The 72,089-nt window shown below is 37.8% G+C and overlaps 1 protein-coding gene across 1 annotated transcript; it reads left to right on the forward strand.

The window, feature by feature from the left end:
- The first annotated feature begins 20,490 nt into the window (after window positions 1-20,490).
- Window positions 20,491-41,715, forward strand: LOC115927895 (deoxynucleoside triphosphate triphosphohydrolase SAMHD1-like). The gene is made up of 9 exons (XM_030994205.1): window positions 20,491-20,537; window positions 21,370-21,559; window positions 22,199-22,342; window positions 23,437-23,649; window positions 24,229-24,320; window positions 26,134-26,326; window positions 32,783-32,887; window positions 38,580-38,823; window positions 41,570-41,715. The coding sequence occupies exons 1-9, from the start codon at window positions 20,491-20,493 to the stop codon at window positions 41,713-41,715; spliced, it is 1,374 nt and encodes a 457-aa protein (XP_030850065.1).
- Window positions 41,716-72,089: the final 30,374 nt, after the last annotated feature.

Raw genomic sequence — 72,089 nt, forward strand, 5'->3', positions numbered from 1 at the left:
GTGTTCGTGTGTGTGAATTTGATGTAGAGGTGTGTTGGTCTAGAAAGTCAAGGAAGAGTGTAAAAAATTACAGTTATGAACGTTATACAAGAACCCATTATTATAATTATTATTATTAATATTATCATCCTTATTTCATTATCATCATTATTGTCATGATTATCAAAACCATCAATAATAATAATAATAATAATAATAATACATTTATAGAGCGCAGAAACTTTTTAACATTAATTATATATTCTACTGCGCTACAGGAGCTCCTGATATGCTTAGATTTACGGTTAATTAAAAAGATGTGTTTTCAGTTTCGATTTAAAGATATTTACAGATAGTGATTTCCTGACTTTAAATGGCAAGTTGTTCCAGAGTTTTGGGGCTGCACAAGCAAATGCTCGATCACCTAGCGTTATTTTTGTTTTGATAGATGGGATCTGCATCATCAAAGTACCTCGGGAACTGCGCAAGTTGCGATTGTGTTGATTAGATTTGAAATTCAACAGTTCTTTGATATAAGTAGGAGCTTGACCAAGCAGTGCTTTATATACTATCAGCAAGATTTTGAATGTTATTTTCTGGCGTACTGGTAACCAATGTAGATTCCTTAAAATTGGGGTGATCCGTGTGAATTTGGAACAACCACAGATCAGCCTTGCACAGGTGTTTTGAACCCATTGTAACCTCGCTATTTGAGAGTCAGGGATCCCATACAGTAGGCCATTACAATAGTCCAACTTATTGGTGATTCATGCATGAACAATGTCTTTCGTAATGTCCTTATCTAAATATTTACGAATACGTCTGATATTATAGATCATGTAGTATCATTGTTATTGTAATAATTATTATTACTTTTGTCGTTATTATCAATATTACTATTGTAATTATTATTATTGTTATCATTTATATCCATTGTTACTATTTCATGTATTATCATAGAAAGATTCAATTTAAATAGTTATTTCAATGTTTTAATAAATGGTATATACAAATAACAAAGCAAACGTGATTATGTAGTGTTTATAGTTGGAAACCAATTCATGATCATATTTTTGTTTGATTTTTGTAATGAATAATACGTATAATATCTACATTATAGTAATTGAAATATATTTTATAATTCTTTTTGAGCTTTTAAAAATTAATTTAAGGAAAAAAAGAACAATAACCACATATTAAAGGTACTATGTCCCATTTGCAGGCCAAAAAAATGAAAAAGTTAAATTCCAACTGCATTTGAAAGATAATACTAATTTAGAACTTCCCTAAAAAAAGGTGGGGCTTGAAGATGTCTTCAAGTGGGAAAATAACGACTATTAGTTGTCAAATCGACTTTAGGGCTATAGAGCCCAAAAGTAATAGTCTTGATTTTCAGACAATTGTACCGAATGGTCATACGTTTTATGCTGCGCAAAGATCAATCAGTTTAATCTTGGCCATCACAAGAAGTGGGTTATTGATGTAGACAAATGCTCATCTACCCTTTACAACTCTTTTCATGTATGTTTTTACCAAAGAAGAAAAAAGTCAGTCAGTCACTCAAATGTGTCTGACAGTGAAGTTTAGCAAGTAAACGGGTTTCCTTGCATAATTTGAATATGAGGACACTGCTAACGTTTAAATTTCACATATAGGACAAGTCATATTCATAATTCCTGCAAAGTTCTACAGCATTTGAGGTTGGCTGCAAAAGGGACATAGTACCTTTAAGACCAATGTTATGTATGATATTCAACATGATGCATGAATTGTAAAATCATTTTGAGCCTTATTCTTTTCTTTTAAATTCTTGAGCATTATTCTTCATGTCAGAATGTAATGTAGGTTTGACAAACAGACGAAATAACGAAATTACAAGAAATCCTTTTATTACAGTCCCCGTTTTAGACCCAACTCGAACTTTCAGAGAGATATACAGGGAAAAGACATTTTAATATGGAGCGGTTTCACAAATGAGATACAACTGACATTTTCAGACGAGATACAATGATGAGAAGCTTCTGTTGTGAACTACCATTTTGAATGAAGTGAAGACATTTTTGGTTGAGTTCTGGTGATGGGATTGTATTGTGAACTAGAAACAATAGAAAAGGGTTGTAACGGAGCACATAAGACTTGGTGACTTGATGTTTGTTTCAGGTTTTGGAACCGTCAAATTGATAATATATAAACTAAATTGGTCTTGCTTTGCTCAAAATCATATGCAATCGCACACAAATCGGTGGCATGAAAGTTTGTTCCAGGCATTTCAGCTATTTCTTTTCACAGTTTACGCACAAGGGCACTTTAAGACGGTATCAGGACAATTAACCACCAGGACAATTTCCTCCAGAAAACTATCCCCCAAAGGACAATAACCCCTAGAAAAATTACCCCTAGGACAATTTCCCCCCTTCCCAAAATTATCCCTGTTCATTAAAGGCGAAGTCCAGCCTGAAAAGAAAATTGGTTTTAATAAAAGCAAATTTTGTTGTTTTGTTTGTTTTGGGAGGGAGAGGGGGGGGGGGGGGGGCTTATTGTCCCAAGGCAGTGGTTGTTATTGGGGTTGATTTTCCAGGGGGTAAGTCTTTCACTTTTTTTAGAAATTGGTTTAAACCCCTACATTGCATTACTACACAATTAATACATATATACATCAAGGATGATCTTCAACAGTTTCTCTTTACAGAGTCCATTTTACTGCTTCAGCACCATATTCAAATTGTGTATGATTGTCTGAAGATTTATTTGCGAGCGGTCGATGTGAGCAAGCAAAAATTGTAAGATTAAGATTGATCTTTGTTGGGAGGGGGGGGGGGTGGAGTTTGAAATGAAGTAATTTTCAGAATGGCAGACAAAGATGGTTTTATTTTTCTTCTTTTCGATTAAGATGATATTTATTTTAAAAATAAAATCATGATTTGAACATAAGGAATATAAGGTAAGTCAGAAGGTATAGCTTTTGCCGGAGAATCTCGATAGCACTTAGCTACTCTGCATCACTAATCATGTCAGTCGGTCCTGACATCTCTCTTCCCTTTCCATAAAAAATATCTCTTCCTATTCTATAAAGTTCTGTCCACAGCTGACAGTCCGTGATGAAAATTTAATTACTATTTGCTATCTAGTGATTTTAAATACTCTACCGTCTCCATCAACTCTAAAGTTAGATTTACTCGACATATGGACCAATGGGTTATTAACTAGGCCGTGTCGAGTAATTTTGAGGTAGGTGTAATTGTCGTCGGTGGTCGTTGTCCTTAATTTTCGGAAACCTACGCAAATCAAATTCTAGAGAACAGTTAAAATGTAAAACCAAACGATTTCGTCAGAGTCCAGTTCCCTACTTATAATTGACTTGCTAAATTCACAGTAGTGATCATGCACTTTATATACATTGGTATAACATGTAAACTTATCCCCATAGTGATGAGGTTGAGGAGCTGTAGAGTTAACATATTTTGTGTGAAATAATATACAACTTTTTGTTACCATGACAGTTGTACAACCATGATAATTGATCGTTTAAATTAAAATATAATAAACTAAATCAAGATTACCATGGTTAATTTTTTATTGATTGAAAACATACTTACCACATATTATTATTACCAGAAAAAAACCTCAAAATCGCCATAGTTAATGTCTTTCACTTTATTTTATACCTACCTATCAATTTACAAATATTCGTATCCATAACTCGCCAATGAAAATGGAAAATGTACTTATAATTTACGGATCTACAACCAGTATATATTTTCCCTCCCTACCTCTCTTCTAAATTTCCCTTCAGCCCTTTTTGCCTTCTTCTCTCTTATTTCGAACGATCTTTTCATATATGTCATGTATGATTGGGGAATAGATTTAAGCAACTGTTACCTGTTTAGCGAATGTTATTAATTTGTATATATAGGTGTACATATATTTATTTAGAAAATTCATTCACTGTGTGATACGTTGGTTAATACGTTGATTTGCTGGTTAATTTTACTGTAGTTCATTTATATTAATTATTATTTATGTTTTTATGTACAAAATCCTGCGATTCAGCCAACCGGCTGCAAATGAATTTTTAATAAAACCATTACCTTCTACCATTACCATTAGGGGCGTATGAGTCCTAGTGGTAATTTTAAAGGGGTAATTGTCCTCTAGTTGGGAGGGGGGAATGATCCTGATGCGGCCCCTTTTCACTTTTGATAATTGTCCCTAATAAAGTCTGGTATGTGTCCCGTTTCCTTTGACAAATGCCTCTTTTCCATTCTCAGTAGTGCCCTTTTTTATCTCTGGTGTGCGCGTTTCTTCTTGTGCAAGAAGTGCTCCGGTTTCACCTCTGATAATTGCCCGTTTTACTTCTCTTCTTCTTCTTCTAATAAGGGTCCTTTTTTCCTCTGATAAGTGCCCACTTCTCCTTCTTTTTAATAAGTGCCCCTAGTTAATAGCGACTAAAAGCAACCTTTTTTCCTCTCCAAAAATCGCCTGATTTATAATTGATATAACTATGTTACTGATTAAAAGTCTCTCATAATCAGATTCTACTTAAAGCTTTGGTTTTTCCTCTTAAAAAGATGTTATTTTTCGCACTGCAACCTCACAATCTTACGAAATTACGAATATTCAGATGATGCTCAAGCAGTTTCTTGGACCATGTAAAGAGAGAATCAAGTATTAAAATCACCCCTGGTAACGTATCACAATAAAGTGGTATACCAACGTATAGAAATTGTATAATTTGGGTTTTAGGTTTCCCTTTAGGGTGCCCCTTTTTCTGAGAAAGTGCCCCCTAGTTTGGAAGATGCTCCACTAGGGGGGGGGGGGGGGGGCATCACACAGAAAAAATGAATTCGGAATTAGATTTCTGTACCTGTAAACACTATAGTTGTATATCCTTTCAAAACTTAATTAACCCTTTCTCTTGAAATCAAATGGATGACAAAATATCAGAATCAGATTTTCTGTAACCGTTAAATTCATAATTTTGTAGAATTTCGTTATTCTAGATAATTTCGTTTTGAATTATACACTGACATTGAGCTCGTAGGTCACTCTGGCGGCCGCATTGGATTTGTATAAAATGATGGCCAAAAGAGGGACTCACGGCATCTTGACAAATAGATGGGATAACATTATAATGTGATACCTTTATACCTGTAAACCTCACAACTATAGAAATCTTATCATTTCATAATACAACAATGTCAAATTGCGGTCATTTTGAATTTACAGAAATGGCGACCTAGTGGGCGCCCTCCATGACATTGAATCGATGAAATAATATCAAAATCGGGTTCTTTATACCTTTAATAATTTCTTTAGTCTAGCTCCTTTCGTACAAGTTTTAATTTTATTTCAAGCTCATATGGAGGCCATTTTGGATGTGACCATAATGGCATAATGGCGGCCTCAAGAGCTGGCCGTCCTTCTTGGCGTCCGCAAAAATCATAATAGTGTACAATGGTCGACATTTGGGCAAAATTTGATTCTTTAAAAAGAATCTGAACCAAAATACCTCCACTACTACTACTAGAACTACAACAACGACTAGAACTACTACTATTACAACTGCTACTTATGATAATAACAATGGTAATAATGATGTTGGTAATAATACCCATGATGATAATATTGATACTACTACTACTACAACAACTACTACTACTACTACTACTTTTACTACTTCTACTACTAATAATAATATAAATAACAGTGAAAATGAAATTATGGATGAATTCTTTAACTGAATTGATGACATTCTTTTCGGCCAATGTTCGGCCAATAAACATTTTGCCCGTTATGCTACTGTTCAGATATCTGATAATATATTGTCTATATTCCACAGGAATTGCACAATGAAAGTCGGCATTATCACCTGCATGACCTGTATGTTCGCAGTTTCTTCGACGGTGGGAGGGCCAATCAAAAGCCTAGCCTTTCGGTCAGGTATATTGATTTTGTTATTTTGCAAAATATGTGTAGGATAGTAACGTCACCATTGCTGGTAGGAGCCTGAGTAAATATGTATGACTTCAAGCCAACTCTCGCTCTCTCTCTCTCTCTCTCGGTATATAATTATATGTACTTTTATCTTTCTCTCTATCGCTTTCCCTCTCTCTCTCTCTCTCTCTCTCTCTCACTCTGTCTCTCACTCTCGCATTCTCTGTCCCTTTACACAAAACCACACACGCACACACGCATACCGTCCACACATACAATAACACTTTAGCCTCAAGAATGTTTGGAACAAGGAAAGACAGTAACGTATCTAGATCCAAGAAGGGGGAAGGGGCACATCACTTGCTCCTGTTTCATCGGTATCATATTTGTCTTGAGCGCCCCCAACTCTGTTTGGGCCAACTCTCGTAAAATGCGTGTATACGTTAGAAGGGGTTGGTAGACAGTGCAGTAGGTCACAACTCGCTGGCAACAGAATTGGTGGAAATACCATTAAATGGGTGTACAAGTCTCGCACCCAGCAAACCCGTGGTACCGTCAAGATATTACCCTATAGTCTCTCTGAGAGTCTTTGGGTGAAGGAAATGAACGATAGTTCAGGGCGATTGGTAGCAACTGCAGAGCATTACATAAGGCCTACTGGTCATAAAACTGAAGGCTTATCCTTGTGATTGACAACACAACACCTGTTATTGGGTAAACACCCGAATTGTGTCGAATCACACTGGGAGCTCACTACTTAGCATCTTTAAAGGCACCTTCCATATATATATATATATATATATATATACAGAATTATGTCAAAATGTTACTGCCACTGGAGGTATTGCAATGAGAAAATACAAATAACATGATAGACTTTTAAAGATAAACTTACCATCATATGTGTTCTCTCTTGCCTTTGGGTGTAGTAACCTTTGGGTTTTCATTCATTATTCGAGATAAACATCTAATGCTCCTTACGCGTGTGAAATGGTACAGCGGACAAGCGAGCAGAAAGAACTTATCGATAAATATCATGAGAAAAGAAGTTAGTAGGCTGTTTAAAATAATTAAAGGTTATCATATGAATTGAAACGAGGTTCTGTGAAAGCCTAGATATATTGCATTACTTTAAACAATGAAGTGATCTTTATGTTATGGCAAACTGTATAGATGACTAGAGAGTAGGGTATTTTCTTCTTTTATTTTGTATTCTATAGAGCCTATCATGCATATTGCGAGGTATAAACGACCGAGTTGAATGGCACAAATCGGCGATTTGGAAAAAGTAGCTGTGGGCAGGAAAGATGCTACGCATACCAACTTGCAGCCTTTACAAAAATGTATGAAAACAAAAAACAGAAAAACATAGAAAATAAAAAACATGATAGACCACTGCAGTTTACTGCAGCAAATTTTGATCTAGCGTCGATGTATAAAATCGTATAATAGAAGTGACATTAGATCTATATGATATTTTTCTTCAATAGAGAAAGCTGTCCCCATTGGAGGAAATGTCACCATGCCATGTCCCATTATCCCAGACGACATATGGAAGTCGGTGTACTGGAAGAAGAACGAGCGCACTATCTACTCTCTCGAAGTCAAGAGTAATACCTCATGGACAAACGATACCAGATATGTGGGCAGCGACCATGCTACACGTTTAACGATCACGGACCTCAAGAAAACAGACAGTGGAATATACCATTGTGCAGTGGTGACTCTTATCTCCGTTATTGAACGTGGCCATGTACTGCTATCTGTTACAGGTATAATAAAATAGCATATCACTTCAAAAGCAACATCCAAAAATAACAACCACAAAATTAGCTTGACTACGTTTTACGTTACTCAATAGCTTGTACGTGCATTTAATTTTTCACAAGTCGTTAATGTATAACCTACCTGTACTATCATATTTATAATTATCTTGATCACCTGAAATTAGTATCTATTATAGATATATTGACTGCTATGAGAGGCCTAACATCACGGAAAATCTGTGACACTGTCAGTTAATCTTCGTTGCCTGAATGTTACGATCATTCGGGAATAGTACTCACTAATAAGCGACCAAATCGCACACACTGCATGGTATCCGCGCTCGCACAAAGAAACTTTTGCACGTAAACCAATGGGGATCTCAGCGAACAGGAGTCTTTCTCATGAACTATTGACCATAACTGGCATTGTTCGTTTCTTTACGGGCATGGCTAAAATCACGACTCCAATTTCGCCCACTCAGATGGCTAGATTTCTTAAGAGAGGTAAATAATCTAGTTATTTAATTTAGTTTAAATTTTACATTTTTTCACATAATTATTTTTTATTTCAAATATATAACAACAATCCTATACTAGTAAATAAAACGATACAAATAATTTGTCTAATGATATTGCGGTATAATCATGATAATAGTAAAGCATACAAGTAAATTACAACATATTACATCAGTTGAAACGTTTCATTATTCATAGTATGGCTATATTTTGTGGATGGGGTTAAAGTTAACCAAGGCTTGTCGCGGATAGGCGCGGTGAATAATTAATTTAAAGGCAGGTAGAAAAAAAAGAATAGTAGAAGGGAATTAAGAAAGAATTGAAGACAGAAAGGGGCTAAAGGAATATATGAGAAAGAAAGAACAGAAAGGAGAGAATATTAGAAGACAAAACCAACGACGCCACAGGAATGGGTATAATCAGTAACTAGACAAGACAAGACAAGAAAGGATGGACAAAATAGTTATAGTATTATTGTTGAAGTTTATGTTTTTAAAGATAAAGAGAAATGCTATGGTAAAAATAGAACGGCGATGCACCTCTGTATTTATCTTATCGCCCGCCACCATATATATTTTATACATGTTTTGTCAGACCCTGGTCTTTAAAAAATTACACCCTCATTCAAACCCAACAACAACAGCAATAATATCGAAGCTGACAAAGAAAAACTACAAAATCGACAATAACAACAAACAAATTAATAACCCACCTCGAGTAGGTGTTCATAAAGATATACCAAATCATATCGTCAAAAATTTGGAAATAGCTGAGCAGTATTGATAATCTCTTCAAATCAAATACACATGTATATTAGCCCCAGCTTCCCCCCCCCCCCAAAAAAAAATAGCGATAAATTCATGATTACTTTGTATGATTTATCCATAGACCAAAAGGTGGGACTTTCTACCACTTCTTCAAGTGTTCCCTTAAGAGCTTGTACAACGATACCACCTCAACATGCTGAACATAATACCACCTTATTAGTCTTCGTATCTATCCTCATCATCTTCATCCCCGTGTGTTATGTGGTCATGTACAGGAAACGTAAGCATATTTGTTCTATTACCTTCTCAAAAGCCATTTACATTGAATAGATATGACAAGATATTTATGCGTTTTGTAGGATTGCACCGTGATACAAAGTTGCCCTCAGGATATTTGAAATTAGAATCCAAAGTGAAATCAATGTTGTTTCTTAGAAAATAAATAGAAACTATAACATTAAAAACATAATGACTTGCCCAAATGTTACGTTCATATAGGATTGTTAACAATATTTCTATGGGGACATATTGAGCTGTATAACCAAGGTACACAATATTATTTCTTTCATTTTTTCGTATTCATTTCATACTTTTTTATTATTATTATTTAATTAATTAATGAATCTATTTATTTATCTATTTTAATACTATTAGGCCTACTTTTTTATTCGCAGGGACAGTCGGGCTTGGTTACAATATTGGCGGGGTTTTCAGGGAAATTATGTGTGCTATGGACTTAATGAAAATGTCTTTATTATATTATTATTATGGTTATAGGCCAGATTCTGTCCGTTTTTTAATTTTTATTCTTCTATCAAACGCATCAATCCCATGCACACACAGCGCGGTGTCTCCACTCATCGCGCGATTTCCCAAAGCAACCGTAACAAAAAAGAAAAGAAGAGAGGAATGGCAAGGTCTACTGTCAACGTTGAGAATGTGTTATTTTATCAGCTGATTGGACGCGCGACACGGAAACTGTACGGAGGCTATGGCGCGCCGTTGGACCAATAACTCAGATAAACACTTATCGAGTTTATCTCGATAAACATTGTTCATCGAAAAGCAGAATTATTCGTATTTCGCCGGGAGTGGGCGCTTTTCCAAGTTGCACTCAAAGAGATTCGATCATACACATTCGATAGGTTTTGCATGGGATGCATTATTATTTGTGCCATTTGAACGATATTGGAGGGTCAATGTCTATTCATGAGCAATGATTTACAAAATACACCAATTACTCTTTGTTGATTGGCCATCAACAGCATTTTTACAAGAATGATAACGATAACTATAATGATGGTAGCTGATAGCAACAATAATAATGATAATATTACTACTAACAACAATAATGTCATGTTAAAAATGACCCATGGGCCTATGAATAATAACCCCTTTTCTCAAGTTCTGAATAGCGACATTACCTTGTCATTTTGGCACCAACTAATTTTTCATTGAACCCCCCTCTCTATTGTACAACATTTTTGCATAAACTTTTGCCCTGCTTACTCTCTAAATATATTTCCTCCTTCTCCCTCATTAGGAAAGATGATCAAATCTATCTCGCTGCTGCCAGATCTAAAAAATTACAAGGTCGAGCACCAAGTATTCAATCCTACATAAGACTGCACCAGCACCATCACACTTCAGTCATACAGCATTGTGATTATTACAGAGTGCCATCATAATCACCACCATCATCACATATCTTTCACAAAATAAGAAAATGAAAAGAAACGAATTAAGCAGCAGTACTAAGTCTTTTTATCAACATTGATGAACTCATTTATCAACATATTTTGTTCTATAATGATCTTTTTAAATTATATTACATCGAGACAAGGAAAATAACACATGAAATGGGGGGGGGGGGGGGGTGGCTGCTTTTTTAAATAAATTAAGAATTTGAATATTTTAAAAATGAAATCCATGTGATTAATTCAATTATCAACATGCTATGGAAAGCACAGGAATTTACTGAGTTTAACGAGTAATTTTTAAATTTACATTATTGTTTTTATTACTACTATTACCTTATATCATTATTATTGTTGTTCATCAGCTATTATCATTATAATTATCCATGATGTATCGTTATTAGTACTGTAAAACATTTTGTTGATGGCGAATCAACAAACAGTAATTGGCGTCTTTAGTAAGGCATTGCTCATGAATAAACATTGACCCTCCAAAATCGTTAAAATAATAATGCATCCCATGCAAACCTATAGAATGTCAAAGGTCACAATTTAGCTGCCCCTCTAGTACTCCTTCGGAGGACATAGGCCTACTATATGTATGATCGAATCTCTTTGAGTGCAACTTGGAAAAGCGCCCACTCCCAACGAAATACAAATAACTCTGCTTTCCGATAAACAGCGTTGTCTTTAAACAGAGTTTATCGCCGCGCCGTTTAAATAAACAGTGTTTATCACTCGATAAACAGTGTTATCTGAACTATTGGTCAAACAGTGCGCCATAAGGGGCTGGACTATTATAAGGGACTTTTAGATTTACACGTCGATAAAGTGGACTGCTACATGTGACGTCCTTTTAATACTGTGACTTCCTTTTACGGCACTGATAGTGCCTTAAAAGGACGTCACACGTAGCAGTCTACTATGTCGACGTGTACATCTAAAAATCGCTATTGTTAAGGGACTACAGACTTTTTACATCCGCAGTATACATCAGATCTGAATCAAATTTGACAAACATTTTCACTTGCTTTTGATTTGATTTGATTATTATTTACCAACATTTATGTCACATAGATACAACAAAAAGATTAACACTATACACTTACACCAATAAGCATACTGCTAATGAAGGTAACTCCCATCAACATAAACATAACTACTTCATGTAATAAACACAGTCGTTTTGTATGTATGTTTTAATATAGATGGCAGAACCCCATCACATTTCGTACAAAAAGGGAATTTAAACTGATCCATACCGTGAAATGTTCGTTTTGCTTTAGAAATTATGGCTTCCAGAATCGTGGGAGCCTGCAGATCTAAAAGACAGGTAAGAAAGTTCCAGGTTCTATTGTTTTGTATATATATTTCCATGTAAATGATAAATTGAATGTGTTATTGTTAGGAAAATTACTCAAGGTTTAATATTGGATTTTTGTTTGGACCTGAAATGAGACGATCAAGAATTTTAATTGGATATAGCTCTCTACTTCAGCTTTTGTGCCGATGAATATAGGCCTCATTACATTACAACTGGGACATAATCCAGCTGTCCAAAACGCTGATAATGCGTCTTACTCTATTTATCAAAAATGTTGATTTAATATGTAAAATTATTTTATATGATATGTTTGCAACAATTACATCAGCTTTGGTACGATCTGGTTTCCGATCTTTGCTTTAGCTCTCTGTTGATGGTAACTTTCCATCAATATTAACTCCCATTGCAACATCACTCAACAGCCATTTAAATCAAGGTTTCCATGGAAGTTTTATGCAACGGGGCCCATCAGAATAGGCACTTCCCCCTAATATTTCGCACCTTTTTCACAGGAATATTCAAAGAAATCATTGATTCTCGTTTGCAGTAATAGAGCACCAGAGGGCAGCTTATAACAACTCTTCACCATGTTCGTGGTATAGGAGAACGAGGTTATATTCCATGTGAAACCCTTTACACTTGGTAAATGATACAATCCATTTTAAATGGTTATAATTGATTCTTAAGGAGGATCTACATAGATCTTTCTGACGATTCAGAATCTACTTGAATCGGTAAATTATTTTGCCGGCAGAGAATGCCCATAATCAAGCCTGCTCAAAATAAGAGAGTGCACTGCATGATTGTATGCGTTGTCTTAAAGTTCGCAGGTGGCAGTTTGCTATCTGGCACACTTTAAACAAACATGGTCTGACATTGACAGTGTCTGGTTAAAATGAACACATATATTTTAAACATTAGAAGTTACAACGAGAGTCGTGTTTCCAATCTGAAGGCCCGGATCTCCTACGGGACGAAGTCTATCATGATCTAAGACTTAACTTTATTTCATGTTTTCAATAGAAAGACATATATACTGGATTACCTAGCTCTGACACACGTGACAGGGATTGTGTGAATAGCAGGCCAGAAGGAGTAAGTACATTTATTCATATATTTATTTATTGTATTCAACTTTGCATGTAAAAGTACTGTATCCATAGCAGCCAACATCAAATTCTGTAGAACTTTGCATGAATTATGAATATATCACGTATGTCCTATCTGTAAAATGTAAACGATAAGCCTCGGTCACAAATATATGCCATTACGAACTGCTACGAACGTCGTATGAATGATTTTCAGACAATGGAAATTCGGGAAGACAATGGAAAAACAGGGAGATTCGTACGAAATTATCGTTCGTACGAACCTTTGTGACCGTAGCATTAGCAGTGTCCTAGTTTTCAAATTATGCAAGGAAACCCGTTTACTTTCTAAACATCACTGTCATACACTAATGGAGCATATTTTTTTTTGGCTCAACGGGAGGGTGATGTGAATGAGCCCCGGTGGGGTCACTCAATGTGACTTCCGGACCGCATGACCGTTACCACAAATGCATATAACCCCCTTTTGCGGTCAATTTCAAGGACATTTTGTGAAATTTAACCCCCTTTTTTACGTCAAAACGAGAGTGTGTGTTTACGCTACGATACGTCATTTAAAGAAACGTCGTACATGTATAACGAAACGCGGGTCTTGGCATTGTTTCGAACTAGAACTCGGTAAAGAATCACAGAATGTTTTGTGTGTGGACGTATGGTCGACCTAGAACGGTTTAACTGGGAGGGGCTTAACGTGACTCTGCGTGAAAGGAGACCTGACCTCTCATTTCCACTTCCGTTTCATGACCGCGGCGCGGCGCGGCGCAGCGCAGTAGCAAACTGCACACCCACGTGACGTTTCGCTGTAGAGTTTCGGGATTACTTGTTCTTGCGTGTGGACGCCCTGTTCGCTTTACGATGATTCTTTTATACGACGTTTCTTAATAGCGTTTCGGGATAATTTTGTCTGAGTGTGGACACGCTGTGAATATACAGAGCGCACTAACACTCATGTCGTGAAGAGCGCTGCCACATTAACTTCTACCAGATCGAGTCTTGTTTACAATTTGAATTGGTCTGTTTCTTATTTGGCTGACTTCTTCAACATTCCATACTTTTACTAAAAATTGTCTTGGCCTACATTTCTAAGGCAGAGGATCAGATAGGGAAAATACAATTTTTCGCCATTTTCGTGTTCTAACATGGCCATGAATAGTTTCTTGAAAATATGAGAGATATATATATAAGAAAATAGATAAAAGTCGCATTATTGAAAGCTTCGAAATGTGGCGCCACGATATGCCCCTGAGGTATGCCCAGGAAATAATACGATTGACGTAACACTAAACATCGTGATTTCCTTTATTATCGTGGTGGGACAATATTATTGGCCAAACCCTCCACAGGGATTTTCGGACGTAGGATGTAGTTGAATATATTTTACATCTAAGATGACAAATTCCTTGTGGATGAGGGCATTATTAATTGATAATAATAATAATACTAATAGATTATTGTCAAGCGTTTTTACAGAATACAGACAACAGCGCTGATACAGCAAAAACAAAAATATGTATTGGAACAATAACATTTATACTTAGCAGTAAACATAATATTTCTTATACAGTAGATTTGCGGGTGCACCCGCAAATCTACTGTATATAATATTTCTTATACAAAGATTGAGCAATTACAATGATCATAACAGTATAATAAAAGACAAGGACATTATAATAGCAATGGCATTTGAGATGTATATCACCTGTCCAGTTGAGAATCAGAGAGGTGTTAGTAATATTAACACATCTCTGACTCACAGCACCAACACGAACTTGATATAATGGCCATACGGGAAGAGTGGAATTTATTTAGTTTTTTTTTTAAAGTTTCTTCTGTGTTAAATAGGCAGAGATTGTGGTAGAGCATTCAATATAGCCGTTCATGCCTATGATAATGACAGTTCGACTGTCTTGGTGTTTGTGCGTGGGATTTTTAAAGTCATGTTTTATGTTCTGTGAATGGAGATGATATTTGGAAAAAGAAGGGGTGATCAGTAGATCAGAGAGGTGTTTTAGAGAAGTATTCATCAAGCATTTATAGACCAAAAGTGCCAGTTTATCTTCAATGCGTTCTTTGGTTGGAAGCCAGTGTAATTGTTTTAACAACGGATATCTGGGTTCTCTCTTCTTAGCACCAACCACCTAACGAGCCCCTCTACTTGGGATTTTCTGGAGCTTTTTCACATCTCTAAAATTCATATCAAGCCTGCTCAAAATAAGAGAGTGCACTGCATGATTGCATGCGTTGCCTGAAAGTTCTCAGGCGGCAGTTTGCTATCTGGCACACTTTAAACAAACATGGTCTGACATTGACAGTGTCTGGTTAAAATGAACACATATATTTTAAACATTAGAAGTTACAACGAGAGTCGTGTTTCCAATCTGAAGGCCCGGATCTCCTACGGGACGAAGTCTATCATGATCTAAGACTTAACTTTATTTCATGTTTTCAATAGGAAGACATATATACTGGATTACCTAGCTCTGACACACGTGACAGGGATTGTGTGAATAGCAGGCCAGAAGGAGTAAGTACATTTATTCATATATTTATTTATTGTATTCAACTTTGCATGTAAAAGTACTGTATCCATAGCAGCCAACATCAAATTCTGTAGAACTATGCACGAATTATGAATATGTCACGTATGTCCTATCTGTAAAATGTAAACGATAAGCCTCGGTCACAAATATATGCCATTACGAACTGCTACGAACGCCGTATGAATGATTTTCAGACAATGGAAATTCAGGAAGACAATGGGAGAAAAACAGGGAGATTCGTACGAAATTATCGTTCGTACGAACCTTTGTGACCGTAGCATTAGCAGTGTCCTAGTTTTCAAATTATGCAAGGAAACCCGTTTACTTTCTAAACGTCACTGTCAGACACTATTGGAGCATATTTTGTTTTGGCTCAAAAGGAGGGGGGTATGAGTGAGCAGTACTCATTCGATGAGAGTGTGTGTTTACGCTACGATACGTCATTAAAAAAAACGTCGTACATGTATAACGAAACGCGGGTCTTGGCATTGTTTCGAACTAGAACTCGGTAAAGAATCACAGAATGTTTTGTGTGTGGACGTATGGTCGGACTAGAACGGTTTAACTGGGCGGGGCTTTACACGACCCTGCGTGAAAGGAGACCTGACCTCTCATTTTCACTTCCGTTTCATGACCGCGGCGCGGCGTAGCGCAGTAGCAAACTGCACACCTACGTGACGTTTCGCTGTAGAGTTTCGGGATTACTTGTTCTTGCGTGTGGACGCCCTCTTCGCTTTACGATGATTCTTTTTTACGACGTTTCTTAATAGCGTTTCGGGATAATTTTGTCTGTGTGTGGACACGCTGTGAATATACAGAGTGCACTAACACTCATGTCGTGAAGAGCGCTGCCACATTTAACTTCTACCAGATCGAATCTTGTTTACAATTTGAATTGGTCTGTTTCTTATTTGGCTGACTTCTTCAACATTCCATACTTTTACTAAAAATTGTCTTGGCCTACATTTCTAAGGCAGAGAATGAGAGAGGGAGAATTACAAATTTCGCCATTTTCATGTTCTAACATGGCCATGAATAGCTTATTGAAAATATAAGATGGTAAAAAGTCGCACTATCGAAAGCTTCGAAATGTGGCGCCATGATATGCCCCCGGGGTATGTCCAGGATATACCTATATATATATATATAATACGATTGACGTCACACTAAACATCATGATTTCCTTTATTATCGTGGTGGGACAATAATATTGGCCAAACCCTCCACAGGGATTTTCGGACGTACGATTTAGTTAAATATATTTTACATCTAAGATGACATATTCCTTGTGGATGAGGGCATTATTAATTGATAATAATAATAATACTAATTGATTATTGTCAAGCGTTTTTACAGAATACAGATAAGAGCGCTGATACCTCAAAAAAGAATGTATTGGAACAATAACATTTACACTTATAGCACTTAGCAGTAGACATAATATTTCTTAATATACAAAGATTGGGCAATTACAATGTTCATAACAGTATAATAAAAGACAAGGACATTATAATAGCAATGGCATTTGAGATGTATATCACCTGTCCAGTTGAGAATCAGAGAGGTGTTAGTAATATTAACACATCTCTGACTCACAGCACCAACACGAACTTGATATAATGGCGATATGGGAAGAGTGTAATTTATTTAGTTTCTTTTTAAAAAGTTTCTTCTGTGTTAATAGGTGGAGAGTTGTGGTGGAGCATTCAATATAGCCGTTCATGCCTATGATAATGACAGTTCGAATGCCTTGGTGTTTGTGCGTGGGATTTTTAAAGTCATGTTTTATGTTCTGTTAACGGAGATGATTTTTGGAAAAAGAAGGGGTGATCAGTAGATCAGAGAGGTGTTTTAGAGAAGTATTCATCAAGCATTTATAGACCAAAAGTGCCAGTTTATCTTCAATGCGTTCTTTGGTTGGAAGCCAGTGTAATTGTTTTAACAACGGATATCTGGGTCCTCTCTTCTTTGCACCAAACACCAGACAAGCCCCTCTAGTTGGGATTTTCTGGAGCTTTTTCTCAGGTGGCAGTTTGCTATCTGGCACACTTTTTACAAACATAGTCTAACATTGACAGTGTCTCGTTAAAATGAACACATATATTTTTAACATTAGAAGTTACAACGCCAGTGGTGTTTTCAATCTATCATGATCTAAGGCTTAACTTTATTTCATGTTTTCAATAGGAAGATATACATACTAGATTACTTAGCCCTGACACACGTGACAGGTATGGTGTGAATAGCAGACAAGAAGGAGTAAGTACATTTATTCATATATTTCAACTTTGCATTTAAGAGTACTGTATCCCTTTAGCAGCCAACATCAAATTCTGTAGAACTTTGCAGGAACTATGAATATGCCACGTATGTCCTATCTGTAAAATGTAAACGTTAGCAGTGTCCTAGTATTCAAATTATGCAAGGAAACACGTTTTCTTTCTAAACGTCACTGTCAGACACTATTGAGTGACTAAGTGATTTCTTTTTTTCTTTGGTAATAACATTCATAACATGAGCTGTAAAGGGTGCATGAGCATTTGTCTACATCAATAACCCACTTTTTGTAATCGACCAAATTGAACTGATTGAATATTTGCGCAGCACAAGACATACGATCATTCGTTACAAGGGTCTGAAAATCAGACTATTTACTGAAAGGATTGTTATCTATAAAGTCGATTCGACAACTAACGGTCCTTATTTTCCAACAAAGAGATATTTTCAAGCCCTTTCGTTTTGAAGGAAGTTCTAAATTAGTATTATCTTTCAATTGCCATTGGAATTTAACTTATTCATTATTTTGGCCTGCAAATGGGACATAGTACCTTTAAGCTATTTTTGTAACAACATTTCATCTATAGACTTATTTTATTTGAATGGCGATATACATGATTAATAGTTGCCTGAGTATTGTTATTGATTTTTTTTCCGTGTACGCACATTCTGAAATGCAAATATAATGCAAATCTATGACAAGTCATGCTGTCTAATAAGAATCTCTGCAAAAAATGTACAGAAGCTCACATATAAGAACATGAACAATAACACATTTTTGTATCTTCCTCTCCCTTCGTGAGTGTACACTTAATAGATGCCATTTGTAATGAATTCATACATGTATTTTACGTTGAAAACTTGCAGCCTTTAATTTCACTTCTATAATTCCATAAAGCTTTATATCTCAGCAGGTTGGTACACGTGCATAACAATAGAATTTACATGAAAGAAGGAGAAACCCTTTAAAAAAAAAAAGGAACACTAGTTTTTAGTGGGGGAGGGGGGGGGGGGCAATTTGTAGAAAAAAATATTTAGCGGCGAATCAGCCAGCCGGTGAAAAAGCGGGGGGGGGGGGTGGTGAGTGAGCACTACTTTGTTCTCAACAACACCCGTCGCCACCTCCCCCTTAAGCCCCCCCCCTCCAACAAAAAACAAACAAAATATATATATATATTTTTTAGGTAAACTTAACGTTACCATCTTTTTCTAAACCTGTTTTGGGGCCAGGGGGCAGGACCGTCTCCCCCCTCCCCCGTGGATTCGCGCCTGGTATTTATATTGCCTTCAATAATTCATTCCACAATAGAGATGATTTTGCAACAGAAGTTGTGACATTAAAATGAGATGCCCAACAGTACGTCGGCGTATTTTGCATGTTTGTAGGCTCTTACCTTCTTTCTTTGGGGGTGGGGGGGGGGGGGGGGGGGGGGGGGGTCATGTAAAAATCAACCATCAATACACAAAATGGAAGCTAGATTCGAGAAAATTCCCCGATTTAAGGTTCCGGAATGAAGTTTCTTTCTCTTTCTCAATACAGGACTTCGATGACCTCATTCATGGCATTATTCAGATACCGAAGTATTGCCAGATAATTATCGATACACCGGAGTTCCAGAGACTACGATTCATCAAGCAGCTTGGCTGTACCAATTATGTGTTCCCAAGCGCCGTCCATACCAGATTTGAACACTCAATAGGGTACTTTTAGTTTTCATAATGAGAGATTTAAGGGTTATTTGGTCGGGTAGAAATGGAAACGGGAATAAATTCTCGAGTAGCGGTTGAAAAGATATAAATCAAGAAACGAATGAAAGACCAATAGTCACTTCGAACTAAACCTGGCTTCGACTGCACAGTTATAAGAAATTGTCCCTGGTACAATGTATGGTACTGATAATTGAATTGAATGAATAATGGTGTTTATTTAGAATTAAAGAATAACAATGCATCGCGGCCAAAATGGCCAAATTGGGCAATGTTTTACAATTGTAAAATACAACATATAAAAATATTTATAGAAAATGACATCAATATTAATGAACAAAACGTAAAGGAGTTAATTGTATGAAATGAATTAACTTGAAAATTCTTTTTTCTTTTTTGGTCTCCCTAAATCATTTGATTTATAAAGGAGATAAAGATAAGTGAAGCAGAACATGATGATGATGATGTAGAGTAAAGAAAGAAAATAAAAGGGGATAGTAAGATGGTAAGATATAGAAGAAAATGAAGAGGAAGAATAAAAGAGAGAAGAAGAAGAGGAAAAAAGTAGAAGAGAAGGAGGAAGAAGAAGAAGATTCAAATGGGGATAGCAAGAGGAGACGGAGGGTAGTGCGAATAGTAACAGTATCATAAGAAATTAATATCCAACTACTACACATTATACAAACTACAAATGGTAGAGGCGAAATTATGTACGAAACAAATACTAATATGACAAAGTGTACATATCAAAAATATACTCTAGATAATAGCTACTCTATTAGTAAAAGGTTATACTGGTTTATCCAGACTAAAAAAGGGGACTATTAGAAGTAAAAGTAGAAGAAGAAAGAGGGGAAAAGGGGATCGTTAGAAAATGAATGAGAAGGGCGAGATGAAAAAGGAGGTGGAGAAGAAGAAGTGGTAGAGGAAGAGGAGACAACTGTGACATTGGCCATGGAAGATGATTTCAGTCATTTAAACAATTACAAATAAATGGTGAACACAGATTTTTTTACTTTGATACAGCAGATGTAGTGTTTCCATTATAAAGACCCAGTATAAATATAAAAGAGGTAACCACGATACCACGAATATTGACCAACATATTCCACCACAACTTATCTTCATTCGATTATAAGGTTTTCATTCTTAAAACGAAAGTCCCTCTCGGTATTAGTTAGGCCTGTCTAATGAATATAACATTACAATATCTCTAAAAGATCATATAAAGCACTGAAAAAACAACGAACCTCATTTTCATGCAATTCAACTTCCATGGAACAGAGACATATGTTAGCGAGATGCTTGATCTTGCTACGGGCTTTCTTTCATCAACAGAATGTTTGCAATTGGTAGAGCGTTAGTGTTGGGCATTGTGTCGTAGTTAAGAATTCAGTAAGTGTATGTGATTCACGTGGATAAATTGTCGCCAAAGCAAGGCTCGTATAACAAATGCAGGAGTGGGTGAACTGGATATTGTCAAGTTTAATTTCTTGTTCATGCGAGGAAATGCCACAGAATTTGGGTCCTGACCAGACAAATTCACTTAGGAAGACAAATAATAAAAAAATCTGTGTTTATAAAGACAAGAAGACAAAATTACTCTTGTGTTTTTCCGACCTGAAGTTGATGTACTTTTTCCAAATGAAATCAAATGTCAGTTTCTATGACAGTAAGAAGCTTTTATATTAATAAAAGACCATAAACAAAATTTCATTATTTCAGACTATATTACTTTCCATTTTCAATGCAGTGTCAGCCACTTAGGGGGCAAACTGGCCTTAATGCTCCAAGAGAATGATCGTAACAGCAGCACCCCTATTCAGAACACCGAGGTCGCTTGTGTTGAGATCGCCGGTCTCTGCCATGACCTCGGACACGGTCCCTTTTCTCATGCCTTTGAAGACATCATACAACCATATGAAGATGGCAACAAATGGAAAGTGAGTTAAAAAAAATAAGAGCACGATGGATCAGTTGTAGAGCAGTGGTCTCGTAACCAGGAGGTCCCGCGTTCGAAACCAAATCGATTAGCCACTGCCCTTTTGGAAGGCTTTAATCCTCTTTAACCAGTCACTCGGAGACTTTTGGTCGTCGGTCCCCTTGTTCATTGCTAACAACCATACATATGCAAATGCATATTAGTTAAAGTTACACTTGTCACAGGATTATTTAATCCGTTTCTGGGTTTCCCAGTTAATAGGGCCATATTTCAGGGGGACAGAAGGAGAGGATGACATTTAGACAAAATGGATATTTTAATGTTTGCAATGTGAGTATTGAAAAGCGTTTTACTGGACGGCAAGGAGTGGCTTGGTGAAAAATATCGTAAATGTATAATTTAAGTCAAAATATAAGAAGAACAAAAAAAAATAATCAAAATTTATCTGCAAAATAGCCTGTTCGTAATGTTTACATTAAATTTGTATTTTTTAAGACATATATTAGCTTTTGCTTAAAAAAGGTGTCAAAATTGTGCTTATTCGCTTTTTCGAAAGTCTTTGAGATCGGGTGTTCTTTATTCCTATTCAAATGTGTTTAATAATAACCCAAGTTTATCATTTCCTCCATGATCTTTGCAGCCTGATAAGCAGGCGGTCTTCATGCTCAAATATCTCATCAAGCATAACAGCCTAGAGAAGAAGCTCGCAGATCTAAAAATCTACGCCGAAGATATCGACTTCATCTGTCAGCTTATTCTGGGTGTTAAAGAGGATGACGAAATGGTATAAATGAGATCATCAAGAGAGAGAGAGAGAGAGAGAGAGAGAGAGTGAGCAAAAGAATGGGGGGGGGGGGGGGGAAGGGGAGGAGAGGGGGAGGGGTTCGAGTTGTCCAAGCTCCTGATTTCCTCTTGGCAAAGTCGTCTGATTACCGTTGACATACTTGTGTTAATTTAGCAGGGCCCCCGAGTATAACCGTGTTTTACTCACTGATGGGGTTACCCTGGGTAAATAAAACAAAACAAATAAATAAATAAATAAATAAATACAATTTTTACTCGAAAATTTCATTATTTGGGAGGACTTTGCATGTGCATTGGTATCTTGTAGGAAATGTTTTTGATAATTTGTCTTAATCATTATAAACTTTGTATTCATATTCACAAATTGTACTAAAAGGGAATTGAGTTAAACATTAAAAAAATGTTATTCGTGAACAGAGAACAAACAAATGCATGGTGATGTCACATGAAATTAGATGAACAAAACACAAGACAAAATAACAAGAAATCATAAAAAATATATTATATCTCTCTCCTCTCCCCCTCACTTACTCTATCTCCATTAACCGTCTATAATTATGTATGGCTCTTGCCAACACCCTGTCTGTCTCTCCCTGTCTCTTTCTCTTACATACTCAGTCTGCCCCTCTCTGTCTTTCTTTCTCCGTCCGTCCGTCTGATACTCTGTGCCTTTATCCACCTGTCTGCCTGCCTCTCTCTATGAGTCTCTGCCTGCCTCTCTCTGAGTCTCTGCCTGCCCCTCTCTGAGTCTCTGCCTGCCTCTCTCTGAGTCTCTGCCTGCCTCTCTCTGAGTCTCTGCCTGCCTGCCTCTCTCTTAGTCTCTGCCTGCCTCTCTCTTATTCTCTGTCTGCCTATCTCTTAGTCTCTGCCTACCCCTCTCTGAGTCTCTGCCTGCCTGCCTCTCTCTTAGTCTCTGTCTGCCTCTCTCTGAGTCTCTGCCTGCCTCTCTCTGAGTCTCTGTCTGCCTCTCTCTGAGTCTCTGTCTGCCTCTCTCTGAATCTCTTCCTGCCTCTCTCTGTGAGTCTTTGCCTGCCTCTGTAACGTTCTCTCACAATATCCTTTAAAATGTTTCAGCTTCGTGAGAACAAGTTCTGCCTGTATCAGTTAGTGAACAACAGCGTATACGGGATGGACGTGGACAGATGGGACTATATTGCTCGGGGCGCCCACTACCTACATGTAGGCAGGAAGTCTACATTCGACTTCAAACGTATTCTGTCCTCCGTGAAGATTCTCGATGTTAAGCGAGGCAGTAAGACCAGGAGGGAACTCTGCTTTAGAGACGAGGTATACACTCACATAAAAATGCAGGTTCAATTCTTCACCCAAAATCATGGAAACTGTATAAATAGCAGAACCTCGAAAATAGGGTGCAAGCCCGAGCCTCAACAACGTATGAGTTATTGTCGGATCCTAGCATTGTACCAGACCTCACCCTACCAAACCTAACCATACAAATATTACTTCTGTACCACACCTCATCCTACAAAAGCTAACCATAATAATATTACTTCACACTCCTGACGACGGATAGTCAACCTGTTCGAAACGTCGAGCCACTCCCGCCACTCATCCTCTCCAAGCGCTATAGTTCTCCTTAGAACTATAAGCTAAGAAAGATAGCCAACAGTCTTTTTCAAGACTACACCAACAGTCCTTTTCAGGAACTACACACCCTCAAGAAAGATTTAATACCGAGAATCCTTTTCAGGACTCCTCAATCCTCCCTCTGTCTCACATGGTGCACCCGCAAGCCTACTGTATAATATTACTTCATTGTGTACTTCGTGTTCGAAATATGGTTAATCGAATAAATTTATATTGTCCTTCTTTCGAAATGAACTTTCATCTTCTTCCTTGTCTTAGGTAGCGAGAGATCTAAACCAAATGTTTCTCACAAGCCGCCAGCTTAACTACGCATCTTACCAGGATAGGCACAGCGAGGTCATCGCCATCATGTAATTAGAAGAAAAAAAGTTCCACTCGATTTGATTTAATTTGATTTGAATACATTACGCATCATACCTGGGAGAGGTTTTTAAGGATTTTCCACCCATTGAAAGAGCTGTACATCAAAATAAGGGACAGGGTCAATAGAGAAAAGTTGCAAAATGCACTGGTAAGCAGTGGTGTAATTATTTAAATGACTGCGGGGCTATTATTCCCAAATGGACATCCATGAATGCCACATTGTAAAGAATCTGAAAATAAAATGCATGCACTATGGTGAAATGTCTGGTAAGATTTGATGCTTTGGGGGTAAAGCAGCTCTACTATCATTTACAAAAATCACTTATGTCAAAGAAAGATGAGTGGTCTGCATAACAATGCCAGTGCGTACTTGTGCATTTTGCAATTTTTCTCTTTTGACCCTGATCTTTGTGCTGCTTTGTACTGCTCATTCCATGCGTGGAAAATCATAACAAAGATGGTATCTATATAAAGAGGAACAAAAGTTGTTTACCCTACGTACCACTCTCTTGCTTGACGACTTTGAATTAAATTGAATTTACTGATCTACATACATGTAAAAGCAAAATATTGAAAAGAAAAAAGAATACATTAAACATATGAGATAAAAAGCAAATACATGACCATGGCAACAAAAAGGCAAATCGCTTATGAATAGGGCATCACATAAAACAAATTAAACAAAATAATAATAAATCACCATACCTGCACACTTATACCCAACATACAAACACACACATAAAGTACACGAAAGCGTTTGTAAAAAGTTATCAATATGAAAAAAATAGATTTTGTAAACTTACTTTGTAATGACTGTATTGTCACCAAATTTTCAAATGGGTATTTGCAACGAAGCTTTTATAAACAGGTTAAAATTTAACTTAATTTGAATGAAGTGGGTTCCATTATTATACGCCAGCAACATGTAATGATTTAAGCGAAGTAGTAAATCTTACTTGGGTTGATGAAAATGGCCATTTTGACGAGTGGCATATTAAAGAACGTTTGAATTTAGCACAAACTTATCATACTTATCGGGGAAAGTTTTATGTCCTACAGAGTACATACCTTTGAGAGTATTGAATGTAGTCAAATCGTATAAAGGCAACATTTTCATCTGTTTAAAGAGTGGTATTCTTGGACTTTGTTTTTAACTTAAGCATACGATCGACGGTGATTGATGTTGTATCCCCTCACACTTCTCCGTCATGCTTTTAACGATCTGCTCGTTATAGCGTCGCTGATCCTCAGCCACTCCCTTTTTCTGTTCTCGTGGCAGGAGCTCCTTTTTTCATCTCTTCATCTACACCATGGTACTGATGGTTTGTTGCTGCTTGTTGCTGCTTGTTGCGCAATGCGCTTGTCCTCATTGTTTGTATACAGTTTGTTGCACTTGTTTATCATTTGTAATTTTGAATTCACTATCTGAGGAAATACATCTAAACCCGTAATAGTTATTTGTTTTATATATACATATATATACATATCACAAAACCTTATTCAAATATTTTTGTAGGCTGAAGGACGCTTTCCAAGAAGCAGCTGATCATCTCATATTCGTTGGTGAAGGGGGGTAAGTTTCCTTTACAATTCAAAACAACATTCTTGTGTTGCTTATACATTTATGTAATTCCGTGTTATGGATGTAAAAAGAGTAAATGGGAAAATGATACAGTCGTTGAATGTGGGCAGTATGTGATAATGTAATTGATCGACTGGTTAACTGGATTTTTAACAGGTAGCCTCCTGTACCATAACTTTCATAACTTTGTTTTGCATTTGCGTATGAATCTGTTTCAGAAAGAAGTACAAATTATTGGATTCTGTGAAGGACCCTGAGGCCTTCTGCCAAGTCGATGACACCATTGTAAACGCGATCAGGCAATCACTATCTCAAGAACCAGGAATGGTGAAGGCACGGGAGATCATAGACCGGATACACAGGAGAGAATTCTATCATTGCATTGCAGAATGCAAGCATGCCAAAGAAGAGGTATTTTCACGTCTTTCAAATTTATTTAATGATTTAAAGGCAGGGTATTTTAACGAAATGGCTACCACTGCTGTCATGTAGCTCCAACTACGCCATATCTCAGTGAATGCGTACATAGAACGATTCTGGGTCCCGTACATCATCAAGCGCGTCATCAGTTGATGATGCATTGTGGGACATGGCTGTCAACACAGTGAGAAACTGTTACCAGCAGATGGCAACATGTATCTGAAGAAGTGTCAGTAGAATAGCCTGAATTTAAAGAGAATAATAGTTAACAAGTTCAAGTTCAAGTTTTATTTATCTTTCTTTCATAACACACATTGCAAATATGACATGAATATAAACAAGTTGACAGAATATGGCGTTACAATAGAAAGATAAGGTGACCTTGGTTAAAAGCGAGGCTTGAGTGTGGAATTAAGGTCCCTCATGAGTGGCTTATGAGTATGTCCTAAATGAACAAACACGTCAGATAAAAATAATGCATACCTTAACCCTAATAAGGCCGGGGGGGGCCCATTATGGCCCCCCCTCCACAATTTTTCTGATTGCTCGGGAACGCATATGGATGGCGCCGCGCCGCTCGCTGACTTTTTTTTTTCAAGCCTTGCGCAACTTTTAAAATAATTTTTTTGAAAATCGGACCTACGGTTACAAGGTCACGTGACCTTTTGTCCTTGCATGTCAGCCTGAAAATCGCTCATTTTCGTGATTTGTGTACAAAACGTATGGCAAAGTCATTTTTCCTAAAAACAGATCAAACATGGGTTATTGGGTCTTGATTAAAGTTTAGGTGGTTGTTTTGGGAGTCAAAATAGTTGAATTGTAGTAAAAGATGAAATAAAACAACAAAAACAATGAAATACATAAGTTAAAAAAACAATGAAATACATAAGAAATTATCAGAACAAAGGATAACATAAGAAATAAGCTGGCTCTTCCAAATTTTTTGTCGTATTATTATTCAGAATGGTCTAATGAATATATCTAGTGAAAAAGAATGCTTAAATATGAATAATGTATGATTTATGGGTAAAAATGTGATTTTTATGACTTTATTTGCATAAATTACCATAAATATGCAAATGAGTGAATTTTTCAAAAAATTGAAATTATCATATTATTCTTTACACTTCACTTGATATGCGTGCAAATTTTCGCGGCGATCGGCCGCTTCGCGGCCGAGATCTTAAGGGGGGGGGGGGGGCCATAATGGCCCCCCCCCCCGGCCCTACTAAGACTTCAAATAGCCCGGCCCTATTAGGGTTAAAATGCCTATAAACTAAACTAACTAAAGAACTGAGAAAAATATAAACATAAATAAATATAATAAAATCTACTGACTACTAAAAAATGATATTCATAGCAGTAGCAGGAGTGATGGCTGATGTTGTAGTAGATTTAGTTGTTAAAGGTATAGACCAGTTTTGGAAACGCCCCCTCTCAAAAAATGAAGTGGAAGCTCTTATTACAAATCATGTGAAAGGATATGTTTTGACTAATACGTGACGATACAAATTTTGCCGGGAAACCGCTTACTAATTGATATTTGGTAAATTATCATATCGATTCGGCCTGGATAGGTATTGTGTAGTCCCATATACATCTTTTTGTGTACAGTGCTTGTAACTTATCCAAAACTGGGCCAAATTTCTCATCATTTTGATGATTCCAGAACCTTGCAGTACATGGCACACCAACACTTATATGCTAGATGATCAACCTTTTCTGATCGATTCCACAATGTTTTTCTCGCAATGCTATGTCATGACCAGACCGGGTCTAATATGATCACATAAACACCTCTATGACCAACATGGTATATAAAGGTGGGTAGGTACCGGTAGCTCTTGCAAGTTACTAACGGCCCTCTCTCGGGGGAACTCGTGGCAGTTTCACATGGGCGAGGACAAGCCAGGACGGGTGTGAACTACTAGACCCTGAAGTGACTGGTGGAAGGGTACATACTTAAAAATACATTCATGTACCTATACATATATGTATATATACATATTTTATATATATATATATAGAATCACCAGAGGAACAGGTTCCAATGGGAATATAGAAGAATACATATATATATATATAAATATATTTCACGATAATTCTTGTTCTAATTAAAGATGGGTACAATGGATCCAGCTGAGATTAAGCGGGAGATCTTAACTGATGTTGACGAACTTTCATCACCTTCGTCCTCATCTTCAAGTGAGATATGGCAAGCTCACAATATCGAAGTCATCTCAGTCAAGGTATTACCAATTGTAGCATTTTTGTAAGGGAACAGTGTCGTCATTCCGTAGGTTCGATATTATAAAGATTCGTAATTCTTGAAAAGAAATAGGGTTCGTTATATAGTATTCTTCTTCAAATTTCGCACTTACGAAATGATGATCTCTTTGTCATATTCGGACTCATGAACCGTATTTCGTTTTCGGGATTACGAACCTAAATGTTTTACTTTTCAGAATTACGGACCTTTGTAATAATGAACCCTTCTTCATTTTCAGAATTCTGAACCTTCAGATCAAGGAACCTTCAAAGTAACGCAACAAATAGGGAATTAGGAACCCCTAATAAAGGAAGTTTGTGTTTCGAAATTATGAGCTATCGGAAAAACGAAAGCCCCCCCCCCCCACTTACGGCAGAAGGTCAGGTCACTGCATATACATTTTCATAATCTGGTAGGACGCATGATCGTCCAAAAATATATATATTTTTAAAACTCTTTTAATCTTGTGAGAATTTGCTTGGGCTAAATTGTCGGTAAATTTGACCTGCTACCGGACCCAATTCAACTGGTTCTAGCGACACCCTTATGTGTTTAATATATTATATATCAATTTCAAAGATTGTCAGCGACATAAAATAGTGTACCGTGGAGGAAACTAAAATAAAACTATTCTTTTTCTATGAACACATTTACGAAAACAATCCTGTGGTGGCTTTAATAATACAGATATATTGACTGCTATGAGAGGCATAGCCGTTTATATTAGATAGCTTAGACAGATACCGAGATGTGATTGGTCCAGAGCTCGTCACGTGATATCAATGTTTTTTAAACGTTTGCATAATGTAATGGAAATTTTAGTCTCTCCCGATCAGACGGGATACTTAAAACAACGTTCTGCTGTGCAGAATATTCGTCTTGTCTTAGACGTGATTGATTACTGTAACTATGCAAATTCTCCTGGTATTTTGATTTTCTTAGATTTCAAAAAGGCTTTTGATAACATTTGTCATGATTTCCTATTTTTGTTATTAGATAGATTTAAGTTCAAAGAAACGTTTAAACATTGGGTCAAAACACTCTACAGTAATGCAATAGGCAGAGTTATTAACAACGGCTGGGTCTCTAAGGATTTCAGAATAGATCAAGGTGTAAGACAAGGTTGTCCGTTATCGGCTCTTCTCTTTATACTGGTTGCCGAAGTTATGGCTGTGAGAATAAGGCAAAATACCAACATAAAAGGTATTAGTATTTCGTTAAAAAATCCACCTGTCGTTGAAGAAAATATCAAAATATCTCAATTAGCAGATGACACGGTAATTTTTGTTAACGCTATAGAAGATGGAAACACTGCCATAAAAGAGGTGAAAACATTTGGGGTCTTAGCAGGGCCAAAACTGAATTTAATGAAAACCAATGTCATGTCAACTTCTTTTCAAGAAGAATGCTTAGATAATTTAGAATGGACTAATGAGCCCATTAAATACTTAGGTGTGTACATAACTCAAGGAAAGAAAGAATCGGAAAGTTTAAATTGGAACTTGAAACTGGAGAAAGTAAATTCGTTGCTGAGAGTTTGGAAAATGAGGAACCTGACATACTATGGGAAAATAACAATCATAAAAACGCTTATTGCTTCCCAATTTGTATATATTGCGACATGTTTACCAATTCCACAAAAGTTTGTTGTCAACCTAAACAGATTAATTTATAGCTTTCTTTGGGGATCAAAAAGGGAAAAAATAAAAAGAGAGGTTGTTACTCGTGCTGCAGAGGGGTGGGGTTTAAACATGGTAGATATACAAACCAAATTCCAATCATTGCAATTATCTTGGTTTTCAAAATATATGAAAGGGGGTAAGTCGCAATGGAGAATACTTTTTAGATATTGGATCAGTTTTATTCAAGACATACCATTAATTTTGAAAGTAAACTGCTCAAGCAAAGACATGTTCTCGCTATGTAAGATGTATAAGTTACCAATATTCTATGCTAACTTACTCACATATTGGTGCGAATTAAGATATGTTCATTTCCTGAATGTAAGAGACATATGTAATGAAATTCTGTGGTATAACAGTAACATCAAACATGAACGAAATGTTTTATTTTTTAAAAAATGGAATGTAAATGGAATCTGTAAAGTTAGTGATGTATTTGAAAACGGACAATGGGTGTCATGCAACACTCTCTTCGAACGTTTAGGTACAAGTTCTTTACTAGATAGCTTCAAACTCTCGAAACTAAAAAGGGCTTTTCCAAAAGTATGGGTAGAAAAAATAAGAAATAATAATTTTAATCCAATTGCAACAGAAGTTTCTGAAGGAATGTTTGAGATATCGAACTGCGACTTGATTAAATTAAGTCTCATGAAAGCAAAACACTTTTATATTCTTTTGAATGAGTTCAAAAAAGAAAATCCTCCGGTGTCATTGTTTTGGCAGGAAATACTGCAACTACCAAACAATTTTGAGTGGAGGCATGTTTTAGATTTTAAATTAAAAAAGATCAAAGACAACAGAGTAAGACAATTTAATTTCAAACTGCTTCATAAAGTTTTACCCTTCAAAGACAATCTTTACAAGTGGAAAATTACATCCGATATGCTTTGTACATATTGCAATGAATCAGAATCGTTTATACACATTTTGCTAAGATGTCGCCAAGTCGCAGTCTTTTGGCAAAAAATTCATCATCTGGTAACGAACTTGTTCCAAAAAGATATTGAGTTAGGAGAAAAAATCATACTAATTGGTTTCAACATTGAAGACCCGGAGTTTTTGCTCATGAATGTATTAATTGTTTACGCACAATATGCAATTTATAAGGTGTATATACTTAATCATCTTAGAAGTAAATCCTTCAATAGTCATTCAATTTGGATGACTTTCAAAAGCGATTTTATGTTTTATGTCAATTGGCAATACAGAAACCAAGAACAATTAATAAGTAATATCAAGATGAATGTTTCTTAGTTGAACCTTTAACGCATTTATATTCATGCCTTGATCTTTCCCTTCCAATTTCCTTATGTTTCCCCTATTTTATTATATCAGTTTGTTGATTGTGAATATATATATATATTGTAATTAAACTCTATGTACAATGTTGTTAAAATGATATAAAGTAATAAAGTGCCTCGTATGAGGAAAAGAGAAAAAAAAATCAATGTTTTTTAAGGTTAGATTTTTTTTTTCCCCCAATTTAAAAAAAAAAAATGGACCCCCCCACACAAAAAAAACCAAGGCTATCTAATATAACAGTTATTGACTGGCAGGGGGTGTAATATAACATTCTTTGGACCTGAAGGGAGTTATATTTCCCAAGTGGTTATATTTTCCCGAAGCGCGCAGCGCTGAGGGAAAATATGGTCACGAGGGAAAATATAACTCCCTTCAGGTCCAAAGAATGTTATATTACACCCCCTGCCAGTCAATAACTGTATAATATGACCGCGAGACGCACCGCAACGGGCGGCGCCCCTAGGGGTCATAGCAGGATGTAACGCCCAGGATGTAAAGAGCCATTATAGAAACAGCAATGCCTCGAATTAAAGCAGTCCATATAGAGTGCCGAAGCTGTGACGTCATACAAATCTATATTTTTGGATTTCTCATTTTTTCTTCATTTTTCCGAAAGAGCATCACAAATAATGTCCAAAATGTCGAAAACCAATTGAATATGTTAAGTATTGACTGAGATATGACCATATGCTATTTAGAAATAGGATATTTAGACCTTGACTTAAAATTCCATAACCACGATATCCCGAAGAGATTCTTGACAGCTAGCTCGCGCATGCGCATGCACAATACGACGTTATATCATATGACAACTGTCGTCCAATGATTTTGCTCGAATCCACTAACTTATGCGCCTGCGCAAGTTCAACACCATGTATAACACCAAGACTCGGAACATCAACCTGTACTTAAATATTTCAACACTGTTGGTGTTGAACGGACGTGAACGGACGTGAAATTAACACCAAGGGTGTTGGTTTTTTTCTATTCCAGGCTGGTGTTAGAAATTTAACACCCTGGTTTTTGTAGGGCAGGCATGGTTAAAATCGCGACTCCAATTTCGACCAATCGAATGATCAGATTTATTCAACATACTAAAGAGAGATATACAAATATGTAAAATTAAATTAAGAAATATTTTGCGTATTCTAATTTATTTTCATTTTTTTTACTTTTTTTCTCATTTACTGATAGTTATCACGATTTGACTGTGGAGGCAGAAACCCTCTCATCAATATCCCGTTCTACAAGGAATCAAGTGATGGTACATTTGTTGCCGAGTTCCTACCAGTGGACGAGGTAAGTGTACTAAGACATGACCTATGTAAACTCAGGCGCGGATCCAGGATTTCTTAAGGGGGGGGGGGCCCAAATTTGAAATTATGCGAGCCAAATACTGGTACGGAATGGTGACCAGCAGTGGCGTTATGAGCAAAAACGTTTGTTTGTTTTGTTGTTGTTGTTGTTTTTTTTTTTTTTGGGGGGGGGGGTTGAGGGGCAGACAAAAAAAAAATCCGTATCACCCCACCCTTACATGCAGGCCCCGCTGAACGGTTGTCAAAGTGGGTGGAGGAAGGTTAAAGTATATACGATCAGGTAGAGCGCAGCGTAAATTGGCGTGGGGTCTAGAGGCAAAGCCCCGGTGGGCGTCAAGGGGCGGAGTCTCTGGAAGCTCAGGGGTTTTAGGCATTTAATTACGGTCAGACGAGCATCTAAGGCCCGCCTTATGGCCCTAGGTGGGGTCCAGGGGAAAAATCACCCGGAAGCTCAGGGGTTTTAGGCATTTAGTTACGGTCAGATGAGCATATTTTGATACCTTATTTATGACACTGGCAGGACACTAATTGGCGTAGGGTCCAAGGGGCGGAGTACCCGGAAGCTCAGGGGTTTTAGGTATTAAATAACGATCAGATAAGCATCCAGGTGACCGCTTTAGGGCCATTGGTTGGACCCAGGGGCAGAGTCCCCAGATGCTCAGGGGTTTTAGGCGTTTAATTACGGTCAGATGAGCATATTTTGATACCTTATTTGAGACACTGGCAGGACACTAATTGGCGCGCTTGGCTCTAAATTTAGGAATTTGTCATTTTCCAACAAACGCATACAAAATATAATTTACTAAAAAGTGAGGTAAAAATATCGGAAAAATTATGTAATTTCAGCAACATTTGTAAATCACCGGTATCGAATTAGGAATTAACTACGTTTGAATTATATTTGGCAATTGCCTCCCCCCCCCAAAGCCCCACCTTATCAGTTTGCCAGTGGCCCCCCGATCTACACCTTGTTGGCGGGAAAACCGCAACTGATCTCCCCTACCTTTCTTCTCTCTCTTTTAGGATTGCTGGGGGGAGGGGGGCAAGGGCCTTTCGGCCCCTCCGATGCACACGTTGTTGGCATTGGATTAATCGCATTTGCTCTCCCCTTCTCTTCACCCTTTTCCTTTTTCCTGGCTTCTCTCTTTTTTTTGGCGGGGGCAAAGGGGAAGGGAGGAGGCAAGGGCCTTTTGCCCCCCCCCCCACCATCCACAACTTTTTGGCGAAAAAATTGCAACTGATATCCCCCTTCTTTTCTTCTTCCTCTTTTTTCCTTCACTTTGTCTCCTCTTTTCTTTTTTCTTTCCCTGTTCTTCCTTCTCTGTCAATTTTTTTTTGATGAGGGGGGGGGGGGGGTAGAGGTAAAAGTCTTGGAGGCGAGGCCCTTTCGCCCCCTCCCCCTTGATCTACTCTTTCCCCCTTTTCTTGTTTTCTTCCTCTTCTTTCTTTCCCTTTCTCTCCTCTTTTCCTATCCCTTCTTTTCCTCTCTCTCTCTCTCTCTCTCTCTCTCTGTGTCTCTCTTTTTGGTGGGAGGGGGGAGGGGGGGGGGGAGGCTCCCTTGGTTACCTGGATCTGCGTCTGAAACTAAGCAAACCTTTACAAATCTACCCACGGGGAGGTGTCGTGGTATCGTGTTTCATTTGTTTGACTCTAAACCCAAGGGTTTTGGGTTTCAATCCCAGCCCGGCACTTTTAGAGATAAGTATGCTTATATATATATATATATTGTACGAACTGGAGATGTCGTGGTATAGTGGTTCATCCTCTTGACTGTCAATCCAAGGGTTGAGGGTTCGAATCCCGGCACTAGCATCCTTTGGCAAGGCATTAATCTATCTTTGCCACTCTCCACCCAGGTGTTAATAGATACTTGCTGTCGAGGCTTCATTACTATCATAATTACTATCGTTATTATTGTCATTATTATTATCATTATCATTATCATTCATATTACTATTATCACCATTACTGTTGTTATCATTATTACTATTATTATAATCATCGATCCTTCGATTTACCAAACTGCCAAATAACTAACCTTCAGAATTAAAAAAAAACATCGACCCGCACTAGCGGACCGTTTTGCGAATAACTCTAGGATGAATCTCTCTAAAGGCTGGTTCAGAAAAGACGCTGTAATCGCCCCCCCCCCCAAAAATAAAAAAATAACCACGGTTTATATTTGTTACGTGTGAATCAACGGAAACGTAGCCTTTTAAAGGGAGGCTTTACTACTGCAGCTAGAAGGGATTAGACCACCCAAAGAGCCATCGAGGTCACTGTGACAGGTGGCTATCTCATTAACTCAGCTCTCATTTAGCATAAGAAAAAGAGGATCATGGGGGACCAACAGGCACCGATTTGGGAAGTTTTCTATATAGAGGGAGCAAGTAGCTACAAGTAGGACAGTGTGCCTTTAAAGCACGAGTTCACCTCTACCTATTAATATTCCCGCCTAAGATTTTTCAGATAATCTCTATGTTGACCAAAAAATGATAATAACCATCCATTTTTCACAGATATCACGCTTGCTGGAAAAAACCCCTGGAAAAAAGGTAAATACGGTCACGTGGCCTGATGACGATATCAACATTACTTGATAATTCATGTTGAATTTTGTTTTCTATGTTTTAATTACTCTCAAATCGTCCCTGATTATCAATTTGTTGTTGTCTTTTATTCTAATATTCACACTTTTTGGTTCCATTTATGTTGACCTATTATAGGTCAGTTTTAATCATATGCAAACAGAGCCCTGACGAAGACCAGCTTGTAACTTATTTTAAGTATTTGCTGTATCTTGTCACAATTTAAGAAATGTTTGTGTTTTAGACTATGTAAATTTGCTTTTTTATATTTCATTTGTAAATTTGTATCTTTGTTAATGTCTTTAATACTGATCAGGCTTCTCTGTCTAAATATTCGTGAATAAATAAAATAAATAAATAAATGACGCATTAACGTCATTTATAATGCAGGATTGCACCTTTTAAAGGGTGCAGGACTGAACCCCTAAAGGTGCTGTTAGTGCATCGGCTTGCACCCCTAATGGAGCAGGATTGAACCATTAAGGGTACTACATGTCTCTTAAAAGGTGCAACCTGGCACCCTCTTAAAGGGTGCAGGATTGAACCCATAAAGGTGCTGCTAGTGTTGCATCGGTTTGCACCCCTAAATGTGCGTGATGGAACCATAAAGGGTACTAACATAGGTCTCCTAAAAGGTTCAATCTGGCACCCTTTTAAAGGGTGCAGGATTGCACCTTTAAAAAGGGTGCAAGATTTAACCCCTAAAGGTGCTGCCAGTGTTGCATCGGTTTGCACCCCTAAAGGTTCATACTTGCACCATTTTTCTTAGTGTGTAGTGCATAACGACGATTGGGGTATCTCCATTCAATGCTATGTTATGTTGTGTATAATGCCAATGTTGTCTCCTGCAGTGACGTCATATGCTATTGCGCAATACAGCTCCGAAACTGGGCTTTTTTCTGAGTGTTCTGAGTCGTCATTTTTAAAGCTAGATTCCAGAATAATGGATGATTTCTAAGAAGAATCATCGTCATATTCGGAATCTCCGTCAATTCTTTTTCTTCATGTCACGTTTTCAATTTTAAGCCTGTTTTGGTTGAAGGGGACCTTTAATAGCTCTGTACAAATGAAATGAGAAATGTGAAGCGTGTGGCGCTTTACGTCATCATAAAACAAACCACCGCGGTTTACCGCTACATCTGAACAAGACTTATGAACCAAGGGATTTCAAAAGTTTGCTTTGCAAAACAGTTTGATCATGAGAATCTACTTATTAGTCTGATGGTAACTTTGATAGATTAATCTGCAAATAAAACTTTAGACTATGAAATTCCCCAATGACAATGCTGTTCATACTAGAACAATGCGAATACAGCAATCCTTCTCTCTGCTCTCACACAAATTTGGACAAAGCAAAATATCGACGCGACTAGCGTCTAAATAACCACCCTTCGGATTTTCGATCAAAGAACTATACTGTCGAAACTATAAAATCTTCGCAATGAAGACATTTCTGACTAATAAATAAAGTCGGACTAAACTGAACAACTTATAAACTTCGGACTAACAAAAAAGAAGGATTTTTTGGATAGAAATGGGCAGCAATTATATCACTTCGATGTATCTTTGTACTCATTGGTATTCAAATTTATAAATTTTCAAAAGGGATTCCATATCACAGAACCTTAAAATAAAGGTCGGGATACAGCAACCATAACATCACAAATATTAAGATCGACCTATAAAACTGGCATATAGCTCCGCTTAGTCTCATTTGACAACGCCCCCTATCGTCAGAGTCAGCAGCCTAACATGTTAGCCTATGGAATTTTACACACACAAACAAAAATCGTTAAAAATTCATTTTTCCACCCCGACGTACGTTATCACTAGCTCTTTCTTTGGAACCCTCATGTCTCATTGACTTTTGAAAGTTCACCCACCGTAATTTGATCAAAATAGGTTGCAAGCTCGCCATTGCCTATATAACACATGTGAAACAAGTCGAACTTTGGACTCAGTTTGCCAAGCGATTGTAAGGTTTTAGGTCAAGCATACGAAGGATAAGAAGCATGAATTATAATAGATCAGTTCTGATCGGTTCATTATGTCTATTTCAGCCAACCCCCCACCGTAATTTGTCCATTGAAGATAAGCAAACATTTTGCCGAGGTAAGCAAAAACATGAATATTCATGATCGCCATGGACTATTCGATTATTTACAGAGGGGTGCCATTATGCACCACACCAAACTCCCTACTTTAAGTCAAGTATTTAATTGTATTATGTAGTTTGGTAGGTTTATTTTAATAACTGTTTAATTATCAGATATCAATGATAGTTTAAAGATATGGAAAGTGTTCTTGTATTAATATTTATCAAAGCAATCTCACATACAAATTCACTACCAAGTGTCGTCTAATCCGCCGATTGTCGTCTGCTATATACGTCCAGCGAGCAAAAATGAGACAACCGGAGCAATATGGGAGCATTGATCCATCAAAAGTTCCCGATACAGGTGTTGTTAAATTGTTCAACCATATACCTAGCCTATCCGATATGCGTCGGGCTTTACAAGTATACTAATCGCGTTTATTTGGAGAGTGACATCGGCGCGGGCGTCAGCCCGAGCGCCTATCATCACTGGTAAATGCGATAAGTTTTATTTTCTTTTATGTACAATGTTTCGTTCGTAGAAAATCTACGAACCCCCTGTGAAGCTCTTTCATGAATATTTATATAGCATGGACCAAAATAGGCCAATGAGCGATGAGGAACCTGGAGATGATATTTGATTGGTTGAATCAACGTGATCGATCACCAAATAAGGTTAGTCTTATAAATCATGCATGAGAATACGCTCGTCACACATACGATACACATTATATGAATAATGATGAGTTGACCAGTGATGATAGGCGCTCGGGCTGACGCCCGCGCCGATGTCAGTCTCCATAACGCGATCAGTATATTTGCCATAAAGCCCGACGCATATCGGATAGGCTACCATAGACCCTGTATAGTCCTTTGCGTGGGTTAGGCTCTAGTGTTTATAAGTCATCAATAAGATTAATCAAATTTTTACTAAAAGCAGCACTTTAGATAATAAGCCTATACTGATCGTTGCATCGTTAATCTTTAACCAGCTCCAAGCCGACCTGCCACCGGTAGACGTCTCCTTCCGCATCTACACTAAGGTACCCAAATTAGATCGAGAGACCGTCAACATGGCCAAGTCCAGATGCGAGACCAGGCTTGAAATGATTCATGAGAGGCAACGCTCCGTCCCAACCAAACCCGTCAAGCAGAAGGTCAAGAGTCCATCAATTGGACCAGTGGCTCCTAGCCCGCCTTTAAGTGCCGTTGGCCATGTGACCAGCCCCAGTTCCGGTTCAGGCGAGACCTCTTCTTCTTTACAGGGACACCCGATGGTTACATCCAATTAGCCTGAAAAGCGACTGAGAAATGTGTGCGTCCTCTATGTACTTTACAATAGGATATTGGGCTATGGCCTGAAAACTAGGATCGGTGGTTTGTGTATCGTTCTATCTCTTTTTGTCACTCTCTGTCCCCGCTCTTTCCCATTCATTCTGTCTGTATCTGTCTATCTTTTTCACTTTCTCTATCAGTCTCTGTCTCTGATATAAGTCTACCTCTTTTGATGTGTCTACCTCTTCCCCCTCTCGCTGACTATGTGTACATCGTCTAATATCTTTTTCAGTTTTTGCCTAAATCTCCTCCCTCTTTCAAGTGACCATCCCCATGTGTTGGCTCAGTCAGTAGAGCGTCCGCCACACAACCGGGAGGTCGTGGGTTCGAACCCCGGCCGCGTCATACCAAAAGACGTTAAAAGATGGGAGTTGCTGCTACCTTGTTTGGCGTTCAACAAGGGATAGAGCAACGTCGATCTGGCGCTGCTCAGTGGCTGCCGGGCTCACGATCAATTGGGCAAAAAGAATTTCCGTTTCGGTTTAATAAAATTTGGAGTGGACTATTAGGCTATTATTATTAGGTGGTCTGTTATCAACAGACCACCTATTGATTTCGTCAGAATTTTCTTTCTTCTTTATTATTATTTCTTTATTTTTATTTATTTCTTCACTTTTTTGTGTGTCGGATAACGTAAGATTGGTTATGTCAATTTCTTTTAATTTTGGCACAGGCATAAGTCATTGTAATGAGACGTGACAGAAACATTTTCAAGGTCATTAGGTTATCGTGACGTCATCCAGGCGCCATTTTGTGAAATCACGTTATCCATCATATCTTCATGATGCATCAGCAAAGGTCATTCATATTCATATCACATATACTTCAGGTCAAAGGTCAACAGGTCATGTCATCAAAGGTCACATAAAGGTCATGACGCGCGCGTACGTGCGCGTCAAAATTTTAACTTGCTCAAAATCACTTAACTATTAAACGAGAGTACGAATCAGGTCATTTTAAGCATTTCAAAATTTTCCGTCCGTACGTGTCCCCGCGCGCGTTGTGCGCGCTCACAGCGCGCGGAAAAGGTCAAATTAAAATTGTTTACATGATTTGGATTCCTCTTAACGTAATTGACAATTTACATTAATTTCAGTCACTCTTCATATTTCATAAGGCCGTGAGCGTGCGTCAAAGTTCAAAATCCGCGCGTACTGCTATGGGCGATATAATGCAAATTTGATCAAAAACATGCCATTTTAAAAATCGAAATAGCTCTTCAGATAGTCCATTGACCCCCAATTTTTATATCATGGTTGGAGAAAGCATGAGTTGGAGATATGATTTCATACCACCCTGACTCGTACAAAGTGAAACAAAGTCATCATATTGGCATCTAAACTCAAACAAATGTATTTTGTTGATGACGTCATTTTTGTCTTTGTTTACTTGAGATTATCTCACTTATCGGTGATCAATTTTCTCCCAGATTTTGATATGTTGTAGCTGAGATAATTCTCTATCAAAAATTTGCCATTCATTTTTCATTTAGATGACTTCATCATAGTTAAATATTCGATTTAAGACGACAACGCATAATTTGTCATATTTGCGTGTTATGTCTATGGGAGGTCACTTTTTTCAAAACATGAATCTGCATGACAAGGTGTTTTGACCAGTATCTCGGTTGTTATTCAACAGTTTTCTCCCAAATTTTAGTATGTTGTAGCTGAGACTATTTGCTATTTAAATATTTCCTCATTTTTTTCAATCAGATGTCAGGATCATGCTTATGGTCATCATCATCATTAACATTATCGTTTTTATCATCATATAACATTATCATTATCATCATCATCACCTTTACTATCATGATTATCATCATGTTCATCATGATCATCATTGTTTACATGTCTATATAACTTCTCCCATTCTCAAATCTGTCATAAGACATAGACAGACCACCTTATTCGTCTTCGTGACGAATTAAATTCTAGTTATTATTATTATTATTATGTTTTCTCCAACTCTCTGTGACTATATATTGTAAGCATGTAGCCTTGTGTCTAAGGATATAAAAATGTTAGCAATTGAAATTGACGAGAAAAATTTGTCATTATTTTGATTGCGGATATACTAAGGTTTTGATGTCCTTTGGTTTATTTCCATCTGTGTTGTATGGGTGAAGAGCGAAAGGTTTAAGTTTCAGGAGAGAATAGGTTACATGTAGATCTCCTAATTTATACATTTAGAGGTGTTGTGGGCTAGTGGATAAGTCACCCGTCTGCAAAGCACAAGGTACGGGGTTCAAGTGCCGCCGCGGCACTAATGTCCTTTGGCAAGACGTAAATCACATATGTATGTTGGTACACTAACACATTTTATTATACAAATGCAAATACCATGGGTTTAGACAATTTTCAAATTTTCACAAAAGATATACGGTATTTCTTCAATGTTTTCGTAAGTAAAGGTTATCCTGCATGAATGCTTTGTATAAATTTTGTTAGATAATTTGAAATAAAATTAGAAAAATTGAAAAAGGGTAAGAAAATTTAAGATATTTTTGGGGGAAAATGGAGCATGGTACATAAATGAACAAAGCAGGAGAAAGTAGTAAAAGTTAGATAGCTTGAAAAGCCTGTAATACTACTATTACTACTTGTAATAACAGCATGCGTTTGTTGTTTTTAATCCCTTGAAACAGGTTCGTTTGTCAGTACTGATGGGGACGAAGATATTCCAAGTCTGATGTCGAACCCTCCTGATGCTGTTGCTGCTGTTGGTACGGGGCCGGCTGAGTCTAATCCTCGAGGTTCGCGATCTCCTGAACCAGAGGTTAAGCTACACTAGACTCCTCCAAGCGCCATATCTATCACTTTCTGAAAAGCACCCTTAACAAGGATCGTAGTCAAGAGTAGGTTCGATACCACTGACAGGGAAACCGTTCTAACATCTCCGATTAATAGACCCTTAACAGGCATTTTATATCGAAAATAATATCGCTAGTGACATTCGTTTGTCTCGCAATGTATGGTCAACAAGGGAGCAAAAATTCACGTTTCGTGCACCGGTGCAACATTATATATTTTATATCTTGCATGATGTTGTACACCCTGTTCGAGGAATGATTCTTCCTAGACTTTCTAGCCTAAAAGGGAAAAAATCAAGCCAATTCAGCTGTTATTCTGACTAGAATAGATAAATGCACTAAATTTCAAGTCGTTTAATATTTTTATCATTCTTTACAACCTAAATTAGGAAGATGATTGATTAGATTTACATATTTAATACAACCGCCCTTTCTATGAAAATCGGATAACAGGAAGATGTGTAGTGCGCGCCCTTTTTACGAGTTTTCGTGTACGCGGATGATGTAACATGCCCCAAACCTTCGACCCCCACCCAGTAATTTTGAAGGTGATTTTGTATGTATGTGTGTGGGCTGGGGTGTGTGTGTGTGCGTGTGTGTGTGTTTGTGTGTCAAAAGCATTTTTTAAAACAAATTTGGTACTTCTTACATGATAGTATTTCAAACAAAGACACTTAGACAAGTACTAGATAGACAATCGCAGAAAAATGAAACAAACCTATGGCAAATTGTATGAAACTGATTGAATTATTCATCCAATCACATGTGACATTAAGAAAGTAGTAAAAGCGAGAGTTACTAAGGGAAAAGAAAGTTAATTTCTACGAGAAGTTGACAAATTGATTTATCATGATATTATTTAAACAGTTTCTTTATGAATGTCAATCATTTCCCAAGCGTAGATATGAATTGTAAGAAATAGGGGAAAAATGAGGGACTGGGCCATTGATTCATTTGGAGAAAAACAACTGAAAAAGGAAAAAAGATGAATAGAAGAAGATAAACAGAAAAAGAAGAATAAGTAGAAAATAAGTTTCAAAGTCTCTTGTTTACCTTTTCAATCTGTCTCTGTTGAAGGGTGTTTTTTCCTAATGTATGGAAGACCGCACGAAAAAAGCCTATTTTAAAACCTGGAAATAAACAAAATGCCGAAAATTATCGACCTATTTCCTTACTGTCAATTCTATCTAAGACATTAGATATTATTGTACGTACTGCACGTCAATAATATCTATTAGGGCACAATATTCTCACCGATCGACAATTTGGGTTCCGCCCCAATCACTCATTTGAAACTGCACTACTCTGTATGACAGATAATTGGGCCAAATACGTATATCTGGGGACAAATTCTTCTGTCAAAAGAATTCGCAAAGACAATTTTTCATAAACTAGCAGATACGTTTTTCTTTTTCGGTGCAGCCCTATCGGTACATGAGTCTACAGTTCCTGAAATTGAATCAAAGTTGAATCAAGCATTATATGAAGTTTATTCTTGGACTCAGAAGAATAATTTCGTACTAAATACAAACAAAACTTAGGTTATGATCACAAGATCAAGACAGAAAATTCAAACTCTTATTTGAAGGCACTCAAGAGAAAAGTATGATATTGGACGAAATGGGGGCAAAATACTTTCCCCTTATGGTTACTATCTGGTAGGTTATATCTCTTATCCCAAGGCAATATATTTTTCATTCGATTGAACTGTGTTTATTTAATCGGTCACACATATTTGAATTTGTTTGTTTTGTTGTTGGTTGTTGTGTTGTTGTTTTTTCCATATTTAGTCTTTTTGTTTTTAGAAGGGCCTCGCAAATGCAGACACTCACCCTCGCCCTTCATACAGTTGCATTAAAAAAATTATCTCCCCCTTCTTATTTTGTTATTTTGTGTGTTTAAACTCTCATGTATTTATTTTGTTAATAATTTTGGGTGGTGAATATATATAGTGTATATGTAGAGCGCTTAATACCGACATCGTAGATGCATTAAGCGCTATATAAATCGGAATTATTATTATAATTATGCTGGAAATAAGGAAAATAAAAATTGAAGACAAAATGGGATCAAAGTTTGTTTGTTTTTATGATTTTATTTCTGCATTTGTCAACATAATTAAGCGTAATATACAAACTAAGCACATACATATTAGTATCAAAAGTTAAAATACATATATAATCATACCGTAATATAATTCAAATAAATAATTTTACTTAAAAAACAAACAGTTGACAAATCATTTCAACATTGAAAAACGCAGGAGAGAGCCATCTTAAGCTAGAGCTTGAAAGTAATTGCGACCCCAGGAAAGGAACCTTTATGGGCGACCAAACGTATACAACATATAGTATATTCCGCAATAAATCAATTGTAACATCCACATAATGAAGTAAATTTTTTTTCTTCACGCATAACATAAAATGCGTTAAGTAAAAAAGGGGAAACAATGTATTAAGTGTATGTTTTTCCTGAAACTTGTTTTGTATGTGCACGTACAAGTGTGTTCATGTACATGTTTTGGAGCGCTCATTAAATTATGACTTGTAAGCTGATAACAATCTATGCTACATCCTAAGAAGAATATATCGTAGTACATGATTTAACAGTAGTTGGGAGACTATTCCCTATGTCAGGGCCGTTGTGTCGGATATATTGATGCGAAATGAGCAATTAGGGGTTATATCAAATGAAAGTTCTGAGAGTTTCGTGTCGGATAAGAATGGATTGTGTTTTTAAAACTAAAAGGGTGTGGAATGCCGGAGGAAGTAGGTTATTGGAGTATTTGAACATAAAGATTGCAACCTGCAAAGTATTGATATAAAAATATACTGTTAATGTTTTCAGTGAATTGAGACAGACGTCCCTTTCCCGAGTATCAACTTAACATTTTGCATGAGGACAAAGCGAGTGATCAACATATATATATATATATATAGTTTTGTTTGTCGGTTTAAAAATATGTATATATACACCGAAAAGTGAAATTATCAAAAAAAAAAAAAATATAAAACAGGTTATTAACAAACATCCTTTATCCTTCCCGTCAGAAAAAAGTAATTCGAAGATATAATTTTCATTATATCCATATGATTTTTCTTTGGCACGTCCTTAGCCCTTTTGGTTGTTTTATTTGTTTAACTGTTCAGAAAGCACCTGCTTGTATTAAGTAAGCAACTAAAGAATATACGGCTTTCAGTCCTCTCCGAGAGACTTGGTAATGAGGATTAATACCGTAAGGCTTACCAAAGGACACAAGCGCATCGACTTGGTTTCGAACCCAGGACCATCTAGCTATCTCGCCTCCATTTAAAGGGGCAATCAAATACTTTTAAAATGTTCATTTCTATGGAAACAGAAAATCGACAGATACAGAATGTTTGAAATAAATCGGACAAATAACAAGAGAGCTATGAATGCTTACATATTGCGATCATACAGCTGTGCGAATCTCAATTTGGTAATTTTTGTCAGTGGTTTGTGATGTAGTCATGATCATCTCTCCCCTTTTTCGTGCACAAAAATATCATTAATCTCTGTTTTTTTCCTCATAGCCTTCTCACTTTTAAAATATATAATGGATAGCATATTATTTTAGGTCCTCACAAAAAAAAAGACCTGCTAAGTCATATAATTATTATGCAAAAGAAGTGGCGATTTTTGTGTGTTGAAACGGGAAGGTTATTCGGCACTACGTCTCAGTATTACAGATTCAACCAATTTGATTACAACTTTCAAAAAGTCATAGCTTTCTCATTTTTTGTCCAATTTCATTCAAACCTTCACCAGTCTGCTTCTCCTATTTCTCTGCTTTCTTCCACATTGTTGTCTAATAATGTTTGAAATTCTTAAATGATCCCAAGCAGATGACGTCGCCGTGGTTCAATGGACCTTTACACAAAATTGCGTGTATTCCAAGGCGACTAATAATGCAATATTGGAGGGGAATGTTTCACGAGGGATCAGTTTCTGATCACTCTTTAGGGTGCTGCGATTGATTCATGTATGAATGAAGCATGGCAAAACTTAATATACAATTGAATTATTCTGTTATCAACTTGCTTTCTACAGGTTCATGGAAAGTGGGTAACAAAAAAAAAACAAAAAAAGGAGCTCGATCACCTTTATGATTCCCAAAACGATAATCAGCATGGTCAGTTTGTGTTGAAGGTTTTGGTGTGTGCTTTCAATTAAGGCTGTCAATATTCATGTAGGCTCAATTCACTCATTTCTACTTTATCTTATGTTTAATACTATATTTAAAGACCGTCAATACTACTGGGTCAGAAGGGATTAGACCACACAGCAAGGTCACTGACAGGTGGCTATCTCATAAACTCAGCTCTCAACTAACATAAGAAATAGAGCATCATGGGGGACCAACATGCACCGATTGGGGAAGTTTTCTATATAGAGGGAGCAAGTAGCTACAAGTAGGACAGTGGGGCTATAAAACATCCTATGAAAAGGGCAAGAGTTTATTTAAAAAATAGGATAAAAGTCCAGTTCCCTTTGGTGCTTGTAAATCCCAGTTACTTTGTTTGCATAAGTGGCAAAGATACGTCACAAAGTTGCCAATTTGTGTTTGACTGTCATCGCACCTTCAAAAATTCATAACTTTCTTATTTTTCATCGGCTTTTGTTCAAACTTCCACTGACTTGTTTCTCTCGTTTTTCTGCTTCTATCAGGGTGGACTAGATCAGAGTATTAACATATAATGAATAAAGGCAGAAAAGGACATTTTAATACAGAGTTCCTGCAAAACATTAAATAATACAGGTATTTCCTTTATACAATATCACTGGGACATAATCTTCATCTACAATTCATTTAATCAAAATGGGTTATGAAGTAATTAGCTCATTATTTCTGACTAAGCAGTAATTCATTCAAGAGACATGCGCGATTTACAAGTGCCCACTATTATGATGATAATGACGACGGTGATGATGATGAGGATGATGAGGATTATGATGACAGAGAAAATTAATTGTGAAACATGTGTTGTGAAATGAGTGTAGCATGAAAACTACATAACTGATTTCAATATACACTCTATAAGATAAACATAAATCATGTCATACTTAAACACATTTTTATTCTAGTTTAGGTATCTTGTAACGAAGAATACAAAGGGATATTGTGTAGCAATTCCTCCTTTACCTGATGCACCACACGTGACATTATGATGTTGCTGTTGTTTTTGTTGTTGATGGTACTGCTGTTCTTGATGCTGTTCTTGCTGTTGTTGGTAAGATAACAGGAGGATACTGATTTTATATATGACACCCTGTGCAGATAATCGCAGTTAGCCGTGAATATGTCTTTATGCTAATGATCTAATCAATCAAAATGAAGTTAAAAAAAAAAGGGAATGGGGCTTTTATCATTTTTTTTACCACATTTCCCGCTCTCTGCGTGAAAATAAAAGTATCTATTGGTATAATGAGAGGGTACAAAACCTATATTGTAGAAATACGAAGATAAAGATTGGGACTGGGGTGGGAGGGGTAGCTCCAACACCCCCTGTATCTACGCATAGGAGTCGAATGCATACAACGATCCAAAGTCCAAACCTAATTCTGGTGTGGAGTTGAGTACACCATGGAATCATTCAACAATCTGACAGGGCTAGTGAACAGCAAACGCGAAAAGTAATGCATTTGATGCGTGGTGTCTGTAATAATACAGTTATTCAATTGCTTTCCTTCTCGAACACAAGGAAACATGGTGAACTTATATCTATCAAAAGTGCAAAGATCCAAAGTCCAAAATATATTTTCAAAGCGACCCCACGTTTCTATTTTCCCCGAACAAAGTCATTCTAAACGAATATTGGTTTCGCTCTTATTTCTTGAGTGGAGCTTTTCATATGTTCTTTTGAATGTCAGTCTGTTAATAATGTCTTGGCAACACTCAACATTAAGGCAGTGCATGCATGACACCCGGTTTTGAAGTAAGGGGGGGGGGGTGGGAGGGGGATTGTGATCAACTGTTTCTGATGATCCATTTCTGAAATTGGAGATACTCAAAAGGGTGGGAATTCCCAGTCCGGTGTTTTTTCTTAAAGGAAAGAGTAGGAGTAATTGAGTTTTTATTAATAGCCCTACAATATAGGATATACAGATAAGTGAAACCAAGTTGACATACAATCTGTACACAATCATATTCTAAAATTTCCTTCAGTTACTTGGTAGGAGAGAGATTGAGAAATCAATGAAAACAAAATGGTGTAGGTTGTGTATTTCATGTGACAGGAAAATAATATGAGGTTCATCAGCTCTTCTTTTTTGATGCCCTGGGCCTCCCGGGGTCTTCGCTGTATAAATATATATATCAATTGTTGTGCTCATAAAATTACATGCAATTAATAATAGATGTCATAAACGATTGCCATTTAAATCACATGTATTGCGAAAATTGTATTCACAAAAGAGGTCATGCCTGAAATATGTATGAACATGTGTAAACATATTTGCACTACTACTTTTTCATTCTCTCTACACCAGAATAGTGTATATTAACAACACCAGAAATCAGGCATATACTCTACGAATGACATTCATCCACCGAAATAGCATAGGTGTTCAGTCTGCGGGCGATCTTTCTATAAAGGCTACCTGGAGAGGAGTGCGTTACTCATGTTGACTTACATGTCGTGGTGCAGGGGCGTACGCAGGATTTTTTCAAGGGGGGGGGGGGTTTAAAATCTGGCCCAAAATATTTTGCTCCCGAAAATTTGAAAATCGCCCCGGCCGAAAAGTCGCTCAGTGGGGGGGGGGGGGGGGGGGGGGGGGGGGGGGGGGGGGGGGGGGGGGGGGGGGGGGTTAAGCGGACACTTTTTTCTTTTTTTTGGTCTCGAAATTTGAACATTTGACATTTTTTTTCGTTGGGGGGGGGGGGGGGGGAGGGTAAGGTCTCTTTACGTTAGCCGTGGGCATAATTTTTTTTTTCTTTAATTTAAAAAAAAAACAAAAACAAAAACAAAAAAAAACAAAGGGGGGGGGGGTTTACACACATAACAATACCAAGGGGGGGGGGTTTGAACCCCCAAAACCCTCCCCCTGCGTACGCCCCTGTCGTGGTGTCTTATGGTCGAAAATTAAAATACTTTTAGTTCTACTAAAACTGGCAACAGAGAAACAGTTCACTTGTATTTACTAACAAAAAAGACCTAACGAATTTTCCTCATATACTTATATCTGCATTTTAGGTGGCTATTTACATTGCTCCAGTCATAATAATGTTTTTACCAAACGGAGTCTCATCATCAATGCTGTACTTCCTAAAGGATTTTGAATTTATTAGTACCCCAGCAATTTTACCAATTTACACCATGGCGGGAATGGGCAAAGGATATTAGTGCCAGGGTAGGATTCGAACTCTCAACCCTTGCTTTGAGGGTCAACTGAATGAACCACTATACCATGGCACCTCCACAAATAGCACGCAAACACAACTATTTCAAAGTGCAGTTTCAATTAACCTAGGTGCCTGACCAATCGGTTCCATATATTCATGGCGAATAACATCGTCCTCACCGATGGTATACGTATCGTACACACTGTCGTCATCATCGTCGTCGTCGTCGTTGATTTCGTCAGGATTTTTGTCACTTGCGGTAGGACACGTTTCCATTTCAGTTTCTCTCCTTTGGCAGGCGATATCACCCTCAGCTTCCTGGTTATGACCATGACGTATATAGGTCATGTATATTCCTTCAGAATGGATGATGTCCATTGGGGTGTAGCCTTGGTCGTCAGGAGGTAACGCCTCGTCAGCCCTGGGAGGTCTTTGTGGATGGCTGCAGGCACTGCTTAGTGCATCAGCACCGGTTTTTACTGTGTTGGGTAACAGGTTTAAACCCACTGGCCCTTTGTCCACCCGTTTGGTCTCCATCACCTCATAGGCCTGTAGGTGTTGATGAGAAAGGAAAACAAGTAGAAAAAACTACTGTCTGTGATAATTAAACCGTGATTATCAGGTTTCAATTGTTAATGCTTTCTCATTCATGTTGAAGATTTTGAATTATCCGTTGAAACACATCAGCGTGAAAAACCTTTCAATTATCCTATCGAAGAATAACTAAGGTATTTGTCCTTAATATAATATGATTCTAATTGCATATCTTTTGATATTTCTCTTCACGTGTGTCTTTGAGAAAGTGGAAATATTGTAAATATCGACTTGCCTCACTCATTGATGCTCCAAATTCCACCCCAGTGTGGTCTGACCTCAAATTTCGAACTCCACGAGGTTGGGTTGGCGGCGTTGGCAGAATCCGTGTAGAGGGTTCAACTGTCTTGAGATCATATGCTGTAAAATAATAACGACAAAACAGTGACAATTAATAAGACTAACCATGCTAAAGAAGACAATATCATAATCATTATCATCATTATTACTACCATTATTATTATTATTATTATACTTTATATGATGATGCTGATAATGATAATAATTGTTATGAGTAGTATTACTATTATTATTATTCTATTATATATATTTATATAAAAACACATTTTTGTATCGACTGTCCGTAGTGAATCCAGGTAAGAAGGCGGTCTGCCAGAGCCCATTGTGTCATATTTTAAAATTCACAAAAACGAAAACTGACTAGTACCCTGGCAGTAATTTCATCATTCGACTGCACTTTAAAATATTAGGTGGCAACTTTCTTTCTGTCAGGGAATTTCTTGACTTTAATTATGCCCACCCCTTGCTCCACATCCAGGTCTTGAGATCCTAGATCAACCACTGACTATTGGTTGATTGGTCCCGAATAATAATTCAAACAGATACTGAAGAATGTCAATATGTTGAGTGAAAGTTACATTACAATTTATTTTTTGTTATTTAGATACACATCTTCATACCCCTTGGTCGTCTACGTTTAAGCCGCCATCGAATGAAAGAAATGACCAGAAGCAGCAATAAAAATCCAATTAAGCAGCAAAGCACGGGGATCACAATGACCATAAGCCCTGGAATGAGTAAAGAAAAAGAACTAATTAAAAAAATGGGAATCTATTTCTCATTGACTATTATACCACGCACATATATATATATATACACATATATATATATATGTATATATAAAAGTGGTTATTCATTGACAGCTCTTCATTAAAAGAGGGCAAACAGCAAGAAAAATGAAAGTCCACAAATTACCCTTATATCATCAATAATTCCAGTTTGTATATTCTCTTCTGTATTTTATTATTTGTATTTAGGCCGTTTTTATTTATTTAGGTTTTCGTGAGGGCACATCTGCCATGTTCTTATTGAATTGTAGTTGAATTGCAAATAGTCTGACAGAATATATCCTTATAAATACGTACTCCAAATATCAATTTCACCATCTGTCACGGCTGATCGTGAGCTGCATACTCCTCTTCCACAGACGACCAACCAGAGCTGATTTTCTTTGGCGCCATTTTGAATATATCCTGTCTGACCCGGACGTAAACATGTCTCGTTCCGGTGTCGAAATCCACCAACATGGAACTCGGAATAAATACAAAGGTCGTCTGGGAAAGGACGAAGTTCAGCAGAAGATATTTCTAGTGTACCAGATCCTATTTGGTACCTTGCCTTGACGCCTAGAGAGACGAAAAAAAATAACTCGTAAAATCTGTAGATTCTACTTATAAAAAACAGCAGAGACTGCTACAACAATGTTTGATCATATTTTAATACATCGGATCTGAACCGAAACAAAAAATCCAATACGTGCGTGTTCCATAGTTTGTTTTTGAAATAATTATATCCATGATTATTTACCCTAATGGTCAGAACAGCTCCTTAAATCATGACGGACTGGTCACCGACTGGTCACAAAAGTTTTACCAACTGGTCACACATTGTTGGCCATTGCTTTTACGGTAATTTGCCCGTATGAAAACAAATGAATTGGCGGAATAACTTTGCACATGGTTTACAAGAACAAAAAGTCAATCAACGTTTTTAAACAATAACGCGAAGTATATAGGTCGCAAACTGGTTGCCGATTGCGTGCTGAATGTTACCGACAAAACAATGCTGCCCCAAAACAGTTAAGACCAGTCACCCACTGGTCGCCTAAGCTTGGAAAGTCGATTAATCATCATGAAAAACATTCTGCTGACCAGTTTTGTCGGCAAAGCGCTTTTGATGCATCATTAAAATCGTCCAGGCGATCAAAAATCTTGAGCAATCAGTCGCTGACTAAAGACAATGTACTGCTCACCGTTATAGTATATAGGCCTTAACGAAGTGTCAGTGCATGCAAGGTAATATGCCCAGCAGAAATGTGTACTAGAAACGTCAACAAAATGTTCATGATAGTGAATTGAAGATTCACTTACCATACACTTCTATAGTTTCCGCTGTAAGAAGGAATACAAGAAATTGCAATTATAATTTTACGTTTCACCATACAAAATGTATACACCGATAAACACATGTTACACATGAATATGCTAATTCAGAAAATGTATTTTTCGAAAACAGAACACCACCACTCTAAAATTAAAAAAGTAACTTAAAATTTGGACTGAAGAAATAATTCGGGCCTTTCGCATGCATAGGGCATCATCTTGCCTCAAAACTGCACGTTTTAATAATAATACAAATGATTTAACACGGTTCTAGTGATGAATGAATGAATGAATTAATTTCTGACGGATGTTATCTGATTATAACGTAATAAAAAGGTAGATGTGATGCACGCAAACGTCTACAAACGTTCGGCGGGAATATTCAATAAGGAAAGAAACATACCCACAAAATTAAGACGACAATAACAACAACCATATGGTGCAAGCAGGCGTAGTTGAAATGCTTGGTGGAGCAGACAGTCAGAGTATTACATAATTTCGTCCTTGTTTTCACGAAGTGACGGTAGTGAGGAAAATCGTAATGCAAAGTGAATGCAATTTTTTTTCACTACCGTCACTTCGTGAAAACAGCGACGATTTATAGCATGAACTTACTCCTTCAAAATAAATGAGTAAATAAATTAGTAGATAAACGAATGAATAAATAAATGACTGAATATAAGAGCAAAAACAGCTGTTGGATTGGCTAAATACGTTTTTTCCTCATGAAAACGATTTTTTCCAACTTACGAGCAGTAGATGCGATGATTTCAACATTGGTCTTGCTGTTGCCAACGCCATTGACAGCACTCAAGGTTATGCTATAAAGAGTATAGCTTTTAAGCTCAGTAACCGTGAGGTCTGGAGTCACTATGGAATGCTCCGTCTTGCACGCCCTTTCCACTTGGCTTTTATTGACGCAACAGGTAACGGTGAACGTCACTGGCAAGTCGCCATCTTGGCCCGGACTCCAGGAGAGAGTGAGAGACGTCTCCGAGTAGCTGACAACTTGCAGGTTGTACGGAGGATCTGGGTAACCTGTAATTGGCAGATTTAAAAGGCATTTTTCATTTTTCCTTGATTAAATATTTCGTTGATCACATACAATTATGACTTATAGTAATGCCTTCGATAATCAATTTATTTGAATACCTTTATTTGTAGGTTCGTCATCGTATCAAAGTGAGGTTTTCTTTGTGAAAGTCGCTACCGGAACTCAAGCAGTAGAAAAGACACCAAATTCAAATTGCGTTTCTTTTTTAATATGCTCAATTTGAATTAATGAATTGAACATAAAAAAATAGATTTTTAATATGTTATTAACTCGGCTTAGTGTCTATAGCTTCCGTTGTTACGAACGCTAATCACAAGTCGACAACAAAATGTGATTATTGCATAAGCAAGTGATAAATGCAATTGTTCATTTTGCATTCACTTTTTGTATGATGTGTGAAATACACTACCGTGCAGTCACTGGCGCAGCCCTAAGTCCAAAATGACGTATCGAGCGCTACGAGTATTTAGGGTTTACAGAAAAAATCCTTACAGTGCCCCGAGAGCTGAATGACGGCAGAATCTGATCCTATGGTATTTCCGGCAGTACATGTATAATTTCCAAACAAGGCTCTGTGGACCGTGAAGGAAATTCTACTCTCCCTGCGTTCTGGTTTATTATCTGATGGACCAGTCAATTCGATGGAGAAAGTTTCATCTGTGGTGATGCGTGATTGGTTAGAAGTAGACCACGTGATCATTGATGATGTTAAAGGATTGGCATTGACGATACACGGTAGGCTGACGACAGTTCCTTCATTACCGTGAACGATGGACATCCGGTGATCAATGTAAGGAGGATCTGTGAATGACAGACAGAACTTTTGCTTTTAATATTGAATGATATATTACTCTTAATATGACCATGATGACCGAATTAATCATTTGATTGAGAACCAGCTGTAGTCGGGTTATATTAATTAATCTTTGAAAAATGGATAAAAAAAAAAGGTAAAACTGTATTAATTGTCTGACAGAAAACTCACATTGTATTGATATGTGCTTCATTTTGTCTACTCTTCCTATGTGATTATCAGCTTCACATCTATATGCTCCGGTTTGATGACGCTGAACCTCCGAGAAGAACAACCTGGATGACTCTGTCCCATTCGCCAGGACGACCGCAGGTGGACCCTCCCCATGAACTCTCCGCCAGGTGACGGTTGGTGATGGAAAGCCATTAGACCTGCAGAGGATGGAAGCATTTCGCAAACCATCCCGCCAAGGTCCCGGTGGAGATTGTGTCAAGACGAGGTCCGAAGGAGGATCTGTAGGTTATTTAAATTAAGATGGAATGCAGCGTGAACATGGTGAATATATCAATCAAAAATTAAAATGTGGGAAGAATACGAATGGTTTGAGATGCTGGGACGAATTTTCTTAATTTATTTGGTTATATCACTCTGCGACAGAATTAAAAATGTTAATCATTATGCACATTCTTACATTATTCACTTACACAAGACTTTTGTATTGCAAAGACCAGAACAGAAATCCTCATCAGTCGGCTTACAAGGTAGTTTAGTGTTATTCCTACAGCACTGGGTGATAATCTCTATACCCGAGTCTTCCGTTGCGTCCGGAATGCTGCTTCTGGTGAGGCTCACAGTCTCAGTCAACAAAGAGAAGTTCCCGGTTCGTATAGCAGGATGCAGGGAAGAAGACTTTGAGCGATGAACTACCTCATATTTGGTTTGGTGATGATAAGATTGATTATCTTGTAACTGATCAAAACAGTGCAAATTCAAAGGACTGCTTGAGCCAATGGTTACATTGGATGAACATGTAATATTTGGTATTCGCATCGGACACTCTGTAGATAGAGTGAGAGAGAGAGAGAGGGACAGAGATTAGGGGGTAAAAAGCAACGACAATAACACCAACTTTAACAATGGAAATGCAATATATTGTTGTATGCCTCAAATTGTGCTTAGAGTCAGGTGGCTCAGTGAAATTACCATTACATGCCGGATAAAAGCGCCATTTTTGGTAAAGGGCTTCCTTATGTTCTTCTGAACGATGTTAGGGGAGTAGGCCCCCGGCCAAAATTTTATATAAGGATGTGGGAGCGGGGGCGTCGTCCCGGAGCCCCAAAATAATATATAAGTTAATATAACATTGATTTGTTGTTGTACAAACGCCGTTCTCGTTATAGGGCTTCCTTAGGACCTACTGAACGATGTTAGGATAGAAGCACTCGCCATGATATTCATACATGTGTGATTTGGGGCGGGGCGTTGTACCGGAGCTCCATGTCATGTATCATGTAAGATCACATTGGTTTGTGGGTAAAAGTCCGCCTGTTTTTGGTACAGAGCTTACCTAGGACCTACTGAATGATGTTAAAGTATATTTGTTTTAAGTGTAAGGGGCGGGAGCATCGTCCCCAGAGCCCCCGATTGAAATATAAGGTAAAGTTACATGGATTGTTGTTATACAATCGCCATTTTTGGTATAGGGATTCCTTTGGACCTACAAAACAATATAAGAGTAGGAACCCCGGACAGGGGCGTTGCGTCGAAGCTCCAACATTATATACAAATCCTTATCTTTATGTGCAAAAAAAGTAACTTAAAACAAAAAAAATAAAGCAAACATCGGTGCTAATAAGTGCGTTAAGGGGGTCCCAATGCGTAGTCATTTTGTAAAATTTATTTATTTGTCCATTCCTGTTTTTTATTGTGCTTGCCATATTCATCAGTTGAAGCGTATCAGTAAAAATACAGGTAACTTACAACATTTATGGTGGAAGGAACGCAATATGCGTGAAGGGGAGCACCAGTATATTTGGCTACAACACATGGTCCCACTGTATACAAAAATTGAAATAATTAATGTTGGCTTGTGAGTAGTAAGGGCATAGTGGAAATATTGTGAGCTTTCATGACACCGACACGTTACCTTCACCAATCTGACCTCAAGTCTATTTAGCATTATTGCACCTGCGGAGTGCTGAACAGTACATAATTGCTCGGCCACATTTGCAGGTAGAAAAATTTCCTTTGCATTAACACTTGACCAGATCCTGACATGCTTCATAGACGTCCGATATTGTCGTCCACACCGGTTACTAAGACCCCTAATCCTTTGTCCATAGTCTTGTGGAGATGGAATTACTTGAATATAGCTTTTGTGCTTGGTGTCCAGATTCCTGCTTGAAAAAAAGGCCCGTTTCACCTGCTGTAGTAGTGCGTTTTGCGTGGGTTGCAGTTTCTCCACCGATCGATTTTCGTGGTAGAAGATCGCTTCTTCTTGTCTCTTTGATAGAGTTTGATGGACTCCATGTGGCGTACAAGACAACGGTCAGCCTGCCAGACTGACTTCTTTCCCGGCCGTGCCATGAAAATATTCTAATGTCGTGTGGCAACCCGAATATGAGTGTGTAGCTTGTGACTCTCCCAAACTCCCACAAATGACATTGATGTGGAAGCATCTTTATTTCTTCCCCATACCGAATGCTACCCAGATGTCAGTTAATGGTTGAGTAGACCACATAATTTGCCGAAAATTACTTTACAACATCGAGTGTCTACTGTTCGCACAAGGACAGACTTTGCTCCCTATAACTCAAGTGCATGCAGCATATGAACCACAATTCCTCGTGTCGGCTTCTCCGTGATTACAGTTTTCACTGCCGATGCAATGTTCGATCCGACAGATGACACGTACAGTTTCTCCTGATGTGAGAAGCACCTCTTTGTCATGTGGCCAGTGGAACTCTTTCACTTTGGATGTAAGAAAGACAAACAGTTCTTTCTTATTGATTGTGTTACGTAGAAAATCCACCCAATTACTATGGAAGCTTGGTCTGGCCAGACACTTTCCTACGGACGCCAGTTCCTCTCTTTTCACGGGTATAGACTCTTTAAAACTGTCTGGAATGTAGATGTCCTACACAAAATCTAATCTCTTGGTAGTCTGCAGTTGCTTCTCGAGGTATGGAATGAAGACTTCGTTGGCGTATCCATCAAATTAATGTACTGATGCCGATAAAGGTAGACAGTGGACGATGATCAACAGCTCCATCGAGGACTTTATACAGCAATATGCTGATGGTGGCTCCAGTTGGTCAGGCTGCAGCAGGTCAGACTTTGTACCTGGAAGATGTAGATTATATACCGAAGTCTGAGAGAGAGAGAGAGAGAGAGGGAATGGAGAACGGTATCTCGTGTGCGAAGAATCCATGTGAGTCACTCTCACGGATCTGCATAGCGACGTAGAGTTGGCAAATGGTGCTAGATTGTTCTAGAACACTTTGATCTTCCTGTCTTTCTTCTGAACTATCTTGCAGTGGTATTTTCTGAAGAGAGCCTGTGAATTCCTCTTGATCGTGGATTGAGTCGGTGCGCTCATCGAGCACGGTCTTGACAAACTCTTGGTACTGTTTCTTTCCAGTCTCCTCTTAGTGTGCGGACTGTGGTAACAAAGGCTCTGTCTGTGCATTTGCGACTGACAAGCGTTACCAGATCATCGAACTCATCCACAAATGGATTACACATTTGCCTGATACTTGCAGAAAGGACATTGACTTGTTTCTGGAACGACTTCTGTGTTGAGAAACATCGATCATGGTGTTGAAAGGTCCTTGGATTCTCCATATCATCTTCCGTGAAGTACTCTTCCTTAAACTCTTTCAGCATGCTAGCCATTTCTGGTCCAAAGAACACCAATCGTCTCCAAGCAGCAGGGTTTTCCATGAGTCCGATAGCGCCACCAGCACCTTTCACAATCTTGTTCTCTTCCTCATGGGCCTGGTCTAAAGGGATCGAAGAAAACTTGTTCGATGTTTTGGAAAGAACCCAGTGTGATTGTTGATCAAACTGCCTCTTGACAGTGGCTGGTACAGACTTCATATCTCGAATGTGGACGAACAATTGGGTCAGCTCTTCTAAGAACTTCACATACAGTGGGAGGTTTTTCTCTCTGTGAACTCTGATGAAGATGAGTATGAGGCCTCATATTTCATGACCTGGTCCCAGAACATGAAAGTACAGGGCTCTTCTTCAGCTCGTGATCTATCCACTCCTTGGCTGATCGTTCATCCTTGGTGCCTGTACTGATCATGAAAGCCTCCTGCTGTAAATTGTGCAAAGTCAAGAGGGAGACTTGATGACTATGCCGGGTTCGAGTAAGGTGTGCAGCCTTAATGAATGAGTCTGCTGTTCCAACCGATACTACCTGTGACTTCAATTAATGATGCCGTCCAACTAGAACCCTCGAGGAGATTGCCAAGTGTTTACCAAAGGGCCATTTATGTTTTAAAACCACCTAGCAGTATCACATGCTTATTCCATGAGTTTCCAGCCATTTCCGTTGCACGAACTTTGCGAGAACAAAATAATAGGTGTTGGTCAAGTGTAGTGGCTGGGATCTGTTCTGGATTTAAATACTCCACAGCTTGATCATGGCTGGCGTAGCAGATTTGTCATAGAACGGAGGTAGATTTAGCTGGTGGGTCATCAATCTTAGGTTGATTAGATGCATGCATGGTAGTATACTGCCCATGTGATAGCATTTTTGCTGTTTAGTTCCTCCTTTTAAAGAAGAGGAAGTGCCTAATTAATCCACTTCTGTTATGTTGCTCTTGCATCATCTATGCAACTCTTGACAGGACCAACACTAATCAACAAAGACTATGCATTGTAAATTATGTTGGGATCCAAAGCAACGCCCATGCCCCATTCACACCTATATTAATATTTGTTTGGGGCTGCGGCCCTAACATCGTTCAGTATGTACTAAGGAATCCATGTACTTAAAAATGCATTCATACAACAACAAATCAACATTACTTTACCTTATATATTATTTTGGGGCTCCGGGACGATGCCCCCGCCCCACACTCTTATATTATTTTTTTTTGGCTGGGGGCTCCTATCGTAATATCGTTCACTAGGGCCTATGGGAATCCCTGTACCAAAAATAGCGCTTTTATCCGATAAATAAATATGACACTAAGCCACCTGACTATTAGAATCGATCGCAGCAATTAGGTGTATGTACTTACAATAGTTTAAATATTTAGAACTCATTCATTTAAAAATGCGGTACCCAATTTATGTAATTTGATTAACTTTTGATGTACATTACCATTTTGAGAAGTCATGTGAGAAACAGAAGTTCGAAATAAGATCACATAGGACCATGATGGATAAAATAGCTGAATCAAATATCTTTTCCTTACATTTCGTGTAAGTTTCAAAATGGCGAGCCCAGCATGGGTAATGACTTTCTCCCTCTCCTACCCAATCATCCACAATCGGAAAATCGTGATTTGCCGATAGAGATGCTCCTAATGAGATGACTCTGAGGCCAAAATCGGTGGCGTAGTTAATTGAGATGGGGCGGGCTAAGGGTAAATGGCCTAAAAGGATGATAGCCGTTGTCATGGCATATTTAACATTCCATTGTCACATTCAAAATGTCAATACATTTTTCTTGACCTGCCCCTCCCCCCGAAAAAGAGAATAGATGGAAATGATCATAATTATATACGTAATCGTGTTCATCATTTGTTTTCCCCGCTTTTCTTTTCTTCTTTCATTCTTTCATTCATTCTTATGTTAGTGCTTGAATTAATGTTTTATTGCGATCATAATTATAAGAGCTTTACGAGTTTTCAATATTTAATATTTTACCTAATTTAAACAACGCAATCAAACATAATTATGCTGAAACACTTTTCAGTGCTTTAATTGTTTCAGTCGATAGGTAACACAATAATAAATATGATTATGCAATAAGGAGGCAATAAAGTGTGTAAAGCAGAAGTACCTCTGAATTTAAAATCCAACGACACTGACTTAGTATCCCCGGTTGTTGAAACTATGCAAGAATAAGTCCCAAAATCTGAAACCTGTGTGTCGTCAATTTTTAAAGTCATCATTCCAGTACTACCATTCATAGAAACAGATAGTCGATATTTCGATGAAGTAGTTGTACACTGAATCCCCCTACAAGATCCGATTTGGAGACCGTAAGAATTCCATGAGCCGGGATTGATAGGAGGATTGGTAGGCGTGAAGGAGCATGTTAGCTCAGAGGATCCCCCGATAAAGGAAGCCACTGGACCGTTTCCCCAAACTGTCAACCCTCCAGCTCCTAAGATTATGGACCATTTTAAAAAAGGTAATCAAATTATGATATGCATGCTTATACATAGCGACAATCCGATCTGTTACATTCACTTGTTATATAATAATGTATCTCAATGGTCAGAATGCAAATTGCATATTAGCCGTCGCTAGGTTGGAAAATCTCATTATATGTAAATTGCTTGAGATAGCCCTTTTGATGAATATTCGTACACATACAAGGAAGTAATGTGTATTGACTTTTTGACATGAAGTGTTACTGTTATACTATAATTAAAAAGCGGTGACACTCATCGCTAAATTGTTAAATCCTTGTTCAAAATGTCTAACAAGATGTTAGAAGATTGTGTTTAAATGAATACTCTCTCCCATATCCTGACCTTAATATAATATGTCACGGTGATTACATTGGGAGCACCGTTAAAGGTAAAGACCAGTATTGGAAACGCCCCAATTTCAAAACATGAAATGGAAGCTCTCATTACCAATCATGTGAAAAAATATGTTTTGACTAATACACGATGATAACAAATTTGCCGGGAAACCGCCTACTAATTCATATATTTGGTAAATTTGTTTCTCTCATGGTCTGTGAGAGATATAGGGTAGTCCCATATACATCTTTCTGTGTGTAGTGCTTGTAACTTTACGAAGAATGGGCCAAATTTCTTATCATTTTGATGATTCCAGAACCTTGCAGATGCTAGATGCTAGATGATCAACCTTTTCTGATCGATTCCACAACGTTTCTTTCACAATGCAATCGCATGGCCATAACTGGTCTTTACCTTTAAAGCAGTATTAAAACCATAATATAGTCAAGTACAGTTTCTTGAAAACATGGTACAGAATATAAGATAATGTTCAAATAACTTGATTAATACAAGGACGTTAACATGAAAATGTACACTAATGAAACATTAATGATTAATAGATACTTACGTGTTAACAGTAACAAGCACATAAAGGAAACGAGGAAAATATCCATGATAAAGATTAGAGAGAAAATTCTCCCCTACGCCAACTGATCCCTTTTCTTAAATAAAGTATATATTCGTTTTCAGGCTCAGGTTTGGATTATATAGGCAACAAAAACAATAGAAAGTGAAATTATGATTGTAACAGCATTTGAATTACACAAGTGGTCTTCCTCTAGTAGCCAATAATGATACATTGCCTGTTTTCTATTTCTCCCAAATAAAACAATACACACGATAGTTAATCACCAGAGGCAATCCACGGTGCAGCAGGGGCACGTGCACCCCCGGTAAAACAAACAAGAAAAAAACCAGGGGAATGGGAAACGAAGAAAGAAAAGAAAGAAAAATCAATGGGGGGAGGGGAACTTGTCGGAGAATCTTTAAAGGCGAAACGGACATCAAACAAAATAATTATGATAAATATTATTTTGCCTATCACAGAATTTCCGGTCTTGTGCCGCTCATCCTCAGCCAGAGAATCCTAGCCGGGTCTGCCACTGTTCACACTTGTCTCAAGTGGCTAAGATTAGAGTGAGTTTCGATGGCAGGTATGGGTATTATAATATCGCCTAGTATCATAAATTTTTACTTTCTGCACGATATAGGACGATGGTTGATCGGCCTAACCACAACATTTAAGTTATGTATTTAATATTATTGGTGCTAGTGGTATAGACTTATCCAAAAGTTGATAATTAGTGAGACCGTTATTTATTGATCTTTTATGGGGTTTTAATATAGAGGACTTTTTAGAATGGAGCGCACAATCATGTTCGTCATACCGTGTCGCTCCTGGCCTCCTGGTTTTCTGACTTTATAACCCGTATCACATTGGGTATCTGTGTGGAGAGTGGCAAATGTACAGTCAAAGGTTGGTGCCGGGCTTGGATCAGTCCACTGCCTGGATTGTTTCCGTGTCGCGCCCGCAGCAGCTTCTAAAAATAACGGACCCTCAACGCTAGAACAGAGACAGTCCTGGCCTGTCATTCTACGGGAGTCCCGAGATCTAGGGATGTGTGTAATTTAAGGGAGGGGGACAAATAATTAATTGAAGATTAAAAAACGGAGAGAATCTGGACAGTATACTAAAAATCGCTGCTCCATGCAATCATACACACATCTAAACGCACATCCACATACACATTATGAACATACATGCTCCGTGGTCATGCTTTTAGTTTTCAGTCAAAGCTTCACAACAAATGAACTGAAAATTACATCAGTAAACTGTTACAACTCAGCCCGGGGGTTTAAGTCAAATATAAATAATGTAATCAAGCATGCTTGACCAAGAAAACGCGTATAAAGGTTTTTTTTAATATTTTTTTTTAATATAGATTGGACGCGGTCCGCGCGGTGCCGCATGTAATAAGGGGGTTCAAAAACGTCCATTTTGGGCCATTTTCAAGAAAAGGAGTACTTTATCAAGATGGTTCAAAACCATGCTGTACACGCCGGTATACGCGTTAGGAGTATTTTCCTAGCCCTTATCTGGGCCAGATCGGGAAGAAAAAAGGGTAATAATTACCCACTGGCGATACTACCGGCCGCCACCTATACATGTACGCTCTCCGCCTAGCTGGTTATAGAAAAGATGATAGAGGTACGCGGCGCTCTGTTATCTTTGGTTATACAGTGCGTCCCAGAAAAAACGAAACCGAGAAGTATCGATGTTCTATCATAACTTAATCACAACTATACTTAATGAATGATACATATTTGGAAAGCTTGGAGTCTCCTCTTTCATGTGATGCTACGCAGATAATGCATATTTCACGCATGAGTGATTAAAAGCAATTTGAAGGAAGGAAGCCAAAAAGACATTTGGCAGGCGGTATCTGAATTTCGAAGAAAAATTGACATTTCTAGAAAGTTGAGTTTCTGCCCTTTCATATGACACCTCAATCAGGAAAAATGAGCGAGGAATGACAAAGTTCTGTTTGTTTAAAGTAGTGCTTGCATTTCCATAATTGTATTAAACGAATTCGTTTTCACTGGCTGCCTGCAGTAGGAACAAGCAAAATTGACAAAAGACTTAACTCCGTTTCGTTGACAATCAGCCGTAGACGAGAGTCTTCATGCATGGCTGATTGTCAACGAAGCGGAGTTAAGTCTTTTGTCAAATCTGCTTTTTGCTACGGTAGGCACCCAGTGAAAATGAATTCGTTTGTTAAAATTATGGGGGGGGGGGGCCCGGCCCCCACTCAGGTTTCGAAATGACCGCATGCGTGTTGCCAAAATATCCGGTAAAGGGGTACTTTTCGTGCGACAAAGTCCGGCACGAGAAATGTAAAAAAAAGGGGGTGTATTTGACTTTAACCCGGAGATTTCTTTAAAAAGGGGGTGTTTTTCTCTCATCTCTTTGTAATTAAAAAAGGGGGTTATAAAAAATCTTGAAGTTGAACATAAAAAAATTGATGAAATCCCGCGATCAGATTTAAGAAATTCCTGCTAGTTTTGAAAGCTCATTCAGGATTATTTCATTAAGTAAAAACATTGAGTCCCATTGCACTCCCGTCCCAGTACGGACGGGGGCAGTACGGACTTCTCAAAATCTGTGTGTGAGAGAGAGAGAGAGATAACAACAGAACGTATAGTCTGTACGGCGCATCCGCTAGCTGCACGCTCAGCATGCATATCGGGCTAGGCTCGGCATCAAGCCGGGGCATCAAGATGGGGTATGAGGCGTGGGCCCTGCCAAAATTGTCATGATTGGGACGTCTTTGAGCAGGACCCACAGTCTCCTCGTTGTGAATATTGTGGCTGTCTACCTGTGGCTCACAGGGTGGCACATTCAGGTGAGTAGTTTGCCCTATAGTTTGATCGCAATAGTAACACTTTCAAACTCATTTTCCTTCACCCATGAAAATGAATATGTGGGACTTGGATCTAGACCTATGTAGTTTTGTACTGTAGTGTAGGCTACCCTAATTCACATACAGCTGCATTAGTAATACTATCCTGGCTGTGTATTAAAGGGATCGTTTAACAATGTTAAATCTGAGATGCAAGGCCCTACATGTTATCAGTGTCTGTGATATGGTGTAATATTGAAGCCCTAAAAAAAAAATTGTGCTTCAAAATGATCAAGAAGAAGAACTTGAAGAAGTGCCAACCAGTAATGACAGCTTATCTGAGATGAGGGGAGGGGGGTGGGGGGGGGGGGGGGTGTCTGCATGTCCTGAGATAGATGTTGTTGTTGTTTTTTGTTGTAATGGCAATCAGTCAAGACCTGACTATTATCACCAACGCCTTTCTTTTTAATATTAATTAATCTTTCTTTCTCTTTTTTTTAAATAAGAGTATCAAAAATAAAAATTAAATATAGGCTTCTCTCTTTTTTTTCTTTTTCTTCTTTTCCCCCTTAAAATGAAATGAAAGAGAAAATAGATGAAGAAAAAAAAAATACGACAAATGTAGATTTTTGTATCCTGTATAGGTTACCGCGTAGTCTTGTCCGTTCTAAGACACCGTCCAGACACCGTCCTGTCTCTCGGGTGTAGACAGGGGGCTCCCTTTGGGAAAACATAAATAATCTGGAAACTCGAAAGAAGAAAGGAATTGATCAGCAATTTTAAAATCAAGAGGGTACTTTTCCGGGGAAATTGGCTTTGAGCGACTTAACAGACTTTAATGAACCTTCGATTAAAAGAAAGACAATTTTGTGATAGAGTGGTGTCTATAATACATGTTGCATTGGATAATTAAAAAGTTTAGGGGAAACAAACAAAAGGTGGGCTTTTGTGAGTGGTGGTGCAAAAAAAAAAAAAAAAAAAAATGCTCGCTTATTTTGGGTTAATTGAAACGTTTCGTTCTTACAACGAAACGGTATAAAGCGTTTTGAATGTTAGCTTCTGATGAATTTAAGAGCCTTAAAATATCGTCGGGATTTATACAATCTGTTTCAGCGAGTAGCATGGATCTTTCAATTAAATATTTCGGGCACTTTGCTATAAAGTGTTCCGTGGTTTCTACTTCTCGACACGAGTTACAGTGTCCAGTTGGATGTATTCCCATTCGGCCTAGATCCGCGTTAAGACCGATGTGTCCAAGTCGTAAACGACGTATTATCTTTTCTTTTGCTCGCTCTAGTTTGCAATTGAAGGTTTGTGAAACCAATTTTTGGATTGTTTTGTAGTGTGTATTTGGAGAAACCTGCCATCTTAATTGCCACAGCTCGGTAAAATGCCTCTCTAAAATGCTGTTCACTTCTGAGATATTAAGGCTGTTTGTTATTTCAATGTGTTTGCTGAGGGCTGCCTTAGCATGAAAATCCGCACATTCATTTCCCGTTATTCCACAGTGGGAGGGAATCCATTCAAAGCTAACATTTATATTTTTTTAATTTAAGGTGGGATAAGCTTACAAGTATTTCTGATATAAAATTCTCTTCTTTTTTGTTCTTTATTGCTACTAAGGCACTTAATGAGTCGCTGAATATAACTGATCCTACATATAAAGTATCTAACTGGTGTAACCAATTGAGGGCCAGCATTATCCCCGCCAGCTCAGCTCTATATGAGGATGTTCCGTCAGACAATCTCTTTGATTGTTTACACGCGAAGTAAGGAACATAGAAAGCTGCAGAACAACGTCCTTCTTTAGGGAGTTTGGACCCATCTGTGAATATGTGAAGTTGGCTAAACCATTTTGTGTTCATTATCTCTAAACTTCTCTGATGCAAAAGTAGTGGATTAAGAGATTTGTTTATCTGACTAGCCAAGTCAATTGATATAACAGGCTCCGTTAGTAACCATGGGGGGAAGTTTAGGGGTTTTAGTTTTTCTACAGAAAGGTGTTTGTTAGAGTTTTCTGTTCGATAACCAAACGGTTTGTTGCACTGTTTTCCTTTCATATACTTGTAGCCCTCGTTACTTTTGTAATAAGTACCAAAAATAGAGATGAGATGAGTCTGTAAAACAGGAGGCGAAGAAGAGATGTGTGATGGTTAAACTCGTGACACGGACTGCCTTTTAATAAAGTAATAATATATATAACACATAATTGTATATTCATATACAAACAACAAAGTCACATAATCTAAACACAAATACACTCCTATAGTAATGTTCCTATCCTACTTATATATAGGTTTACATCCAAACTTAGCCATTAGATGAAATAGCAAAGTACATATCAACAACATGTCCCTTTCCAATATTTAACCAAACAAAGACTTACCATTCACTAGAATGGATAATGTATAGTAACTATTAACTTAATAACAAATACTCGAAACGTATAACTGCTGAATTACGAAGATAACCAATATCTAACTCGACTAAACCTAAACAAAGTAAACAAGACGATAACAAATATGTAATAACTGATTATAACGAAGAAACTATAACTAACATAATACGAATAGACTAAATGGAGTTATACATGTCTGACTAATAATATACAACTGGAGACTACTGAATGATAGATATATAGTGCTTTCGTAAACTGGACATATATCGTGCAAGTGAATAATAATTGTTGCTCTCTAACTTAATTCATTATTGTAAAGGGCGGAATAGATAACCCAAGACGAAAATCCAATTGAATCCCCATTGAATGTCCCCATTGAATCCCAATTGGCAATTTGGAGTAAATGGAAAGTGAAACAATGGGTACCCATTGAAACCAATTGGCAATTGATCCCCATTGAAACCAACTGGCAATTGGTTTTAATGGAGACCAATTGCCAATTGGTTCCAATGGGACCAATTGCCAATTGGTTTCAATGGGTACCCATTGTTTCACTTTCCATGTACTCCAAATTGCCAATTGGTGTTGAATAGGGATTCGATGGGGGCATTCAACGGGGATTCAATTGGTATAAATCGATCCAGTTAGAAGAACCAGTGATAATTACTGATACTTCATAATCGATATTGGCAACTGTCCACCAATTAGGTAAATTCCAATCTCATTTGCATTAACTTCATCACAAAGATCATTTGAAGTGAAATCAAGAGTAAGAATGGCATTGGCTCGTACACATATATATACTAAATATGTATATTGTTTCTTGGTTAGTAATCATATAATCAATATATCTATTGCTAAAACGTGAATGTAATTGTAACATGATCAGACAAAATAATCTATTGGTTAATAATTGCCGAAGGAAAAAAGAAATCACAAAACTGATGTGCATTGTCATAATTTGCTTAACAAATCATGATAAATTTATTTTTCTGTGACACCTGTAAAGTGATAATGAATATTCATGAGATGCCTAGATTTGTTGGTTTCTATTGGTTTCTGTTGGTTTCTATTGGTCATATTGGTCCTATTGTTTTTTATTGGTCTTATTGGTCCTAATGGTTTCTATTGGTCCAATTGGTTTCTATGTAGCATTGGTCCTATTGGTTTCTATTGATTTCAATTGGCCCTATTAGACTTTAATGGAATTTCAATTGTTTTCAATTGGACCAATTGAAGTCCAAATTAAGGCCAATTGGTCCAATTGAAACCAATTGGGGACCCATTAAAGTCTAATGGGGCCAATGGGTCCAATTTGTCCAATGGGGCCAATCTGGACCAATTGAAACCAATTGGGGACCCATTAAAGTCTAATGGGGCCTAGGCCAATGGGGCCAATGGGGCCAATTTGTCCAATGGGGCCACTGATCTGGACCAATTGAAACCATCTGAAGTCCTATTAAAGTCCCATTGAAACCTGTTAAAACCTATTGAGACCAATTGGAACCTATTGAAACCAATTGAAACCAATTGAAATTTCAATTGGTGTTCAATTGGTTTCAATTGGATTTTCTTCTTGGGAAATGAGCGTTTTGGTCTTTTGGACCATAATAAAACCCACTCATACATATATAATTGTGACGGCTGAAGCATATTTACTTCAGCTACTAATACTATAGTACCTGCTCTATACAGATTACAGAGTTGAGACAAATAAACCTAGAAAGCCCAAGTTCCTCTTTGTCAAGGTAATACTTGTACTGGTACTATTAGTTAAAAGTTGTAATCCTTTCTTTGTTCTCAACGATGCGCTCACTCCCTACACACCATGTGAACGTACATAGTCTAATCACGCAGACACCAATGTATCGTAGATAAATGATTATAAAGTTATCCGCAATTCCACACCAATCCCTGGTATATCGGAACACATATTAACATGATTATTATCTTGGCATGATATTGTAAGATCATAAACAAAATAAATGACATAATAACTAGATACATATTATAAGAAAGTACGGACTTATAGACTAGCAAAATCTGGCCGGTTCAATGTCAAATCGAAGGTTATCTCCTTCTGAGCTGGAAATCTCTCAAAACGTTATCAAATCGAATATGGAAAATCGTAATAATATTTCCCCAACTAGAATATGTCAAATGCTAACTAGAATCACAACAGTGGTTCATAAACGACAAAGTATTGATTAGCTCATATCTTTAAGTAAGAAAGCTTAATAGTTATGTACAATGTGAAATATATATACACTGTTGCTCATAACGGTGGAATATTTTTTTTTATCCCAATTTATGGAATTATTTAAAAAATAATTTAAAAATACTAGATCTAGATAATAGTATACAGTCTCAGATTTTATTGAATAATAATTTGCCAATATGTGTTTTGCGTGACTGCTAAAGCATGTATATTATGCTACTATGTTTATCAACCAGGGGACCTATGCCCTTAAGTCATAAATGACAGTAATGAGGATTAATGCCTCACAAAAGGGCACTAATATAGCACATCGACACGGTGTTGATCCTGGGGCCTCACAGTTACGAGGCCATTGCTTTGTCACTGAACCATGACTGTACGCAGCGGGGGCTAGGGTAGGGGGCAGTTTCCATAAATTTAAAAAAAGAAAGAAAATGCAATAAATTTTCAATAATTTATTGCATTCTACCCCGGTCCCCAACATAAACAAATCTTCTGTGTGCCCATGCCTTGAGCCATAATGCATGGCCGTCCAGAGTATTTTTTTATGTTGGGGACCGGGGTAAAATGCAATAAATTATTGGAATATTTATTGCATTTTCTGTGTTTTTTTAATTTATGGAAACTGCCCCCTACCCTAGCCCCCGCTGCGTACAGTCATGGTTCAATGTCAATTTCACACCGGCCGCCGTCTGATGTTAAAGATATTGCACGGCGGCCGGCCAGTGATCGACGGGGCTCCAAAATACGCTCGGTGCCCGGCCGTTCGCCGCCCGGGCACCGAACTAATCGAGCGTTCGCCGCCGAGCAATTTAGGTCGACAATCGAAGACGCTAGGTCAAAGGCTGCCGACCGATTTTGGACTCGCCGCCCATTGACCGACTGATCTCCCAGCGGCGACCGGGTGGCGACTGCTCGACAGCCTTTGACCTTGCAGCTTCGATTTTTGACCTTAATCGCTCGACGGTGTACCCTCGATTAGGTCGGCGCCTGGGCGGCGACCGCCCGGTCACCGAGCGTAGTATGGGCGGCGAGTGAAAGTGAGCATGCGCCGCCCTAATTTTAACTCCGCGCTTAAACTTCAGCAGCGACCGATCGATGCCTTAAAAACAAACGGTGCCTTGGCGGCGGCCGCTCGGTGGCCCGGCAAAATTGGCTAAAAACTCGCCGCTCGGCCGCCGGGCAGGCTACTTTGGGTAATGTGACCATAGCATTAGCTGGATTACAGGCGCATGCCATCCTCATGCCGATGTACATGTATTTATTTCACAATTAATGATAACGCCCTCTACGTCTTACTAAATTACTGGACTAGTTATGCTACACAACCCCTTCCCAAGTGTGGACAGTCCTCGGACCACCCTTTGGGAAAACAAGATAACATTACATCGGAATAATCTTTCGAAAAAAGTATAAAAATACTATAAAAAAACTGTTTAAACTACATATAGACTAAAATGTAACAACAAAATTATCTATGAACAAAAGTTGAGAAAGAGAACAAAGATGAGTAGGTAGAAACGAGAAATTTTAGGAAAGAAAAGGTGCGGAAGGAATAGGACCAGAAATATAAAAGCATTGAATACATGGAATAAAGCAAAATGTATAGGTGTATCAAGGTGTACACACTATGATCATTTAAATTATTTTTAAAATAATTCCATAAATTGGGATAAAAAAAAATATTCCACCGTTATGAGCAACAGTGTATTCGCGGGTACCATTCACCCATACAGTATAACGCTTCACAATTAGTTGTAAGAAAGCTTTACCTTTTCTTAACTTAAATTCTTCGCTTAAAACAACGATATCTACAAATGCGAACATCAGAAGATATCCAATCATACATCAGTTAGAAGCGAGTGTAAGTCAGCTGGTGATTATGTATGTGACACCTGTTCTACACATTTTTACATAATAGCAGTGAAGGGATGTTCCTTTGTCTAACTGAAGAACTGTATATTTTGTCCGCTTTCATTGTCCGTCATGTTCATAGTGACATATAAAAAGACCCCCCCCCCCTCTTTTCTCGAAAGGGTGTGCTATGACGGTCCTCCGTTCTCAACGCACCCTTTCGAGAAAAGCGGGGGGCCTTTTATCGAATGGGTGCGTTGAACTCACCACACCACGCCGCACCGCACCGCATCCTTTCGATGAAAGCCATTGTCGAGAGCGTGGACCGGGTTTTGAGAGACTGCGAGGCAGAGCCCGGTTACGCCACAGTACTATAGTAATCATTATTATTTTCAGTATCGTTTATTTCTGTTGTTACTATTATCAATATTTGTTAATTCAATGTAAACAACTGTTTCAGTGTTGTGATACATATTTAAATATTTATTTTGTATAAAGCGCCCCTTCTTCTTCTTCTTCTTCTTCTTCTTCAGATAAGTCCCTCTTTTTATCTTTGATGAGTGTCCATTCCCACCTCTGATTAGTGCCCCATACTTTGACACGTGCCCCCTTTTCTTTATAATAAGTTCCCTTTTTCCTGCTGATAAAGGACCCTTATTTTATATATGAGCTACCTCCCCTTCTGATAAATGCCCCTACTCACACCTCAGATAGATTCCCCTTTTTACTTTCACACGTGCTCATTTTCTTTTTTTAACAAGTGTCAATTTCCCCATTTTTCATTTCACCATAAGATGTGCTCATAATTTAAAGTAACTAAGAGCAATCTCTTCATCAATTTTACCTAAAGCTCGCTCACTACGCTCGCTCGCATTTAAAGTTGATATAATTATGTTTCTAATGTTGAGTCTTTCATGATTAGATTGTGCTTAAAACCCCAATATATTTTTTGTCTTCCTCTATATAAGATCAAGATTTTGCTCTGCGACCTAACAAATCCGAAAGTTTCTCAAAGCTCGCTTCGCTCGCTCGCAAATAAATGTATTCAGACCATCACACCTAACTGCAAAATAGCAGTATCTTGGACCGTGTCAAGAGAGAAACAAACATTGAAATCATCATATACCAATTTCTAAAACTGGCATATTTTCCCTTTAAGGTTTCCATTTGTAGGTTTCCTTTTTCCAGAAAGTGGCCTTTTTGTTGGTGCCCCCACACTTTGTAAGATAATTCACTGCCCTTGAATAATGAGTGTGATATTAAATTATTATCTCATTGCTCAAAGTGTGAAGATCATTAATGTAATCAATCAAGTAATTTGTTATAGTGGGTAGATGCAAAGTACTCTAGCCTCATGCATAATCAACATAAACAAAAAAGTACGCCATAGCTAAACGTAAGATGTGGGCCCACATATTGAACGTTATCGTCAATATACGCATTGTCCCCCTTAAAAAACGATTGCCCATTATTCCACCTGGTGAGGATGTGGGTTTTCTTGACCCCCAGTTTTTGATCATTACGCCACTGCCGTTTATGAATCACCTGGGAAAGACGGGTAGTGAATTTTTGTAAGCAATGTGGAATAAGTAAACCTTAACCTT

The sequence above is a fragment of the Strongylocentrotus purpuratus genome, unplaced genomic scaffold (assembly GCF_000002235.5).
Source record: "Strongylocentrotus purpuratus isolate Spur 01 unplaced genomic scaffold, Spur_5.0 spur5_scaffold_21, whole genome shotgun sequence".
Classification (NCBI taxonomy): Eukaryota; Metazoa; Echinodermata; class Echinoidea; order Camarodonta; family Strongylocentrotidae; genus Strongylocentrotus; species Strongylocentrotus purpuratus.

Excerpts from the sequence above, each read along its gene's own strand:
- LOC115927895 (XM_030994205.1), top strand. The coding sequence starts at position 20,491 with ATGAATGAGAAGGGCGAGATGAAAAAGGAGGTGGAGAAGAAGAAGTG. Across the intron at positions 32,888-38,579 it reads AGTTCCTACCAGTGGACGAG|CTCCAAGCCGACCTGCCACC; the intron begins GTAAGTGTACTA and ends ATCTTTAACCAG. Across the intron at positions 38,824-41,569 it reads TGTGACCAGCCCCAGTTCCG|GTTCGTTTGTCAGTACTGAT; the intron begins GTTCAGGCGAGA and ends CCCTTGAAACAG.